This window comes from Tinamus guttatus, unplaced genomic scaffold (genome assembly GCF_059628265.1).
Source record: "Tinamus guttatus ecotype Peru unplaced genomic scaffold, ASM5962826v1 Tinamus_guttatus_pri_ptg000094l, whole genome shotgun sequence".
Taxonomy (NCBI): domain Eukaryota; kingdom Metazoa; phylum Chordata; class Aves; order Tinamiformes; family Tinamidae; genus Tinamus; species Tinamus guttatus.
The window spans coordinates 327122-399210 of record NW_028288628.1 but is presented as its reverse complement, the minus strand read 5'-3'; the positions used below and the strand labels follow the sequence as shown (position 1 = coordinate 399210).

The 72089-nt window shown below is 41.4% G+C and overlaps 1 protein-coding gene across 1 annotated transcript; it reads left to right on the top strand.

Annotated features, from left to right (window-relative positions):
• Positions 1-15880: 15880 nt before the first annotated feature.
• ANKRD55 (ankyrin repeat domain 55) lies at positions 15881-61652 on the top strand. Its single transcript, XM_088520607.1, has 12 exons — positions 15881-15920; positions 25060-25182; positions 26720-26850; positions 28597-28706; positions 32169-32229; positions 35835-35963; positions 47269-47453; positions 48838-49005; positions 50377-50379; positions 50468-51135; positions 55967-56068; positions 61354-61652. Exons 1-12 carry the CDS (start codon positions 15881-15883, stop codon positions 61635-61637), a joined length of 2004 nt encoding a protein of 667 aa, XP_088376733.1. The 3' UTR covers positions 61638-61652.
• The last annotated feature ends 10437 nt before the right edge of the window (positions 61653-72089 follow it).

Sequence of the window (72089 nt, the reverse complement as noted above, 5' to 3'; positions counted from 1 at the left end):
CTTCAGATGTCACTGAACTAGGTCTGTCCGGACAGACATCTTGCTGTTGATATAGTCCCCACCACAGATCTATATTTGCCTTATAGGAAGTAGCAGTGAGGGAGCCTGATTTAATAGCACACTTTAATTACAACTCAAGCCAGGTCCACGAAGCTGCTCTGTGCAGGAGTACTGCAGGAAGCAGCTGGGTCATTGCTTCAGCCTCCTCTCTGTGAGCCACAGCAGTATCAGTTACAGCCCCAGCAGCTGCTGGGAAAGATGTTTTTGCAGGGCAAAAAAAGCCAACAGGTACATACCTAAAGATGCTTTAAGAGGGCTTTACAGATGTGCTCTTCTCATTAAAACTAATGCAAACACGGAGTTATTTCGTAAATACAATTTTGGCAAAGTCTTTTAGGGATGGTTGCTCACAACGTCTTCAATAACCGAGCAATGCAGGGAGTATGGAAAAGTAAATCCATGAAATATCTTTTAGTTTCAGAGCAGCCAAAGTAGCCAGATAAAGTATTTTGGCTGAGACACGAGTGTTCAGACTCTCTTAGATCAGTATGCAGAAGAAATAACTCAGTGAAGGGAGTGGACCATGGCTTCCAGGGTCTTCACGCTCATTATCACACAAATTGCGGGTCAGTGAGATACAGAGCAGATACCACAGCCCCATCCTTGCTTTGAGCTGCGTGGCGACTCCTACTCCCTGTCCCTCCTCCACTGAGCAAACTGCTAAGAGGCATGTGCTGTGCTGTGCAGAGATAACATGAGCTAGAGGAGTTGGAGCAGGTGTTGAGTGTCACAGTACCATCTGGGGCTGTCTAATTCCAGCCAAAACAGTCTTTTCCGCAACGGCGCAGAAGGGTGGGATGTGATAGTTACCCGAAGTCAGGACAGGCAGAGAGGAAAGCAGAGGCTCTGGCTCAAACCTGGAGATCGTTTCAGGAGCCAGCAAGATTGTAGCTATGCAATTAATTGCTAGGAAGCATTAATGCAAGCTCACATTCTTTCTGCAATAAATTTTGTTCATGTATCGGGACATCTTGAAATTGCCCTTTATTTTGACTGTGTGAGCCAGATTCCAGAAACACAGGGCAAACAACATCAGCAAATACATGGACAGTGTGGTCCCTCCCTATCTGCAGTTAAGTTGAGTTCATCTTCCTCAGACAAGGGCTGAAAAAAACAGGCCACCACAACATACTGAAACTCAATTATCTTGCAAAGCGGACGGCACAAGTAGGTTATAATCAACCTTTTGAATAGCTTCCAAGAAACACATGGAAGTCGGTGCTGGATTTACAGCTGCGGTTTTGCTTGTCATATGTCCCCTGAGTGTGGTGTTATTAACTTATCTGCACTCTGTATCAGCTGCAACTCCTGAGGATATTCAAGGATTTGCCACTCTGAAATACAGCAACTCCTAAATGTTTCTCAGGCAGCAACAAACTGGGACGCACACATTCTAAGGCTGGATATGCTGGGATAAGTAGGTTGGGAAAAACACCTTTAAATCCCATTAATATGGGAATGGATTTGATTCTGGAACTACTCTTTCTCTTGAAAAGTATGAAGAAAACGACAAATAATTTTTAAGGTATCTCACTGGAAGATGTAAAACCAGACTCTAAGCAACTGAGGTGATGAGATGCAATCTATTCCATCCGAATTATTCTTAGCAATGTTGTGTAGTTTTTCGTAGGTAAATAGACACATGCAGACGGTGAAATGCTAACCATCTGCTTTGTACTTGGAGCTTGCAAATTTGATAATAGACTATTACGATCCAAATTAAATACCCTGAGAAGGATAAGAATGTTTAGCCTGTTTCAGAAAGTAACTTGTAACTCATGCTGTTGAGTCATACGACAGAGGTCTAGCCAGAACAGAAGATGAGTACTATGACCCTCACTGAATGCCATGCAGGCAGCACTGCTGGGCCTTCGTATTGCCTCCTGCAGCGGTCCAGACCTGGTATTTCAGAAATAAAACAAGATATATATTATGTCTCTTCCATGGGTGAGATTTTTAAAACATGTTGCATTATTCCCTCTTAAATCAATGCAGAAGAAGAGATAGCTGTAAATTCAAATGACCAAAGTTGCATCTAAGTATCTCAGCTTTGTATTTCATATTGACTGGACAATTCTGAAGAGCTGAAACCAATTGACGGAAAACAGAAGGGAAAGGCCTGGGTGGACTTCAGGCTTACATGGCTGTGTGAATTTGGGCTGAATGCCTTGGAAGACACCACTCAAACAAAACATCACCTCCTTCTACCATAAATACATAGCCTGGAACTTGCATCATCTTGACTGGCTGTGCTTGTGTTTAATCACCAATTATCTGTCCTCTAAGATAGATTCTATAGAACTGTTAGCTTTATGCAAGACACATAATTTTCTTTAATTATGTTCTGCATGTGCATGTTAGATTTCATTTAATAAAGGAAAGAATGAGTATAAAGAAGGTAAGGAAATTTTGTGCATGTTTAGCTGCAATACATATTACTTTTGATACTTGTAAACACTGTGTCTCTTGTGCTGAAGGGAAAACATTGATATGAGGAAAAAAAAATGCTCTCAATAAAATTTTGTATGTTCTCATATTCAGTCCAGCAGACAACATAATAAATTTCCTGGTCATGCAATAAGCAAAAGCCATTTTTTTTTTCTTGACAGCTAATAGTGTTAATTCTTATGATATTGAGAAAAGGTAGATCTTCTGTGATTCTGTCTCATGGCTCTGCAAAGGATGAACACAAGTGCTACAAAATCTTTTTTCCTAGAAAACTATATCATGCTTTGCAAGATCCACATGCATGCTTGGTCTGAGGCTTTGGATTCAGTTATTAATATCACTTATCAATATCCTATTATTTTTAATCATAATGGTTTCTGTTATAGCAACACATATACAGTAGCCAGCAGAAAATGGATGTTAGACTCAGTTCTGTACAAACACGGGATCCTGGACAATCCCCACTTTTTTTAAGCATGATCTGTCTATTCTACACAGTAACTTCTGACCTCCTTTTGCATCATATCTTAGCATTCTGGAAAGGTTCCCTGTGACTGATTACGTACACTTCTTTAAACTAGATCCAAGTGTCAGTGTCTAGGCTTAAAAACATTGGCACATCTCCATAAAAGTATATTTTATCACAGATTACAGACATTAGAAAATAAATGATGGAAAATACCTATGATATCATCTTGTCTCTCCTCTGTGAGTGTAGGGTTGCTCTCTACAGTGTATGTCAGGCTGCTTTTTTCCGTCTATTTTAAAGGACTCTCAGGCTTTCATCAGTCTCTTTTACAGCCTAATTTATCTTACTACCATGACATCTTTCCAGATATCCAGCCTGCATTTTACTAGGCTATGTTTCATCCCTCTATTTTGAATTGTCCTTCTAAGAATTGGGACCTCTTTGTTTTCTGGAATCTTGAGAACCACAAGAAATTCTGGACTTAAGATTATGGAAAATCCTAAACAGACAGCAAATGTATGTGGGCACAAGTGTAGCCAGTTGAAACTCCCTCAAGCAGTCATGATGCCCAGCAGAATGCACCCATCTCCAACTCAGAACTATTCAGAGTAACGAGTTAGTTAGCTATTTTCTAACATTTTGAAATGAGTTTTCACATTGCCATTTTATTTCTTTGTTTTCTCTACAGAACAGTCTTTTTTCAGATTCAACAGATACAGTTATTCTTATTGGAATGTCTATTTTTTTTCTCTTGGCACCTTTTTAATATACTGGTTTTAAAATGCTGCCAGATAACACTCAAGTCTACACTCCCATAGACCTGCAGGATCTTATCTCTGACCCTGGTCTCATGCAGTACTCCCAAGTATTTTTCTTGAAGCATCAACATGCCCTTCAGAAAAAGTCTAGTGGCTAGGCCATCCTAATTAACAAGAAGTGTTATCTAACTAATCTCATTAGACACTATAATCCTGATTAAAATGTCCAGGTGACCAACATTTAATGAGATGAGTAAAAACACAGATCCAAGGAAAATCTGGATTTTTAATTTTCTCAAGTAATAAAATAATGCCTTTTGTATCAGAGAGACCTTTAAAAATAGCCTAAGTGAACAGGAGACTTCATTTTTTTTAGGCAGCTGTACCATCCTTCATGCCTGTAGTAGCTTTTCAAATAACTATATTATGTATACTATGTATTAAATGCATAGAAACAGTACATACATATTAGTTTGGCTGTTATATACTGAAAAATAGAGAGAGATGTTTAGCACCTAAGAGAGAGAAATATTGACCAGAGCACCAAAAGTGTCAGTATTTGTACGGTGTTCATACCAGAACTGGAGGTACAGAGTGTTGTATCCCACAAAGCAAGCAACATATCCTCAGCGCCTCTACAGCTTTGGATCTGCTTGCTGTGCTACAAGGGGCATCATGAAGATGTACTTCCACAAAGTGTGTGGCATAGTGACACCTTGGGGTATATATGCTCTACCTCTGATAACTAGCACTGTGAAACACTGTCTTCACCCCCTGCCCAAAGCAAAATGTGGCAGCAGGTTGCACAGAAATGGTCTCACTGTAAGCTAGAGTTTGCTCATGTTTGCTAAGCAATTTAAGTATGTTAAGCTTTCTAGCCTCTTTACAGTCTAAGAAAGAACTTTATCTTCTCTCCTCTCTTGAGTACCCTCCTACTACAGGAAAAGCCAACCCATGCCAAGATAGTTCTTAAGTTTTTCTGCCATTATGTCATATAGTAATGACAGGATTTTTTGTAATACAACCTGTGGTTGCCTTTTTAATTTATTTTACTAATTACTAATTAGTTCAACCCTGCCAGAACTCCATTGATTCAAAAGAAGAATCTTCTAGATGAATCAAACACTCATGTTTTAACAGCTGCTATACCTGCTCCAGCTCCATGACCTTATGCTCACCTTAGAAAATGATCACAGAAATCACAGAAATCTGCATCCCTTTACCTCTGTCACAGAATTATTTATTCCAGGAGGGTTTTCCCATAACTTCCATCACTTTAATTCATTTCATGGTACTCAGTTGTAAAAATTTAACAAAGAAAATATCCATATGTTTCTACTGGAAGAAATCACCACTTTGCTGTTCATTTATTACAGACTCCACCAAACTCACAGCATCTGCACTGGCTGCTGACATAAGCCACATTATGTAGAAGGAGATGTGCCGAGCACCTCAGTGGAACATAGATCTCTATAGGTCACTGTTAGAAAAGAAATTGATATAGATAGATATAAAATTAGCAGAACAACTGCAGAAAATTGCACTTGCCATTTCTGAGTACAAGATTACTAGGCACTACAACTTTAACTTAAGATGAGGTAGAAGGCAAAAGCATATGTAGGCACAATAATGCAACAGATAAACTGATAAAGAATAGATCCACTGATTACAGTTATCCATGATAATCTGGACACGACTTCCAGCACAGGAAGTCTGTAAAATACTGATTGCTGAAAATTGGGAGGGCGTACCAGACAAGTGTTTTTCAGTGCATGCTTAATTCCTGCACTCCTAAGCACTGGCTGCTGACTGTGACTGGAGAAAGGACACAAAAGGAGAAGTCCTGTTGGCCTCACAAATAGGGAAGTTCCTGTAGTCTCAGGATCTTTGAGGACAGACATCCCCAGTGGCTTTGTCATCACGCCGTATGGACCAGACCTCACAAAAGCCCTCCTCAGACAAAGTGTCCTTTCAGACTGGCACACAGTCACTCGGGAGTTCTACTAACTGAGCCAAGAGCACGTCTCTATGATCAATTTTAGATAATTGCTTCTGGCATAACTCTGGTAGGGTTATGGCATGGTCCCACCTGGGCTGAGTCATAAATCTGATATGGATTAAGCAGAGCTCCCCACAGCCGTGAGGTGGATTGGAGAGGCTGCACAGCTGCTCCCCTTCCCTGTACCCATAGAATGTGCCACATGGAGGGCTAGTCTCCATCCCCCTCTTCACTATCTGCCAGTAAATCTCTTCCTGGATTAAGCAAGTTCAGTATAAGGTTGTGTCTTATCTGGCTTTATTTCATACAGATCTATTTTTTTCCTGTCTGTGAGTCCATTCTGAATGTCTTTGTTGCTGAATTTCTCCTGCAACCTTAACTTCAAAGTTCAAGGTTGGTGAAGGACTTACTATGTGTTTGCATATAAATGCAATGTGTGTTTGTGTGTATTGCCAAAGATGGCAAATGTCTTTGAACCATTCATTGTTCATCTTGTTTGAGTGTCGAAGGGTATTGTGTATAACAAAATTTACTTGTTAAATGCTTCAGTGGAATTGTATAGCTGCAGCCTTGCTTGTATAACTTCCTGCAGGGACAGTTATTCCTGGAAGAATAGTGTGTACTTGTCACTTTTGGAAAAAGGGTAAGAAAACTAAGAAAAGTAGATGATGACTGATATTTTAGAATAGCAAAATAATAAAGATCAGCTCTATTTTCTCATTCCTCTGTGCTGGGAATCTTGACATTTTCATATTCAAGCAGCTATCAAGATAACAGTAGACAACTGGCAACCCCACAAATCATAGCAAATAAAATTCTGAAATAGAAAAAAATTTGTAAAGGACTCTCTTTACTATTCAAATCATTTGAATATCTGGTGTGCCTCTTCCTATATTTAAAAATATCTTGGTCTATTCCATAAGACTGTCTCTTTTCCAATAATTACAGTGCTTGTTATATTTACTTCTATGCTGCCCTATCCTCCCAGTGATTATTAATCTTAGGATTTACAGACTCCCAAACTGGCTCCCAACTAGGAAAGAAGCAGATAACATGTAAAAGTCTTGTCATTTCAAAGCAATTTGAGTCTCTCAGAGCGCAGAACAAAAATATGCCCAAAGAACCTTAAAGTGCTTCCACCTTTAGTCAGTCATACAACAAACCAGAATTAAGTCTCTGCAAAGGGGTTAAGAGATGGGTGGAAAGGTATTTATTTCAGTGCCTGAATTAGTGAGAAAAGAAGTCATTGCTTCCTTTGTACACTTCCTTTGTACACTTGCTGGGTATAGTGGCACTGCTGACTATAGTGGCAGAGCCTCAAAGCTTCTGGTGAGGAGACTGGTCTGTGTCGGTTCAACACAGGAGGGACAGCCAGATCCTGCTCCACATTGTTCCAGGAGAGCAAAGGCTGGGTCCAGCGGCAGGGACTGCCCCGAGTGCCTTGCCTCAGCACCCTCACGGAGCTGCGGGCGCACATTTCCCCCACGCCGTCTCCAGCACCACTCTCTCTGCCCCTGCTGCTGGAGCCCAGTGTTTTGCTCTGTCCAGGAATCCATGTGAGCTGCACCCAGCAGCTGCCTCGATGCTGCGAGAGGAGAGTGCAGGCAGCGGAGCTCATGCAGGCTTGGGACGAGCGCTCGCGCCGCCATGCCAAGCCCAGCAGCTAGTGGCACGTACAACATGGGGTCAGAAACCCAACCGAGCAGCCCAGCCCAGCCCGCTGGCCAGGAAAAGCAGAGTTAATGGGGGTCTATAACACGTGCACTCCTCTACACGCTCCCCTGCTGTCACAAGCACAGAGGAGACATGTTAGTGAGGTAAAGGTTTGGCATGGAAACACATATGACTTCAGAGATGCTTGGGATGCTCCAGCCATCCCTGGGTAGGGGCTCGGAGCACAAGCTGTGCCGGGAGGAGTGTCAATGAGGCCCCATGGCCGCCAGCTCCGGCACCCGGGCTGCATGGGCCCTGCACCGGCCTGCGCGCTTGGCCAGGCACGCGGTGGCACAACCACCACGCAAGGAGCGTCTCTGACACCCGCTGGCCACAAGCCTGCCCAGCACTCGCAGCTTTGCTCAGCCTGGAGCACCAGCACTGGCAGTGTGTCAGGCCTGGCCATGCCTGTCACACAAACTCTCCTGTACCCACAGGGAAGATGCTTCCCTCCTGGCAATGAGCTGGAAGGAGCTGCAGTGCCTGTGTGTGTGTGCGCCTGGGGGCATCACTGCCAGGGTGCCAGGTACCCTGAGCAAACCGAGGAGGAGCCGCTCACGTTGTTTTCTGACCAGTGGGGCTACAGTTTTTTCCAACTTTCTGCTCAAGTTGCGGTTGCTAGAGGTACCTTCGGCCTCTCCTCTTTCCCACTCCTGCATCCCCTTTCTTGCACATCTATGTGGTGTCAGGAAGAAACTGGCTCCTGAAAAAGGAGTAGTGACCAAAAATGCCAATGTCTTGTGCAGAGATCACAGGGTACTTCTCCCATTCATATCATGCTGAACTCAGCCTGCTACATCAGCCTCTTTATGGAAAGATTTATGGTGTTTACTCTATGAAATAACTCCTGACAAATATTTCTGGAAGTTTCAATTACATCTGGAGGGGAAAAGTTCCTGCTTTTGCTGTTTTTCCCATGTATATTTATTGGTTACTGTGGACAGACACTCCAGGCTGAAAAATGTTGTGAGGCTGCATGAACATGGTGCTAAGCTTGAGCTAACAGAGCAGGCTTCTCTTTGTGTGAAAGCACAAATTCAGCAAGCCCATGTCTGTCCATCATATGTAGAATAAACATACACAGAGTTTTCAAGTGGTCTCAGTGAGCTTACGGTCTCTGTTGCCAGTTAAATTATCCACATAATTTAAGGCCACACTTTGACCCACTTGGAATAGTTTTGTAATCTTAGAAAGGTCCTCAGAGATTCAAAAATTACTTTATATAAAATCCACTTGTCAGCAGTGAACTGTGGTTTCCAATTTCTTGATGCACGCTGACTGGAGAGATCATAGTTAGAAATAAAGAAATACTGCAACAGATTTCCTCCAAACATTCATTCAAGCATTTAAAAATCACATCAGCTCCACACGTGTCTTTTGCATTTGCTTTCAAAGAATAGCTGATGAATATTATTGTAATTATTATTTGTTCCACTTACAATTTCCCAGTAAACCAGAACAGCAGAGCCTATGAGATCCGGCTTATCGCAGAACACAAATCTCCCAACTTGAAGAGCATCGTATCTCCCACAGCCACAATATGCAGTGACTAGAGCACTGCCATATCACTGTCACCCTCAAGTCCTTTATGCTAACCTCTGGCCTGCCAGTCTGGCCTGTGACCCTGCTCTGGCCCTCTGAAATCCTTCGCAAGGCACTTCACCTTGGTTTCTTTTCATGACATTTGTCTGAGTGGACTGAAAAGCCCTGGGATGGCAACAGGGTTTCAGGACAGGTTGCAGCATGCCCAGCTCGGTGCTTGCTTGGCCTTCCAAGTACCACTGCGATTCCACAGTAATTACAGTATCTATTGTAGAAATGGTGGAAGAGTGTCCACAAACAGGTCATATAGGTCTGAGAACTATCTTGGCTGCACTGAAGCAATAGCAAATGTTACTGTAATCCTGAGTCCTGCTGGGTTGCAGATTTGATGTTCATTCCATGTTTATAATTGTGTAAGCCTTCAAAAGGATAACTTTGTTTTAGCCAGTGTTTCTGGTTTTGTTCTGAACTTAATTCTGGTTCTTTGCCCCACTCAGCTGCTTATTTTTTTATTCTGACAGTGCATATGTACAAAGTACATTCAGATACCAGTTAAATGTCTGCATTTCTGTTTGAGTTTCATAGATAGAGGGTTAAACTGTCTTTTCTATGTAAATATAATAATACTGGATCCTGTGTGCCCAGTTCCTGCTAATGCACTTGTCACCCTGGAAAACTGATTGGGCTAATATTCTAGGCTGAGGTATCAAGAGAAGTTCTGAGTATGCAAAGAATGAAGGACTAAGCCCTTTAGACTGCAGGCACCTAGTTTTTCTCTTCTTTTAGGCTTAGACACCATTTTGCTATGCAACATAAATAATTTGATAATCAGAAACTTCATAGACACATATTTTTGATTATCCCAAACACAAAAAGACACAGCTGATCGAGTCCACATGACATGCCTCATTGCAATCACACTAAAGACAGTCAGAGGAGCAGCCTCGGATGCAACATTAAGCAGCTGTGTTATCTGCCTGCTTATATCTGGATTGGACTGGTCAGTGATAAAGTCACACACATCATGATTTGGCACATGCCATTGCAATGGTATCTAGTTCTGCTTGTAGAGTAGGAAAATGATCAACAGCTGAAGAGGTAAACTGGTTCCACGTTGTAGTCATAAAAACAAAGATTACATTGGACAATAACAAAATTTATAAATGGAGGCAACAAAAAGCTTTTCTCCTGGAGCTGTGTAAAATCTGATACTCAGCTGTTAAATGACATTTGCAATTGGCCCAATCAAAACTTTTTTTCATTACTGTTTTTCTCAGCATATAACTTTTCATGTCTGAGTTGTCCTGGCTGAACTATGCCATGACAACCTTTCCCACATTCTAACTAGTTTCCCTGAAATACGGTACATCTGTAACCCAATGGGGAATTGGGAAATGGGGAATGCAGTGTGGGGAAGGCCTGAAGATGCTCTCCGGAATTTCACACAGCAGACAAGAGGTCCCAGCTTTCCAAAGACCAGGAATTATTCTGGCACAGAAACACTATCATAATGTGAGGCTGAAATCCTTAGAAAGAGCACTGTATATGGATCTATAATCTTGGTTTATTATTCTCCTTTGATTTGTGCATTGATAGGCAGATAAGATATTCAGAGAAAGAAAGAAGAGTGGAAAGAAGGTGTGTGCTTCCATGGTTGCTGTAGAAAAATAGGAAGTGCGGATGACTGATACCAGTCATTAAACATGAATGAGGAACAGAGGGAATTCTAGTGATATAATCCTGTGACACGATACAGAGATTCCTGCTGCTTCTACAATCAAAGCTGATTGGACCAGATACTTGACATAATATGAAAGTGCCCAGGAGTAGGGGACAAGCTAATTTCCTATTAGCCAGTTCCTCTAAGAACTGCTTTCCTGCTTACATTTCCTGTTCAGTTGTGGTGTTTGGATTTGTCACGTTGCCTAGTAATGCTGTTCAGGCAGCCCATCGCACAACCTGAACACAGCCCTGCTTGTAACCCATAGTGCTTCTAGAGGCACTGCCACATGCCTGACTAGCTGTTTCTGTGCCTCACAGGAAAACGGTTACAGCAAACACATGGAAGCAGAATGCTGTCAACAGCCCTGAAATGACATACAAGCAGAACCTCCTGTATGATTAATCCCAGTACTGTTCAAAAAGAACTTGAACTAACAGTCCCAGTATATCAGAGATTTTCAGAGCTTGTCATTCATGGAGAGCTGAGCAGTAACACTCTGCTTCATTATATGATATCTGTAATGGGGCTTCATTAATTTGCAGAGACTCTTAATGTATTGAATAATGTCAAAGATCACCTGTTTCCCACAAATGAACTTTTCTTTTTCCATTTAAAGGGGTCTAATAGAAAGGTTGCCTCTATTTTAGAGTTGCTGCTACAGATTCAGAGAATCAAGTGTTGATCAAATTCCACCATCTACTGGAATTCCACAGAATTACATGACTGTTTAAAGAGGGTTCATTCTGGAACTACCAAGCAGGCCACCATCTGAGTACTCTGCAGAAACAGCACTATGCACTTGTCTTGGTTTCCTGCAGTTCACTAGACATTTGCAGGTGAATGCCAGTTAGACACTATGCTTATTAAGTTAGACAAACTATTGATCTGATCTGGCACAAACATCCTTTTTTCGCTATTTAGGTCAAGTTCTTGTTTGTTTGTTTTAAAAAAAGGAGTTTCAGTATAAATTTCTCCTTACCCATGTAATACCACAACCATGTCACCCGGCCCAGCTCTGGCTCCATAGCATTGTGCACCCGGAACACACCCCCCCCTACATTTCCCTTGGCTCTCCTGCCTTGAACAGTCCCCACACCCATCATCTTCTGCTATTCCACAAGCATTTCTCCGTAGCCTGCTCGTCTAACCTCTATGCACTGGTCTTCCATGCTGCCAGGACTACTCAATGCAGTTTTAGACCTGAAAAGATCTAAATCCTGAGGAAGTCTCTGGAGAGTTAAAAAAAAAAAAAGAAAAAGAAAAAAAAAGGATGGGGTGCGTTGATAGGGGGTGATAAACTCTTTGCGATACCTGTCACTCCTTCTAAATAGGGCACAGCACTCAGTTTGAGAAAAAATAAATTTAGTTTAATTAACTATAAACAGATCATTATTCAGGAAAGCAATGTCCATAAAAGCAGCTACTGGTTAAGAGCACTATTATAATTACAGGGTAGACTCTTTGCCATGGCTGGCTTGTTACTGTATCTGCCTCACAAGAGCCCGGTGATAATGAAAACAGTTGTACCATGGGAGACACCTTGACCCCACTGAAGCCAGGGTCATAAATTCACAATGATTTAGCAGAAGATAGATTTGGTCTTACAAAGCAGAGAGCAGAGTAGAAGGGATCCTCAGTGTGTCTTATGTTTTAGGTAGGAACCTCTAAGATCTATCTGTGACTTTATTCTCCATTCTCTAATCACTGCTAATCCATTGACATTTTAATAGAGATTGTCTTCATTTGGGTGGATCCTGGGTCAGGCCTTATCAGACAGCACAGCTCAGGCCCCTTATCATGGTGGGATTATGAGCTTGGTGCTCATAACTTTGTCAGTCCCTAATGCTGAGTCTTTCACTTCCAAATCCAATCAGGAGGTAGTTTATATCTAGCATCATAGTTAAATACTTTATAATCAAATTACTTTTCATTGATTTTATTACAAACTGAAAATGAAGGTGGATTTTATCCCTTTGTTCATTTTGACTTATACCCACTATATTATATGCTTAGCAAGCAATACTGAGTCTGTAAACATTCAGGTTTGCAAGACACCAGTGAAGAAAGCCAGGCAAGCTCCAACCTGTGGAGCTGGTGCCCCTATGCTGCCATCTGCCAGCAGCGTTTTTTATGGAAGAGGGCCCTGCTGGTCCAGCACTTAACAAAGGGCACAAGGCCCTGCAGCAACATGAGTGAAAACAGATGCGGAGCCCTTGCTTACCTGCACTACAAGTGCAGCAGCAGAGAAAGAGCAGATATGCAAGATCAGTTATGCTCATGATGGCACTGTGCCCCAGAGCAGGTGCTATCAGGAGTTGTAGGCAAAGATGATACCTCAGTAAAAACCATCATCAGTTTTTAGCCCTGCTCTTCAGCCCTGTATGTAACAATTTCATTCACATCTGAATCTTCATTTTATATGCATACGTATAGATGAATATATCCTTCACAGGAGCACTCATGTCCTCCTGGGCAGAGGTATTTCTCTGCGTCTCAGGTAAACTGTCAGGTTACAGAGCAGAAGGGAGGTCTGCTAGTGAGAAGAATGAGCAAGAAAGAACAAAGAAGATGATGTAAGGGCTAACACACCGAAGAGAGAAAAAGAGATGCCAGCATCTTTCCCTCCAGTTTGTGCTGGGAAGTGAGGTCATCACAGACCTCGGCATTGGCAGTACTTGGCAAATGGGGAGAAAACAGTGGAGAAAAGAGTAAGAGGTTTTTCACTTTTAAATTTTCATGTAGGACAACTGAAACTCATCTTGTTTAATTTTAGCTGTGTAGAAGTCAGCCTTCTAAGCTAGGCCAACTCTGCAGGAAATGGAGACAGCCAGGCAGTGGTTACATCTGATAAATTCTGGGTCCCTTGCACACCTACGGCAGGAGATGGCAGCTCACAAGCACAGTTTGTCCCTATTAATCATGGACACCTGCCTCAGAGGAGGTGCCTTGCTCTCCCACAGCTGCGGATGGGTGAGCTAAACCCTTGGGTACACAAGGAATATCCTTGTGCCCTCCATGGGACAGCAAGGAGTCTCCGATGTCTCTCCTCCAGATGCCCTGGCTGTGCACATGCAGTGTGCTTCATTCCTAGGCTAATGCACTGAGACAGTTACGCTATGGCAGTAAACTCCAGAGCATCTTCACTGGAGCAAGAGTGGAAGAACAGAGACCCAATTATGCTAACAGGCAGGAATTACTGTGAGCATTTACACGGACAGGATTAGACTGCACAGTGGCTGCTGAGCTTTGTACAGCCCACGCTGCAGTAGCAGTCAGGGCCAGAAGCCCTCTGTCCAGAGGACCTCTTGTCAGATGTAGGGAGCAAAGGCCACTTCTGAGATCATCTGGGGTGATAATTTGCAGTGGGAAGTGCTTGATGGAGTCCAAGTGAGGGTATCTCCAGCTCCAGCCCTCTCCACGCAGGAAGCAGTAGTAGCAGCTCTTGAGCGAAGCCAAGGCATGAGGTGACAGGGACAGTGCCCTGAGCCTGGAGGAAGCTGGAGCCACTGGCTGAGCCCCCCTAATGGGGCAGAGCTGACAGGAGCTGACTGTCTGCAAACAAAGACTCTGCTCCTGGATCTGGGCACAGACAGCACGCACCTCATGGTGGATCCACCAGCAAATGCCTGAGATAAGCCAGAATACAAACAAGTTAGCAGTAAGAAAAAGGAAAAACCAATGTCCATCGCCACAATCCAATACAAGCTGGGTAGAGCTTTCTTCAGTTAAGTACATGGTTGCTTACACATGTACTTACACATGGTTTTACTCTGGTTTACACTTTCAAGACTTTACAAGGCTGTACTTGCTTGGACTGTTCTGCCTTCTTTCTAAAAACATCATTTGGATTTAGATTCAAAAGGGGGTTTGTGGGATGTGAATCAGTGCCAGATTCAACCCCTAAATTTATGTGTGTACCATGTCTGTATGTAAATTATTTTCCTAAGCTTCCATTGTAGTCAGTGAAATCATCAATATAGCAGAATAAAATCAATGCAGTAAGTAAAGTTTGGGGAGCTCCTAGGCCAACCAAGTTTAGGCATAATTTTGGGGTAGGCCCTCTGCACCCTTGGACCAAAACAGCTTTGCTGTTCTTAATTTTCATATAATACTTTGCCTTGTTCACCTGTACTGATAAGTCTCTTTCAATGCACTAGTTCTAAGTAAACTTTTTATATCCTCCAGTCCACCAGACCCCAGGCATTGCTGGTGATCTCTAAGCAAGTTCCAAGTCAGTCCATTTATTGTTACTTCTGCCACGGAAACAAAGCAAAGCCTCCTCTCCTCCATAGCACACAGGCCAAGCTCCCAATTTAGAGAAGATGAGAACAATTCAAAAAAGAGCCAGAAGATGTGGGTTTCCTCTCGATGTGGCTGGCGCATGGAGTTTAGAACATGTGTTGTGAATTATTAAACCTGTCACACAACTTTGTGGAAGTCACCACTATGCACTGCAAGCGTGACAACGTGCTCTCAGTTATGACAAAGATCGCTTTGTAAACCCTGCATATTAACAATTGTAATTCCTCATTAAGGGTTAAATCAGTAAATAGCTGAATTCTGAAAGGCTCCTCTGACCAAGCCAGCTCAGGCTGCCGGCACACGCGCGGCAACACACGCGCCGTGTCGGGGCTGCGTGTGGCGCCGCACCTGCTGCTGGGCGCGTGGGGAGGGCCTGGCGCCCGCCGCTCCGCACATGCTCCGTGTGCCACGGAGGAGCCCTGTCCACCTGCCGAGCCGGCTCTGGCGGAGCAGCCCCATCCACCCGCCGAACCTGCTCCGGCTCCATGTGCCACGGAGAAGCTCCATCCACCCGCCGAGCCTGGTCAGGCTACAGCGGCTGCTGATACTGCGTGTCTGCAGCATCCTCAGAGCCCCTTGCTTGAAGGCAATTGGATTCGCCGAAGCTAAGAGATTTTTCCCAAGATTCCAGACACGTCATTTTACAAGGTCCGTAACAAACAGAATATTCCATTCCCGCTGTGCCAGTGCCAGTGACTTTGCCTTGACAACAACCTGCAGCCATAAAGCAAGTTTAATTCTCTGACAAGAAGATTGACAACAGCTATCACTGAATATATTGTTTACTGTAATATATGGCATTTTTCTCTGGAAACCCTGGAGTTGGTGTTTGCTGGGGCTGATTGTAAACAATGAGATAGACCACAATGGATTTCAGTTCCTCCTCGATGTTTGATCAGCACAAAGGTAAGTCATTTGCTACTAATTTCAAAATCCTCTGGGCTTCCTATGCCTCCCATGCAAATGTACTAGGATTCCTTGGCAGAATCAATAACTGGAAATAGTGGAAAAGGTCAGGTCTGAGAGCGACTTACACTGGTTCCACATGAGGGACTTTCATCAATTTTAGAGATGGGTATTTCAGCCTATGGCTACGGTTATTTTAAAAAATAAAAGATTTCAACAGAATAGTAACAGCACTTGATTGCTTTTGTGCTTAGTATTAAAAGATGCACATGCATATTTATTATGTTTTATATTTGTGTTTGTATGCAAATATGACACTTGCAACATTAGCAAGCAGAGCCAATTGGAGTGAAAATTTATGAAAAGCTGATTTTCACAGTTGACTCATGGATATGTTGAAGGGAACAGATACTGACAAGTGATTGTCTTTGCTTTAGTAAATTCTTATGAGGTAGCTACTGTCATATCTATGAGTTTAATATCTTAAAAAGTCTCAAAATGAAGATTTTCTACATGTTTAGGTTGCTATGGAAATACAAATATCCCCTTTTTTGTCTTTTTTTAAGTAAAATGGTTGAATTTCGTATCTTTAGTTACCTGTACCTGTCTTTACTTCTTATGACACAATATAAAGAAGGCAGATGAGAAATGCAGAGAGTCGCCCTACAAAGAATGCAGAGCAATACCTTTTATGTTCTCAGAGCTGGAAAGAGTCATTGTTTGATGGTCCCTGCTGGAACAGATTTCACTCTAAGTCATCTCGCAACATAATTTGTGTGCAGTGGCCACAGTTTCCAGTGCACGCCTGCAAACTGCCCTAATTGCTCCAGCCAAGATGGTCACAAACCAAAAGTGCAGTCCCTACAGAAAGACAGGGCAGGTGAGAGGCCAAGGTGTCTCTGGGTGCCTGTACCCACAAGCTGTGTCTTTGTGCTTGGTGCCCATGGTCCATTGGCCTCACAAGGGACACAAGCAGTCTGCAGACATGCGATGGTTTTTGGTAGGCACCAGCTGGGCCTGAAGCTTTGGCCCATGCTGGAATGCAGCCATCGCAACCAAGAGCCTCTGCTCGCTTGGGGTCCTGAGTTTCAAATGTCCTCCTGGAATGAGGCAGTCATCAGCTGGTCTTGAGGCTCACATGGCGTGGCCAGCTAGCCAGCATCTGCTCCCTGCTCAAGCAGGCAGATCTTCTCTCAAGCCACGGTCCAACTTATGTCCACAGATCAACAGAAGATGCTGTGAGCTTTAGGTTCTCTCTTTGCCTGCTTGTCTCCCGCAATTAACACTCAATGTGTAAAGCAGCAGACTTATGTCTACCTTTCCTCACTGCTGCCACAGCAGTCTCCAAGGCCTGAAGAGAATCCTGAGAGTGCAGGTGTGCACCAGCCCAGCAAGACCCCTCCCTGAGCAGCTGCAGAAGATGGCGAGCCAGAAGGCAGAGCTGAAGACAGTATAAAACAAGGACAAGAGACAAAAATACCACCAGCGAGGATAAAGGAGGAAGGGAAGTGTAAAAGGGGAAGGGAAACGTGTATTGCAGAAATAGAGACAAGTTCTCCAGGTCAGATAGGAAGGAAGGCAGGAAGGGAGGAAGGGAGGGAGGGAGGAAGGGAGGAAGGAAAGAAGGAATATTTTCTCTGAGAAGAAAACAAAATGAAGCATGTCGCTGAGCTTCTGCATCTCCTAAAAGCCAAACTGAAACCAGAACATACCCACCCAGCTGTGCTCAAACTGCAGAGGGAGGGGAGACACCCTGCACACTCAGTGCAGCCCCCCAGCTAGGGCAGCTGATGGAAGTAGAGCAAGAAATGGGACTAGAAAATGGCCACAACTGCGGAAGGAGCAGAAAAGAGAATCCTCCCGACAGAAAAGAGAGCAGACAGCAATGCAGAGCACTGGCCCAAACCACGTTATATGGACAGCAATGAGCGGCAAGACAGCATCTCTCATAAACTCCCCTTGCTTTTACTCTGCATTCCTCTTCCAGCCAGGCCACTCTCTGACCCTGTCCCTATTCCCATCCAGCATATTCTCCCAGCCCCAGCTCCAGGCACAGCGCTTCCCAGCAGGAATGTTCCCTCAGGATAAATTCACCATTCCCCACCTCCACCCCAACTGCAAGAACTGCTGGGCCATCAGATGATCAGTGATTTACTGGTAGTTTTCCCTGCAAGCTGCATGGGAGGTGGAAAGGCAGCAGAGCAGGCAACACACAATAAGGGGACATCAGGCAAAGAAAGCACTGTGCAAAACTCACAGTGCACAGTGGCTTTTCTCTAAATAACATATGAATGCCTTGGCACTCTACTGCTTTAAGCAAGGGGAGGTTTTTATCAAGGAGAGTGGGAATATTTTTCACTGCTCCAGTTCATACAAATGGAAAAATGTAGGCACTCTTTGAGACACACTCTTTCAGACGCACCAGATCAGTATCTGCTGGACCAGTAAAATATTTCATTTCTTCCTACAATTCCTTACTCCTTCCCACCTGTGAGCAAGATACTCCCAACTACAAGTTACAAAAAGAGCATTTTCAGCTTGAAAACTGCACTGTCTCTTTGTAACATTTGCTATCATATTGCTCTTTAATATCTTATATTAGTTACAAACAGTAAGAGCTGCAGTGATATGGAACTTCCAGAAGCCCCGGAAGGACTTGGGATGTTTCCCACTGAAACAGAGAAGCTAGAAAAAGGCCTGGATCATTACATTCCTATCCAGGCACACGTAGGAATTATCATTTTGTTAAGTAATCAATAAACCCATAGTGTTTGAGAGCTAGTTATAATTTCCAAAAACTTCACTCATCTACCTCTGGCTGTCCTTGGACACCAAGGGGCTACTGCTGCCAGGGAGATGCCTATGATTTGTGAAGCAGGGGGTCCTGCTGATAAGCTGTAGGAAATCACATAAGGTTTCACCTGAAGGGCTAATATATATGAAAGGCGGGAGTCAAGTACACATGTATGTATTTCTTTTTTTACAGAGAACATAAATTTCTGGGGTATCCAGCTTTCTCTTCTCAATATTCACATCTAAATCTCTCCTTGCCAACACGACACACACTAAACGGCAGTAGTTTCGATCTCAGCACAATGTAGGGGAAAATAACCACTTATATATACTATGCACTTCATAAGGCAAGAGATCCACCAGCCTTGCAAGTGGTGCAAACTAAAACACAGTCTTCATATGAGAGTCATAGAATTGTGACATAAATACTGATTTAATTGTCTGAATCCTGTGATCATTCTTTATAATTATTTATATTGATTTATTTTACATACCCCTTTCAAACTAAAAGATTATTATTCTATATGGCAGAAACTATGCATTTTGGAAACACTGCTGCTTATTTCAGGTAGATTGTCTTTTAAATTTCATTCTTTTTGAACACTTAACTACAAAAGAAAATGTCACCAGCACATATGTCTTTTGGTCTTTTCTTATTATGACTTTTCCAGATCTTTCTATGGCACTGTTGTAGCAGCCTTAGTTTTCTTCTACCCTTGCTCTATTCACAGGCTGTTACTGTAATTTCTGCCTTCCCAAAGCTGACTGACAGCTTCCTTTTATGAGAGACAAGTAATTTCCCCCCAGAAAAAGATCTAAAAATGTATCTGAGACAGATAGAGTGCTCACTGATGTCTGCAAAACAGTAGGACAGTAAGTTATGTAGCAGACAGCCAGGCATTTGGCGTTTGGCTCCCTGTCACATGAAGCATCAGATCATGCATCTGTGCACCTCCTCCTCTTCCTCCACCCAGAGCCCCCCATCCACACAGCTCGGGTTAAAGTGATCCTGGCCCGTGAGGTCAGCTCAGCCAACAGAAGTGGAGTTAGTGGGAGGTTGCATTAGGTCAGGTGAACCATCCAGGTACTCTTCAACCCTCCTGGTCCAGTGTTCCCCAGCAGCAGAGTAACAGCTTGGCCACTGCCTCTCCTTACTCTGTGGGCTAGGGTTCACGTAAGCAGGCTGGGATTTGGGAATTGTAAATCTTGGACATGGTTTTCTGCCACTGAGGCTTAAGAGGAAGAGAGATGATATTCTGGGTGAGTGGGCACAGGAAAACTCATTCACTCATTCAAAGTTTTGCTTCCTCTCCTAGTGCTGGAAGGAGAAAAGCAGATTCAGCCCAGCATAGGCATAGTGGAGGAGGTCTTTAGGTTTTCGTTTGTATAAAAAAAGGTAGAGGGAACCAGTGGACCACAGGCAAGTGTGTATCCATGTTCTGAACTTCCTGCATTTTTGTCCTCTGGGTAATCAATTTCTCACTAGATCAAGAGTTTCCTTTTCTGGCCAGATTGCTCTATCTTGACTCATGCCAGAAAAAAAAAAGAACAGTGCTTATAATGCTAAACAGCAAAAAGGATAAAATCTGTATGTGCAAAGCATAGTATGAGGTGAAGGTCCCTTTAATCCCCTATATATCCCAGCACATCTAATGATTTATTTGCCTTCCCAGCAATGTCTTGACTGTTCCATTCCCATTTAATGACTTCAGTCAGTGTGAGCGCTGCGGTGCCTGTTCATGACTGCTATGTACTGGGTTCCTGCAGAGCACAACTCACTGAGAAGGAGCAATGCAAGTTTGAAATCTCTGCCTTGTCTCTTGGCCTTCCACTCAGCCCCTAGTGCCTTCCTCTTCAAGTAAGAGATTAGTTCAGGCATGAACTTGCTTTGAACCCCTCTCGGCTGGGTTTACCTGTGGTGAAAGCAGCTTGCAGATTTGGCATGATACAGAATCTGATTAATGGGCCCTGTGGTAAGTCCACGTCTCTTTTCATGTCCTAGTCACTAATGATGACCCCCAAGAGGTAATGGCTCTTGCTCTCTCCCAATCCAAGCAGCCCGAACAGCCCACGTATCAAAGTGTCTGTGCAGAACAACCAGTTCTCTGAGCAATTTGCACTCTGCTATTGCAGATGTCAAGTTAACGTTTTTGGCTTGGAAATTTTATTAAATGTGTAATTTAAAAGACGAATTAGAACAAAAGATGTAATTCATTCAGTTGAGTCGTGAACAAATAGAAATCTGCATATTGGTGAAGGCTGATTTAATACCAGCCTTGTAATTTTCCCAAGCCTATAATCACAGCTCCAGATTTGACAGACTAACCTTTCCCAGGGAGAGAGCTGATTCTGTCTCCATGGTAGCCAAGTTTTAAAGCAGAGAATGGTGATTGAGTCCTGGGGAGATAAGGTCATATGTGTGGAATTACCCTGGATTGTAAATCATCGTGTGGAATTAATGTGAATTCAGCTACGACACTGTATGATCACAGATATGAATAGTACAGCAACTGCTTAAAGATTCTCTTTAAAGAACCTTTATCATTCAAAAATCTAGAGGACAATTCTTAATATAATTTACAACAATACATTAATAATAATATTATTATATGATTAGAGAAAATATCTTTTATTAAGTCTCTTCAAACTCTCTTTAAAACATTCTTTTTTTCTGAACAGCTTCTATATTTATGCTATCCCCAAATGACATAAAGAAAAGTCACCAGTCACTCCATTTGTCTTTCCTTTGCTTAACTCTCTAGTGTGAATTAGGCATCACTTTTAACTTCCCCCTTTAGCAAGGTAACAGAGTGGCTGGACCAATCTTATACTCTCTATTTCTGATTCCCCAGCTACACTAATGGGCTTTAAAATGACCAGGCTTAGTATAGCTATACTTCTTTTTGAGCTAAGGGAGGTATAGATGTTTCTATAAAGAAAGTTGCAGGCAAGAAGATAAACTGAACATGGAAAAAGGACCTCACTCATTTTTGTACTTACTAAAATCTGAACAGTGTTGAAGAACGGCTTCAAAATGCACACTCAAGCTGTTTCTTCTTCCAGTGCAAGGCCCTCATATACTACTTACCTGTGTTTCATATTCACTAGACAGAAAGTCATAAAAATAATGCAACTTCAATCACTGCACAGTAGAATACAAATGCTAATAAAGGAAGCACCATGCCCCACATAGGCTATATCTCTATAACTCAGAGTAGAAAAATGATTGAAAATTGGTTTCAGAATCCCAACCAAGAAAGTATAACTGACACTTGACAATTAGTCATTTTGACTTCCAAGAGATCTTTCTACATTATAAAATGCCATATAGAAGCAACAAGCAGACATACAAGTGTATTTAGCATTGAAAAAGCCTAATGAGCAACAATAACACATAGAAATTATCATTGGTTGCTGAGTTCCAGTAGAGCTCCTAAAACACCCAGAAAGATCTCTTCACTATGAATTAATCACGTTGAATTAAGGGCATATTTGGTTTTCAGTTCCTCTGGAACTGACTCAACTGCTGTGTGGTTTAGATCAAGCTATGGGGCTTTCCAGCCACCTTTCCTTTGTCTGCCTCACAGTGGGGTTAGGTGCCTGCAAAGGTAGATGCCTTTGTCCTCTTTGTCTGTCTAGTTCCTAATAGCCATATATGTGTTGGTGAATACTGGATTTTAATATATAATATAAGCGTATATTAAACATAACATTAGAGATGCTCATATCTAACTCAAAAAAAAAAACTTTTAATTGAGATCAATTAATAATTTCACCAAATATCAGTACCATTTATTTCATGCATATTCTAGTATGCAACCATGCTTTTCTGTAATTTGCCTTTTCTCTTTTATAGCAATGACTTCAACTCAGTGAAAATAACTCCTGGGCACAGATTAACTGGGGAGCTTAGGGGGCTGAATGTGGCTGTGCAGACCTTCCTATTTTAGACCCAGCTTGCATCTAGCCTTTGTACACTTCTCATAGTATCTTCTCTGCTTTCTGCTTCACATTTCCCCTGAAAACTCAGAATCACAGAGCAGCTGAGGTTGCAAGGGACCTCTAGGGATAATATAGTGCCGTGTTCCAGCAGGGACCCCTAGAGCATGTAGCACAGGGCGGCATCCAGGCAGGTTTTGAAGATCTCCAGAGAAGGAGACTCCACAATCCCTCTGGGCAGCCTGTTCCAGGGCTCTGTCACCCTCACAGGAAAGAAGTTCTTCCTCACATGAAGATGAAACTTCCTGTGTTTCAGCTTGTACCCATTACCCCTTGTCCTATCACTGGCCACCACAGAGAAGAGTTTAGCCTCATCTTCTTTACATTCCCCCCTCAGGTGTTTGTACATGTTGATAAGATCCCCTCTCAGCCTTCTCTTCTCCAGGCTAAACAGGCCCAGCTCACTTAGTCTTTCCTCATATGACAAATGCTCCAGTCCCTTAATCATCTTTGTGGCTCTCCGCCGGACCCTCTCTAGAAGCTCAGTGTCTTCCTTGTCCTGTGGAGCCCAGAACTGCACCCAATACTCCATGTGCAGCCTCACCAGGGCTGAGCAGAGGGGCAGGATGCCCTCCCTCGACCTGCTGTCAACGCTCCTCCTGATGCAGGCCAGGATTCCACTGGCCTTCTTGGCCATGAGGGCACACTGCTGGCTCATGGTTAACCTGTTGTCAACCAGAACTCCCGAATCCCTGTTTGCAGAGCTGCTTTCCAGCAGGTCACACCTTCCTCCGTAGCTGATGAATAAGATAGTTTTATAATAGTGTTTGCATCTAAGATACATCATTAAGACTGTGACTTTTTTCTTTTAAACATCTTTAACTATTGCTAGTTCTTGGGTTTATTTTCCCATAGGTTTTACACAGCCATCACTACAACACAGCGTACAGAAGTGTGCCCTCACAATCCACTAATGACAATTCCATTCATTATTACTACTGCATTTGGTGAAAAGAATGTATTTGAAGAAAGTAGAGCACTTTCTTTAGGCAATGCTTGGCTGGTTTTATGAAAGGGGCATGGTCCACTGCTTAGGGCATAATATTTAGTGGAAAGAACTTAAAGGTGAATGAAATGCAATGCAGGACTGAGAAACTTCACCCAGCAGCCAGACTATGCAGGCCTGTAAAATCAGACTAAAATGTAGCCATTTGGGAAACAGAAACAAAACATCCCAAAAACTGAACAAAACCAAACACATTTTTGTGATTGAACCTCTTTGCTAATTATTTAATGGCCCAAATAAATGCTCTAGTTGGTGTAAAATAATTAAAATAAAGTTCACAGTGATGAACTTCCTATAAGGCTTTATAGTATTAATTTTTCTCTATCCATGTAAGAATTATACTTTCTTATAAAATCACAGAAGAAATATGCTTTAGGCCATTTTTTCCCTTTCATTTTAATCTGACATTAAATAGTGCAAAGCATTGCAACACACAGAAATAATGCTTTGCTTTTGGGTAGTGCCTCCTAGCAGATGATCTCATTGTGGTTTTGCAGATTTCCACATCTCTCAACATCATGGAGCTTATTGGATTGCCTTCTGTAGATCACTTTGTACGAACTAAGTATAGAAAATGACCTCAAAGATGAGAGAATTTCCTTGCTCCAGAGAATTAGGCACTAATAGAAAACTGGTAGTGATAGTTGGAGATGTTCCTTGCCCAGGTCCACACTCTTTCCTCAAAAAGGCTCACTAGAAAGTGCATTGATACGTATTTCAGTTGATCAAACACGCCCACTGGACGTAGGTTACCTCTGCTTTTTTGCAGTTTCCTGTCCTGTAAGCACCAAAGATAATAAACCTCTCCTAGGTCCCAAGCAGCAGTTCACCCTTCCTTTTCACAGTTATTATTAGAACTCAGAACTGCCAGAAATTCTTTTTTTTTCTGAGAAGAGAATTCCTGATTGCCTCAGAGAAAGGAAGTAAAATAACTCAGTCTTTTGACAGATGTAAGGACAAAACAGAAACTGAAAATACTTCTGCCTTTCTGCTGTATTATCTCATGAAGAGTTAGCCATTAATATTATGAGACAGTTCCGTTGTTTATTGTTTCTCAATTCACATTCAGCTAATGTTAGTATGATTTCTTATAAGGGATTGAATCTTTCAAGAGATTTTCTTATGTCACTCTCATTGTCTCTCTCTGAGAGTTTGGGGAAGAATTTAGTGGCAATGAAAAGAATTCAGATGACTAACGAAAAGCACAATGCTGTTTGGATACATTTTGTTCCACCTCGGACTATGCCGTCATAGAAACCCAGTGAAATACATGCCGTTACTTTCACTGTTAAACGTGTGTGCCGGACCTCTGCCTGCTCACAGACATGCTCCTCCCTGCAGGTGATGCAGCAGAAGAGATTGACCTGACTGTGGTTTATCAAGCAGCAGCCAACGGCGATGTGAACACCCTGACTGCGGTGATCCGAGAAGATCCTTCCATCCTGGAATGCTGCGACAGCGAGGGTCAGTGAGCTCTGTGCTCCTTCCCAGGGGCCTCAGTGCTGCAGATTGCAATTGTGTTGTAATCTTTTTCCTTTTCTTTTTTATCCTAGTTTTCATGTTCAGCAAATTATTTACAGTAGCAGCAAGTGGGAAAATTGACTTGTTCTTTGGAATATCCACTGGAAATACATACTTTGGATACTTCTCTCCCCATCTGAATATATGATATTTTATTCAGGCACAAGATAAACTGATATAATCGGATGGTACTTTACCATGAATCTACCTTATCTTCTTTAAAGGGGTAATGCTGTCATTTCAGAAAAAAAAAAAAAAAAGAAGAAGAAGAAGAATCTTTTTTACCAGAGCCAAATGCTGTACATTCTGGGCATCTTAGAGCAAAGAGCTACAGTCCTTTGCACTTAAGATGTCTGCATAGACACAAACAGATTTGAAAGAATTTGCCATGTAATAGTTAGCCAAAGGGATAAGTGCACATCTGCATTGAACTAAATGATCTCTTTTATCACTGAGACTGCATTCTTTTTCCATTTGTACTCAGGCTCCTATATCATACTATCACAAAGTGCTATCAATTTGCTGGGTTTTATATGCATCTATTTCCCAAGCAATTAGAAACACACATCTCTGAAAGTTTCACTTGAGAAATATTCAAGAGTATTTTCACTGCAGCTTCTTTTTACAGGATTCATATGAGCAGTGCATATTCTAATCTTTACCAGCTTTTACCGGGTTATAAACTTTTCCTGCACTTAATTCAGACAACTGTTATGTTCACGATGTATTTGTCAGTGGAGAAAACGAGCACCCACTCAAGCTGACATCTCAGTCTTAATGGCAGAGGGACTGGATGTAAGAAGAAAAATTAAGAAGAATTAAGAAATACGAAGAATTATATATTATAAGAAGATAGCATAATACTTCATGATGAAATTTGAATAGTAAGTTTTCACAGCTTATCCAGCTTTCACAGTTTATCCAGCAAATGGTTTGCCGAATGCAGAGTAAGTTCTGAAGGTGGGAGAAAATGCTCTAGAGCAAGGCAAGTCAACAACAAAAAGAATTTGTTGCCCACCTAAAACATCAACTCAAATATACATTCCTTTGCATGGTACAGGGCTTCGTTTCACACATCTTTTGAATATAGAGAGACAGCATGAAGCTGTGGTTTGAGAAGTGCAGCCAAGCACTTGGCTACTATTCACTTTGAAGCTTATCAACCTTCAATATGGTACACAAACCCTACCGTTCATGCTGGGTTCATCAACAGAAAAACAATTTTCCCTCCAAAAGGAGAGTTAATGAGATGAGACTTCTGTAATGAAGTCATGTTTTTTTAAAAAAATCACTGGTCATCTAGTTGGCGTGGAAGTTACTTCCTGCCTGCAAAAACACATGAGTGCAGCTATTGGACATTTGTCAGAGAAATGATGTGTTAATTTGCTGTTGCAAAATTTTGCAACAGTAAAAAAGTATCTTTATATTGTGCCTTTGACAAAATAAAGATTGTAAGAGAATGTCTGGCTTTCTTCTCCAGGTTGCACACCTTTGATGCATGCTGTGTCAGGACGCCAGGTTGATACAGTGAAGCTTCTACTGAAGATGGGAGCAAATATTAATACTCAGGATGCTTGTGGACGAACCAGTTTATCTCTGGCAACTTATCTGGTACAAAGACTTGGGCAAGGAAGATGAAAAGACAGATGCTCATACTACAGCAGGAAAAAAAAGTACAAAACATAGTTCTAGACAATAATGAATATTTAACCTCTCTATAACTCAAGGCAGGGAGCAACTATTGCAAGAAAATCATCAGGACTCTTTGCAGAGTGTCCTTTCTCCTATGGGTTGTACAAATCAGTGCATGGTATGGGACTCTTACTAGCCCCAGTGGCCTCTATGTGGGTTCAGGAAAGCCACTGGTTTCCTGTGCACTGGGAAAGGACTTTAAGTCCTCTCCTATCTTCTAGTATGGAAATTATTTCTCCCGTCTCAATTTAGCATCAGATTTCTGAGCTCCAGGGAGGGCATCACCGACAGGATGGGACCAAGTCAGCAGCAAAGAGGGGTTGACCATGACCTTCCTTTATTAGCTGGAAAGAAGGGAGGAAGGAACATTTACCCGTGCTGCATGGTATGAGTTATTGCTGGATAATTGCCAGTTCATTGAATAAATAAATGGATAAAGTGGTGCCTAATTAAATCACATCCCTTACATCTAGTTTCTTCCTGCATACTCAGGACAAAAACAATGCTTCAGCTCAGCTACAGGACATTCAGCCAGAAAATAAGTGTAGAAGGTAACAAAAGACGCAGTCTCATCCAATACAAAGCGCATGTCCCACTTACTTGAGAACAAACATTTCCTTTGCCAGATATTTTTAAAAAATCCCACAATCAGTGTCATGCTACATTTCTCCTTCCTCTTCTCCCAGAGGGGAAAAATTATTCTCTGGAAAAGAAAAAGAAATGACTGGAAAAGACTTTAGCCACCCAGGCTTCAAAGTTTCCATTTCTGTTTTTATGATGGATATAATCTGAGGTCTAGAGAGCATTTGGCTGTGATGCCTGCCCAGAGAATTGAATTCAACTGGATTCCATAGTCACAGTTTCACGCAGAATCCAACTGCCTTATAATTCCCTGGGAGCACCAACAAGCATGTTCTAGCTCCCTCATTCCACCCCGTTTCCTTGTAAAGGGTGGTGCTGCCAGTCTGACTGGGGCTGTCCAGGAGGGAGTGTTCTTTAGAGATGGCTTGCAGAACTTGGAGCAAAAAACTTAAAAACATGCTGGACTTCCCCGCAATGAGGCATATGCTGAAAGATTTACCCAAGTACAACCAGATTGCTTACTTGCTTTTGTTTGGGTGATCAATAGACGGTTTTATTCCAAGAACCATCTCATCTGTTTTGGTGCTGTTTTTAGTCTAACTTTTTCACTAATTCAGAGTTCTGTAGCAAAGTTTAAAAGACCACATTCTGAGTCTTTTCAGAATTGATTTACCATCTGTGCTAAATTTGCTTAAAAAAATGAGATTAGGTGCTCATGCTCTTGGTTTAGCCTGGCATAATGAAATCCACATGCAGGATATGTGGCATATGTGGGGCATTTGCCAGTGATACAAGAATTAACAGCTTTCAAATCACTTTTTTTTTCTCCCTGCCACAGCTTTAGAAAAGTCTGAGCATAGTGTAAATAACCACTTTATCACAAAAATGAATGGGTGAGCCAGTTTGAGCCTCACACTCCAAATGGGAACCACACTTGGTGCCGAGACCTCTTTTGGCGGAAAAAAAGGCCCGTTCTTCAAGTGGTCGAAACGGCTCTAGTCCCACACTGAAGACACACACACTAAGCAGGGGTCTGGCCTGATGTGCTCTATTTTCCTCTTTGACATATCGTTTCTTTTTTAGGGCTGGCTAGAAGGCTGTGTCAGCCTGCTCAGAAATGGTGCTAGACAGAACATACCGGATAAAAACGGAAGATTGCCACTACATGCTGCTACTGCAGAGCCCGATGTGAGGTACGTCCCGGGCTCCAGCAGTGCTTAATGTTCGAATATCAAAAGATGGCCACGAAAGAAGCTTCCTGGCACCAAGGAAAACACAGGCCAGGAAAGTGGGACAGTTATCCTTGCAAATTGTTCTTTTGCTTAACAGTTACCATAAAGGGAGTAGTGAGGAGGAAAAGCTTTGTACAGTATTTCTATAAGATAAATATTTGGCCAAGAAAGGTAGGAAGTCTGATTTGAGATCTCAACAGTAGGAAAAGCAAACAAACAAACAAAACCAAAACCAAACAGCATTATAGTAGAAGTTGAAACTCTACATTTCCCTTGACCAAGTACCCTTTTGGCACCTCTCCACAAGAAATATTACAGAAAGCTGTTCGTTTGGTCATCTTCTCTCATGAGTGTGAGAAAAATTTTTTCACAATACCAACTCTTTGAGAGCCCCCACGGTAAAGGGGAAGCTGAGGTTTGGTTTTTCATTTTTAGCTGCTCTTAATGAAGGCTGACTAGCAAACAAAGTATTTCTTCGTATACTCTTCATTCTCATCCCAAGAAGACGAGATTTCTCATTCTAGCCTACGATAATAGGAAAGCTGACAAAATTTTAAGTCGTGTTTTATACATCTGAATAAATTCACTCAAAACCTTTCCTAATTAAATCATGTCTAGAGGGATAAGGAGACAGAGAAGTAAAATATTCAGTGAATGCAAATGTTCATCTGACCTAATCACTGATGCTATGGTGTTTCTGTTGCCACCAGCCCAAAGCTCCCTGCATTTCTGCTCATCTTGCTCTTCACCCTCTTTTCAATTTCGATTTTCCACCTTCATTGCTGCTTTTCATGCATCACTTAGAAGGAATAGCTGGGGGTTTCTGCACAAGTATCAGCGCATTATCATTAAACAAAGCCTATACAGAAAGAAGACAAGGTCTGTGCAATACTAGGCATGTTGCTATTTAAGAGGAACTGCAATATATTTTAGCAGCAGCATGCAGAGTTCCCTGGATGTTTTTTTCATGTTCCCCATAGTCACCTTTGCTCTGGCCAGTTTACCAGCTGCCCAGCTCCTTTGCGTCTGTCTTCTACCTGGGTTCACCTCGTGCCCAGAACATGCAGCTGGAGCAGCAGGGGTAATTTTTGATCACAGTCGTCACTCTCATGAGTCCCAAGTCATGACAAAATGGCACGTGTGGTGGCCAGCTATGAAACGCTTTTTCAGCCAAACTTAAAAGCTGGTGGCCCATTTGTACAGCTCCATGTGTTGGGAGCAGATCGTACAGAAGGACAGAGACAGAAGTCACCCGAGTTACGGTCACTTATCACGCAGTGCATGTTCCATACAGCCTAGGAGAAATGGTAAAAACGAAATCCATAGGCTCCCTGACCTCTAGCTACAAAATGTGTATCTAAAAGTAGTAGAGGATTCTCAGCTGGGCTGGCTGAATATCCAGATATTTGAGTGGTAGCAATGCTATGGTCTGATGATGGTCTGAAGATAAGAGTGAGTCAAGGTTTGTAGATAAAGGATTTAAAAGAACGATATGAGTTTTTCACATATATTTGTTTCATTTATGATATCTGGAGTTAAACTGCAAAGCCATGTAAAGGATTGTAATGGCCAGTGATATGTGGATTTTTCAAGCATATTACAGTTACTTTGTCTTTTTCCTGCTCACTGTTCTGTTTTTACCCAGACTTGCTTCAGACACTGAATTTCTAAAATTCTGGGTTAATTTATTGTGCCAATTCCTTTTACAATTTTTGCATACTAATTACAGCAATCCTACAGCAAGTGTCCTCCTTTGTGATTCTATTATCATGTGTCTTTCAGAAAAGAAGATTTCACACCTCTTTTCTATAAGTGACTGTACCCACAAATAAATGGCGTTGGAGTCCTAATAAAACACTGGGATATTCCCAGTCTTCATTCTTTAGGGATTTTCAGTTAGAAAAAATAATTCCATTTGGACTTCTGCCACCTAAACATGATATTAGAAAACAGATCAGCTTTTCACCTTCAAAATGACCCAAATCATCCCTAAGTGATTTGGAATGTCTTCCTTCCAAATAATTTACACTATCTAGTTGTTTATTACTGAAAAAAAAACAAACACAAGTAGATTTATCTTACATCTTCTGAGGTCAGTCTGATGATCACTCCTGAGCACAGTCCAGAAAATGTACAGCAACTGAAGATTGTCCTGCTGAAAAGCAGTACAAGATTTGCATTCAGTCTCCTTTGAGTGGAAATAAAAGCATAATTGCAAACATTTAACTATATAAAATTTACAGACTCAAGGAGCGATTGTACTTGTTGCTGTCTAATGAAACACAAAATCTTCAGAATTGAAGAAAAAGCATTTTTTTCCCACCTGTGAAGTACTGCCTCTGCATTTTGTATTTGTTATTTAGAGTACTTTATCTATTAATCTCCTTGCAAAACCATGTGCTGCTTACAAATCCATGCTTTGAAGGTTCTTAACAAACTTACACCATCAGATGAGCCACAGCCACTCACGTGCATTGTGATCCTGATCCTACACAGGGATGTGCTAAGGACAGATCATTCCACGTATTAGACTCGTAAGAACTGTACATTCAGCATCTGTGCCACTTGACTTTGTCACAGGCTGTGGCAGGATGGTCCTTGTCATTTCTACGGTCCACCCACCTGCCTGGTCCAAATACTTTACATTCTTTTGTAAGACAAAATGACTTTCTCCAAACCTGCTGTGATTTCAGCACATCTTCACAGGACTACATAAGGATAAGAAAAGCACTGAAAATCCATTACAAATATCTACTGATTGCTAAAAAATTTATTCTACAAGAACAGTAATTGGTGTGTCATCATTTTCTGTAATAGTTCCCTCCACCAGAGGGGAGTGTTTGTAGTCTGATTTTCTATAGAAATGTGAACCAAAGTGTTGCTAATTTTTTTACCATAGCGATGGCCTTATTCCAGTAGACACAGAGTAAGACTTTGTAAAATCACTTTGGTTTGTGTGCGTGTAAACATGCATGCATGTATGTACCCACAAATACATACAAAACATATATGAAAAACTATGTTACTTTCAGTCAAAAAGTTTGAAAACTCAGGTTAGAAATAGGTCATTACTATTTCTGTTTGTTTAACACTTCATAATTTGCTATTACAATGAATTTCTAAGTTACAGAGATCTGCACGTGTGCATAGTATTACACATCCTGACTCCCCTCTGGCAATCAGCCTAAGAATTCTTCCCTGTGTATCTGCTTTTGATTCGCTGTGGTAATTTTATGTCATTACAGAAAGCCATAATTTTTGCTTTTTTGCTTTTTTCTGTTATTACCAAACCCAAGACTCTGACCTGTGCCCACAACTAATACTGATTTTGCTTTAAATTGCATGTTTTGTTTCTTGAAAAATGCCAGTTTTTCAGATTTAGTCAGGAGTGCAGCACACTGAATTATGTCATTGCTTCTGCAGGCTTCTGAATGTGCTTCTGCAGCAGTCAAATCTTAGCGAAATTAATCATCAGGACAACGAGGTGAGTAAGCTTGCACTGCAGGCCCCAGTCCCACTCTCTGAAGTCATACTGTTCATTCTGTGCAGAAAGAAACCGCAGAATCACCAGTTTTATGGTGAGACTATGCCCAAACCTAAGATTTCCCTAATGCCCTTACTGAACTTTGCAAAGCCTTGTTTCATTTTTCATGCTATGTGTGATGCACCTATAGACTCACTTCTGTATATACTGCCAACCAGGAGGTACCTTGGAAAATTCTCTTAACTGACTTGCCAGGGCACAAATTGCTTTTGATTCTTCTGAAGTCAGATCCTGGAGTGAATCTTTACCTTGTCCAAACTCCTTGCCATTAAAGAATTAACAGTTCTCAGGGAGAATATGAGAAACCTGGTATAGCATGGAACAGTTATGGAGCTACAAAAATGATGCTAGGTTACTCTGATCCTGAAAGAATTGTGTCCTGCATACTTACGTATCCATACTGTGCACAGGGGAGTCTCAATTTTCTGGATGTGACTGTTTCTCCAAATAAGGAAGCCAAGGCACAAGAGAGACTCTGGCTGCTCTTCCATGTTTCTCTCCACTCCAGCATTTGCTCAAGGATGCTTCTCCACTCCAGAGCACCAGAGCTGCAGAGCCCACCACAGGGCTGCTAATTGTATGTCTCCCCACCTACCACTCCCTTATCTACTGGATATTTTGCATACCTTCCTTACAGTAGCCTAAGACAGACACAGAATTTGTCTTCACACAGTTATGTTGTTAACAAATTATATCAAACCCTGGTTGGCACTTTCAATCTGTGATGTTTTGCTGCATCCACCAATAAATGAAATTTAGACCTTTTAGTCTAGCTCACTGTCATCTAGCACTAAGAAGGTATTTATCTGTTCAAGTATCATTCCTAAACCCTGAATATTTATGTTTTCTGAAAAATGTGAGTATTCACAATGGATTTCAGTTAATAAAGCTAGTCTCTTGGTATAAGGAAAACTCTTGAGAAAAACAGCCCAATGAATTCATGAACACGTAAGCACTAAGACATACATCTGGAAGTTTCACAGTTTTTACAACTGTGGTTTTCTGTGTGTTTACTGATGAAGCCTGTGAGATGACAATGTGAACATACATTCCCTGAAGAAGCCCGGAATCTGGGCAAAATCAATATCATAGCGTACACTTCTCAAACGCAAATGAATGTTTTGCCTGCTACTTCAGGTCCTTTTCTGGATTTCACTCTTCTATGGTTAATGCCCATCATCCATAACTATCCCTTATTTTTGTTGTTGTTGGTTTTTGTCCCCTCTTGCTCCTTGTTTTCATAGACATTCAATTGTGTGTCTTTCTTTTTTTGCTGGAGCTTCAAGCTCTTCTTCAGGCTCTTCGGTGGTTCTGACATAGTCCTCATGCTTCAGCCCTCGAGCAGTCGCCCTCAGCAGCTGCCCTGTAAGGCTGCTCCCACTGCACAAAGATCAGCGCAGGGGGGTTGTAGGACCTCGATGCCCTTTGCTCAGCTCAGTGCTCCGAAAGGACACGTGGAATGTACAGTAATTAGAAAAGAAATAGAGAACAAAACAGGAAGCAGCACGATGCCCTGTCTGAATCCTTGGTACAGCCGCATTGTGAATACCGGGTGCAAAAATCATCTGAAAAAGGATATACAAGAAAAGGAACAGAAAAGATTACAAAGATGGTCACAGTTACAGAACAGCTTATTTTCATCGGCAAACTAACTAAAATAAACTAACTGGAATAGGACTTTAAGTGAGGCAAGTATGTTTGAGTGATAATAAAAGTATGTAGCTTCATAAAGGTCATAGAGAAGGTGGAAAGGGAATGACTATTCACCTGTTCACTGTTTTTTTTTTTCATAACTAAGCTGGTGGGGTCACGCACAGAAGTTACCAGGCATCAGTTTTAAACCAAATGAATGGAAGTACTTTCACATATACTGCTTAGTCACATGCTGCCATCTGAGGCTTTAATCATCAGGATGATGTAGAAAGTCTTCAGCCTACTGATTACCAAAAGTTGGGTAGCTGCATATCACCAGGCCTTATATCTTGTGTATCCTCCCCAGGCATCTACTGCTAACCTGTAGCATGTCTGAGTTATGTTCCTACACTGGGCAGAACTTTGATTCCTACCAACTACAGCTCTTTTTATATTTCTTATGTTATAAATGGGTCTGTTAGTGACCACAGTAGGAGCAGAGAGCTCATTTTTCAAGAATCTTGCCCTTTTGTTCATACCAACAGACTTACAATGGATGATAATAGGCTGGACTTGCACATTGTAGCCTTCCCTATTTCACTGAATTTTTCTGCTCTCCAGACTGGTCTTAGGAATCCTTGTCCCAGCTGGAACTAAAGCCTCAGCCCCACTCACAAATTCTGAGTGTTCCTCAGCAGGACCAAGTCCCTTGTGTCAAAATCATGGTCCACAGACATCAATGGCAGAGTTCCCATTAAGAGCTCTTGCAGAGATAAGATTTCACTCTCATTTTTCATTTTACAAAACCAAAACCCCCATGATTTCCCAACCCTAACTGAGCTGTAGCTGAGATGCCTTTTTTGCCATCATCCACATTTAAGCCATCTGAGGACTTGGAAAGTTTATAATGAAGAGAGAGAAGTTAATGTTAGGGGATTGAAGCTTTTACTCAGAAAATCACTGCTAACAACCTCCAGTATTAACACATTGATAGGTTATCCAAATGAATGTGTCATATGGGTTTTTTTGTATAGTTTTTTTTCCTGAGTTGTTGCCATTTGCTTTATGGGGTTCTATGTCAAGTTTTATTTTATTTTCCTTTCCTTTCTTTTTTTTTGTTTGTTTGTTTTGTTTTTATCCTTTTGGAATCCAAGAAAAAGCCTTGAAATTAATTTTCCCTGTCAGAGGTAGTAAATAACGCTTGTGCAAAGCACAGTGCTACCACACCTGAACAGAATTTGCAACTTTTAAGAAATATATTGAAGGAGTAAATTTATACAGAAAAGCTTTAATATTATGGATCTAGAGTAAAATACAGTGGCTGTAACCAATAGACCCTGAATTCTCTGTTCTTCCATGACTGATTAAACACAGATAAGATGGAATGAAAATGCAGGCCAATAGCTCCCCATTTGGTCTGTTTTCTCTTTAGACAGTAAATACAGTATGTTTACATTGTGAGTTTCTTGTGGACACCACTGGGCCACTTCCTTAGCTAGCTGATTAGTGCCAGCTAAAACACTAATATTTATTTTGGAACAAAGATAAGACCTAAGATAAATATGACATGATTTTGAGAAAACACCTTCCTAAAATAGGCCTTTCTCACAGGATCCCAACAGAGTAATCAGGAACTGTTCCCTAACTGCCATGCTCCTGACCATGCATTATGGATTATGTTAGGTGTTGGTAGACATTTATATTAGTATCAATTTTCTGTAATAATCCCCAAAAGCTAATGGTTTGTTTTCCCTCTACGACTCCACCTCCTCAGGAGTCGCTACAGCTGACTTTACATTACAACAGAGGAGCCAAAGGGTTTCGGGCCTGTCCAGTTTATCTCTATTTTAGCAGAGAACCGCACAGCGCGGCCGCGAGGGGTGACCTCCTCTCTCTGGGTTTGTGGCTTTCAGGGAATGACTCCCCTTCACTGGGCCGCCTTCCACAGCAGGCCCCAGCACGCGCAGACGCTGCTGCAGAGGGGCGCGGACCTCGCCCTGGTGGACAAGGACTTCAAAACAGCCCTGCACTGGGCTGTGCAGGTGAGCGGCCGCGCGGCCCTCGCCATGGGCGCCCGCGCGCGTGCGGGGCCGGTGCTGCGGCGCGGCAGGCGCCCCCAGAGCGAGCGCCGTAGCGGGGCAGCCAGGGACCCCCTTGCCGCTGGGCACGGGCCTCGCTGCCCCTGCGTAGTGTTTCCTGTAGGCTCAGCGCTGTCACCCTGAACCGAGTCATCGTTTATCTCACGGGGACTATGTGCATGCTTCACACTATTTGTTTACTTATTTTTAACTGAAACAGTTGCAGAAATCAGCAGCTTTAGTGTTGCTGAGGTCCTTTGGATATAGAACAATGTAAATGTAATTTGAAACACCCTTAAAAGCTACTGTTGTGGAATAATTAGCTGAAGTGTGAAAGCCTGGCCTTTGTGGAAATTAAGGAAGACAGGGAGTTAAGCACATTTCTTGTTGAACTGCATGTTCTTATCTCGTATAAAAAAAATAAAAAAACAATGCCAAGCTGATAAAAAATCACTTGGCAAACAATTAGAGAACACAAATGTACAGGTTAACAGGTATACGCAATATTAAACACCATATTACACAACTGGTAAAGGACATATTAGTAAGTGGTGTGATAGGAAGTGTAATTTAAGAGGTTATGCATAAGCTTTACTGCAAAAGACATTCCAGATGAAAGGAGAATTATATAAGAATGTTCTTACTTGTTCACTCACAAAAGCAAGTTTCAGTAAGCACCAATATACAAAAGAGCTGCACGTCAGATAAGCAGAAATGGAACTGCCATGAAAATCCAGTACCATTTTCATACAGTGACTAAATATTTGCATACTCACCTTTTGGTTCAGGTCCACTCATCTTAAAATACATGTCAACAGAGAAATAAAAAAACTCTGAACTGCCAAATACTATTTTTATGTATGAGTAGGACATCTAGAAAGAAAAGTCTTTCCTTCAGCCACAGCCCCACACAGGCTCTCATATAGTAGACTCAACTTTTGTTTTTCTGATATAGAGTTATATCTTGGTCTCTGCAACCAATATATATAATAGCTACATATATATGATACATATAATAACTGTATTATTTCAACACAGTTTCATACTTCTTATTCTCGATCAGTTTGACTTGGGGGTACATCTCTTGTAGGAGGCTAAAAGGAAAATCTCTGAAACTACAGCTCCTACAAACTAGGCAGTGTCTGTATTATAACTCTGGGAACAACCAGTCTCTCCAAGACAAAGTCATAGTAGGACCTTCTCCACATCAGGAGCCTCAGAGATCCACTCATCCACTAATCTGTCTTTGATTCTGTATTTTTAAAATTCTGTGGTTTAGTCTCACCACCTAACCTCTCATTTGGCTCGTGAGCATTTTGGCTCACACATGTATAGATTAACTCTGGAAATAGGGGGATTTTGGCTCATAAATGTATAGATTAACTCTGGAAATAGGAGGATATTAAAACTGCACAAAAGACACTTCGCCTCATGTAGAGGCAATTCTCAGATCCCTCTCCTTTCTCCCTTCTAGCTGCTCCTAGAAAACAAGAGAAAATACATACAGAATGACCTTTTCTTTTTTTTTTTTCTTTTTTATTTTTTCCTTGAGAGATTCTTGCTATGAACCCTTCTAAAATTGCTCCTTCCATCCACGTATTTTTCCATATTCTACATCAAGAAAGGCTGGTTCAAATATCAGAGCACAGAATAGACCTGTTTTGAATTTCTCTTACTTAAGCTTGGCCAAGGAGATATATTTTCTGCCTTTGCCCGCCATGGCCCTACTAGGCCCAGGAAAACTAGATTATAGGGACAGCCTTAACCTTCTCTGTTATATCTGGAAGCAGAACAGCAGCTCTGCTGGGTGGGATCATCATTTTCATACACTCTTGTTCAATGCACTCAGTGAGCTTCCCTTGCTGAGGGAATGGTATTTTCCCCAGGAGTCCAAAGGATGGAGGCAGAGCTGTGCTCGTTGAAGGGCCTGTGCCAGAGAATGTCTAATAAACTCCACTTCGCTGCTGGAGAGGAGATATTTTTCCTTTAAGTATTGTATTAATATCATCAGAGCACAAGAGACTCCCAGAGCTCAGGCAGTTAACAGCTGCAGGGGTTTTTCTTCAGCTGAATAGAGCCTTGTGTTTAATTTCAGTTTTTAAAAATGCAGTGAGGGAACATGAGGAACAGCATAGGAACTTGTTTCAGAAGTTGCAGAAAAGAGGCATTTATGCAAGTTGGGCAGAAACAGGATTTGAAATCAGAGTCATATGTGTATTTCATACGAAGTAATTGTTCTACACTGGCTGTTTCAAAGCACAGGTTTGGGTTTTGGTCCCCCATTAGACAAATGCTGAAGTTCCAGTCATGCAGCTTTTGGGTGGACTTTGCCCACACTGAGGTCTGATATGTAGAAAAGCTCAACCTTTCTGCTGCATGAACTGTTTGAATTCACACCCTTAGTGCAACCTATTCCTTCTGGTGGAAAATTTTCATGTCAAATTTTGCATCCATGAAGTATTTTCAAGAATTTGCACAGATCGAGTTACACTAGGAGTGTCCCAGGACATATTTCTCACCTTTCATTCCAAGCAGTAACAATCTCTGTAACACAGTTACAGAGATTAACATCTAAAAAGATGTTAATTGATACAGGATCCAAATTAAAAGCTTTTCTACGGCGCTATTGAATTTCTAGTATAATATAGCTCATACTATGTTATTACATATACTAGCATATTATGCTGTAGTGTATAATTATAGTATTATTGGTAAGTTAGAAATAGTCTGGAAAAAATTTGAAAACTTCCTGCATTGTCTTGCCATTTGTCATGATTTTTACCAAAAATGTCCTTGTCTCTTTAAGACTTTGGCTCCCAAAGACATATGATTATGTAAAAATATCAGCTTTCATTTAAAGAATAAACAATCAAACCAAGATTTCTAGCCATCATTTTTGTAAGGTGAAAAAAATAAAAGCTTCTAGGGGTAAAAAGAAGACTACTAAAAAGAAACTGTTAAGAATAACATTCTACCATTTGGTCCTGTACTCATGATATTTTTTAATAGTTTGATTCATAATGCAAAGTTTTAAGAAGTTACCAACTTGGAACATTTTCTCAGTAGCTATTGTGATATTATTTAATTCCCCCACTCCCCAGCAGAAATATCTACAAGTCTTAGCACATATTGTAAAAGAAAGGTATAGGCAATTACTCGTTTGTGTTTGTCTGACGAGGCCTGGCAGCCTTTTGTAAGTACTGGAAGGGAGGCCACACTGAAGTGGCAGCATCTCTAGGAACTGATCTTATTGTTGCTGCAGGGACCTAGGGAAAGCCAGGGTGGCAGGGCCCTGGTGTCCACATGAACATGTATAGCCCAGGACCCCTGTTTTATTTCTGTGGGCTGTCTGTGGTGGAAAACTTCCAAGATTTCTTAAGACAAACTAAGTGTTACTCCATGGACGAGATGTTTGTTGCTGGGTTAGGCTGGCTACAATACATTAGTTCTGTTTGCTAGTCATGGTTGACAGTTTGAGTGGTTTCAGGTAAATCTATTTCCTTGTAAAATTTTATTTATTTTCTCCTTGCTTTGTGCAGAGGTAGCTTTAGAGGGAGAGGAGGAACTATTTTTTTTATTATTTTTTTTTTGTCTCACAAAACTTTAGGACCATTTTGACTGTTAAATAACAAATAAAAGGACATATTCGGATTTTTTTAAAATCATTCCCATAAACTTTCTCTGGTAAACACAGTCACTCCGGTAAGGGTGCAGCTGTGCCTCATGTAGCATGAAAGGCTGTAGGGCTCTATGGAATGAGCTGACAAGATGCAAAACAAGGAGGAAGAGGGGTTGCAAATAGGATAGTTTTAAATGGGTAAGAAGTAAGCACATTCCAATAAACATATTCCAATATCATCAGGAAATTTGACTGTGCATGAGTATGGTCACTAGCACTGAGGTCAGCTATCATGTTGACTCTGTAATTCTCCAGGAGAAGCTTGCCATAGGCCCACACGAACTCCTGAACCATGCCCAGGAGATGGTGGGTAAAGTGGTCAGTAGCCCAAGTTGAAATCATGTCAGGGAAGATCTTTAAAACACTACACTATGGACAATTAAGTTTCCATATCCAGAAATGTTTCCTAGAGCTACTTAGCCTTCTAATATAGCTATATCCTATTTTTCTACTTCCATATATGTCTGTTTATAAGCCAAAGGCCCCATCATGGCTCATTTATGGTACAAAAGTGCACAATATTGGTGTCCCAACTCATCAGTACAGATTGTCAGAAAAACTGCCTTTACCTGAAATAACTGACTGTTAAAGAGGAAGCCCTTCAGGTATGAACATGCCCTTGATGCCGTAAGTATTCAGGTCAATCAAATTTCCACATAAATATATTGCAGAACTCCCACTGAGCTCAGCAGAAATTTCTGTAGTAAAAACCCATAGACAATTACGGGATAATTGCCAGACCTCTTCCCAGCACATAGTCTATGTGTAGCACTGCAAATGGGTGCCAGAACATGAGTAATATGCATGTATTGCACCTTTTGCCTGTCTATAAATGTCCTAATCTCCTATATGTTACACAAAGGCAGCGGGAGATAAATGTTTCCATTTCTCACAGAAGTAGGGAATAAATCCTTCTTCTATTGCAGAATAAAAGATGACCCCTTTTTCAAACCACATCAACTGCTCATCCACAGACATCAGTCCTCACAACAACATACTACCGGGAAAAGCTGCCAAGTAATTTCAGCCATAGCCATAACACAAAGTAAATCATACTGACTTATTACAGAAGGGCCCGAGTGAAAATAAATCCTCAAAGCAACTTGGCCAGTATTTCACGCAGTTCTTTTGTTTGAGCAAAGACAAGGCAAGAGGGACAAGGACACAGGCTGGCTGCAGAAGTCTGCCTCCACGACTCTATCCAAACACCACAGAGGTTGGTGAGAGAACAAATCTTTGGAAAAGCCATGTCTTCTAATTGCACCAGTGGCAAGCAGTGCTCCAAGGACCTCGGGACAAAGTATCTTGTACAACAACAACATGTTCCCTTTCCAGGAGTACCAAAAGGTCAAGCCAAGCTGGGACACTTGGAATCTGTGGGAGACACTGTCTCCGTGGGTGTTGGGGCTGAAGCAGCAAGGCTGGGAGAAGACAAACGAGCTCCTCTGTGAGCTCGCTGAGTCCCGACGGTGTAACTATGGTGGCGTCAGTAGAGTTCTTGTTGATGTATACTGGTTGGCCATCACAAACACACCCCGCAAAGTGCCTGGGCTGCGTCCAGGCAACTTCTGGCAAAGTTGCACTGGCAGAACGAAAGCTGAGGGTGGTATTAAAGATCATTCCTTGCCCCAGCTATCCCTTCCTCCGAGCACAGAGAAGCCGCAGGGATCTCCGATTTTTCTCTGCAGCCACCACAGCCCAGCAGCAGGCAGAGCACTGGGCAGAAGCAGAGATGGAGTGAACGTTCTCTCCTTCTCCTTGGTGCCTGCAATGAGCTGCCGTTGTGTCTCTGGGCTTTTGGTTTAAAGCACCAGATATGACTTCTGTTCAGCTGAGGGAGAGAGAATTCCTCCACAGTGATAGGTCGTCTAAAATGAGAGGGTGATGTGATGTTTGACATGGTCTTAATATCTGATTGCAAACAGACTTTTCCTCACTGCTAGTGCGACATTAAGTTTGTCTTGCTCCAATTCTGTGATGAAATTCTGAATGCATGCTACAGTAGAGGTAATGAGAAAATGCACAGTGCTCTGAGCATGGACATCAGGACAGCCCAACTTTGGTGAAAAAGGCAAAAAAAAAAAAGTACTGAAGGAAGAGTTTGGTTCTGCCAGCATTGCTATAACCGTACACAGGGCTTCTGCCAGCAAAACTGTGAGTCAAGGATCGCAACTTTTCAAACCGTGGCCAAAAGAGCCACGGGAACTGGAAAAGGAAAATACTCCACAGACAAATTATTTATTCAAATTTTGTTACAGGTTTCTCTACAAATGCTTGAAATTGTTCATGTTTCTTTATCTCAGTGAAGGAGAAAAGAGCTTTCCTTTTTTCTCCAGGGTCCCTTTTGGTTGTTCAGTCAAATTCTTATTAAACTATGCTATATGTGTCTGAAAAGAAATGTAGGTGACCTGGAAAAGTTTGCAAGGGTTGGAAGATACAACGGTTGGGACACTTGCTAGTTTGTAATGAGCAACTCAGATCCAGGTGCAGAAATATGGTTTCCAGGAGGAAGGCAGAGGTACTGGTGCAATTTTATTAAATACATAGTCATTTATGGTGTTTCTCTATGAAAGTAAAAGTAAGTTAGAAAGTAAGTTAGATCCCAGAGTAGTGCAGTGGGAATGGTATTTGCTTGTTGCTGCAGAGAACAGTGAAATGGTGGTCAAAATGGCAAGTCATTTAGGCTGTCAGAGCAGAACAGCATCAAAGAGAAAGTCAAAGTTTTGGATTCACGGGTATGGAGTTGAAATTGGAGGGAAGAAAGAAGAATAGGGAACACTGACAGCCCTGAAGTGGATTGACATTGATAAGGAGCAATATGATGAGCTGTAGTGGGGAATTTCCTTCCAGCAAAGCTGATTAGGTATGGGAAGACTTTGAGTTGCACGCTGATGAGAAGAGAGAGAAAATATAGAGGAACTAATACAATCTAACCACATAATCTCCAGGGGCATTCACTGGGAGGAAAAATACTTTGTCAGGGTTTCCTGGAAGTAGTTAAGTGGTCCATAACTTGCCCTCTCTCCCTCCCATTGCTGCATTACTGGTAGCCACAAGCCAACTTAGCAGACTCCCTTACATATGCACGTTATTTCTCTTTGGCACTGCAAAAGCCGCTTCACCAGAATATTCCGAGGTGGGGAAAAATTAACCCTCTGTACAGCGCAGTGAACATAGAAGACACTGTACTATGTAAGGCTGAAGCCCTGGCAGAACAAAATGCCATGTTATGGTAGGATTTTACCTAAGTGACAATGAATACTACAGAAAGAAAACTCCGTCTCTGTATACCAGGTGGACATACACAAGGCAGGAAGTATGAGAAACAGCTACAGTAAACATGAGGATAAACTGAGTAGGTATAGGTGAAAAAAAAAAGTCTTAATGAAAAGAGCAGCCCAAACATGCAGGATTTTCCGCATGGTATTTGACGTGGTGGATACTTCTTGAAGGAATATTTTCTTATTTTGTAAGCACTGAGATGGAACTATCGGAAGGTGAACTTCATATAAACCAATTAAAGCAATGGGATTTTAGTCAAGTGAAAATGTGAGCTAATGATCCGCATGCAAGTGAATCTGTTATTAGCCACTGCCCACATATCACACAATTTTTCTCAGACAAAAGCTTGTGTAAAGCACAATGAGAGTTTTCCTGGCCAATGGCTCCATGACCAAGGTTTTAGGACACTTCATGAAGCATGTTTAATTAATATGAGTGACCTAAGAAAGAAAAGCTCTTTGAAAGATGTGGAATAGGATGAAAGTCCAAAGAAATCATAGGCAAATATGGGGCAAAACACTCCAGAAACACAAAAGCAAAATATCTAATAATCTCTGAGAAAGTTGCTGAAAAGAATTTGGAAGAAGAAAAACAGTGGAGGGAGATTAAATATAAGGATACATCAAGCAGAGACTGTAAAAACAAGCAATTTTCCTATGGCAAATTTACCACTGAACATGCTGTTCTAACAATAGTTTTGTGAGTTCATGGTAAATTTACCACAGGAAGATTTCTGTTGACCTCAACTTGAAGCTATCAATCTCAGAATAAGGGAATGTAAGCATTTCAAGATATTTTTTTGTGCAACCTAAAAGCCAGTATAAGTAATGAAGATAAAAAGACATCCCTGAGAAGACAGAGATAGAAAGCCATATGGCAGCTGGTCAGAGATCTCTGTCAGCAGAAACTTCAAAATATTAGAAAACACACTTTGATTACTTAAGAAAAGTATAATTAACAAATCACTGAAACTATTAGAACAGGGCAGAATCTTTACAGCCATCTTTGTTGCAATTATTCTCCCGCATATAGGAACTGGACAGAATGCATTTGAATGTCAATAAATCACTTGTGCTATGTGAAGAGAGGTCTCCCATAAGGGATGAACTAGAAGGGACTAGACGATCAAAAATCAGCTGTGGACTTATGCCATACATCATATATTCACTATCAGCAACATGGAGGACAATTTGAATACTCTTCAGAGGTGGACATCTCATCAACACCCAATCAGGGATTTATCTTGAGAATTTATTTGTTCCATAATTAAGTGATGAAATACAGAACTCATGTATATAACCCACAGCTAAAAACAAAGTAGAGAGGCGCTCAGCACTTAAGGAGAGAAGTTGAAATTCAGAGTGATCTTGATAAACTGTAGAATGAACAATAATAAAATAACTCTCAGGACAGGTGTTACATGAAAGAAATGAACGCAGGACTTAGTGAGGAGCAGTTTAAATTATGGTTCTGATGCAAAGCAAACATCAAAACATCACTGTGGGATGCATTAACGGAAGTGTGATACATGTGGGATACAGCAAGTAGTTATTTCATTTTCAATGGCAGGAGGGAAGCCTCAGCTGGGTAATTAAGTCCAGTTTGGGCTGCCATGGTTGAGCCAGGATGCAGACAAACTGGAACGAAGCCAAAGGCAAGTACCCTTAAGTGGGCTTAAAAATCTGACCCATGAAGGGAGGTTGAATGGTTTGTTTAGTCTAGAAAATGGAAGGCTTGCGGGGGACAGAACAGTCTGTAAATATAAAAAGAAATGCCAGTAAGAACAGTGGAAAAGTTCTTATGCAAATAGTAGGAGTTGTGCAAGTTTATTGAGGGGCTGAAGCTTTAGGTGCAGGATACAAAATTTGGGCTTAAAAGGGTAATATAAAACTAGAGGTGTAGTAGTGCCATTAGAATATGAGTATTAATAGGTCTATACTGCTAGGGACAGATGAAAATAACAGACATGGTAGCATCATGCGTATATCTTGCAATAGGTTGTTCCAATCCATAAAATATCTCACGTTAATAATTTTTTTTTTTGCATCAAAAGTGACTTGGATGGTAATATATGCTTTATTGTGATAGCACTAGAAATATACAATAGACTTCTAAATTCAGTTAGTCCTGAATGTGACTACAGTTCCTCTGACAGGAGTAAAAAACACATGTAATGAAGAATAATTCTATGCAGGACTTAAGCTTTTTAAAAAGGGACTGTTTTTTAAAAAGGGGCTATTATTTCTACGGTGCAGGTATTGGGCATTACATATACAATACATGAAGAGCAACATCTTTTCCACCAGAAATTCAGACACCTAAGAAGAACCAGTAACAGTGTTAACACAGGTTACTGAGGACATTACAGAATGCCCTGTCATAGAAAGTTTGGAGGGCATCATCATGAGTAGACTCTCAACTCATTTGGTGAATAAATAAAGTGCATGAAACAAAAGTTCTTGCTTTCAAAGGGGCAATTTTTGATAAATTAAGGAAGTTCATTACTGAAGTCACCTGAACTGAGAGCTTGTATTTGGAAACAGTCTGAAAGGTCTTCAATCACTGCTGCTAAAATAGCAGAATCCATATCCCAAGAGAAGAGAAAAAAAAATGTGTAAAAGAGGCTTGAGATATACCTAGATGGATAACTTTATTTAAAAGATATGTCTGGAATAGGTAGACATCTTACAAAATAATAGCAAAAAGTACCAATAAGCCAAGGAAGCTGTATCTCAGAGATCAAGAAGGGGAGAGTAGTAATAAATAGAGGCTGGAAGGAAATTACCTTCATGGATAAGGCTTGAAATCAATCATGCCTAATATTTTCATAACAACATGATAGAAAATATACGTGTTTTCTGATACAATCTGCCAATGACAATAAACTGGGTGGCATTAAGAGGATTGGAATATGACACAGGAAAATTTGGATCAAGTAGAAACCTGGAGTAATATAAACAGGACAAAATTTAATAGCAAAAAATGCGTAACTCATTCACTTGGGTTCTAATAACAAAGAAACTAGAAAGTAAAAATTCTACATTTCAAAATGACTGAAGAAGTACCTCATGTCATCCAAAATGACTAGGAACTTCTAATGGGATGCAGCTGTGAAAAAGGCAAACACTCTTGTATGACAAATCCCCAAGGTTGTTTCTAAATGGAATCTGGAAGAGTTAGTGCCAAAGTATAAAGATATGTACCAGTATGTACCAGTATGTACAAGTTTAATCATCCTTCTCCAAGAATCTACACACAAAACATAATAGGAAAAAAGGTTAGTAGGTAGATCAGAGAAATAGAGAGCATATTTTACAAGGAAAACTAAAAAGATCTTGATTTATTTAGTACAGCAAGAGAAGAGCTCAGAAGAGAGATGATGGTTATTTACAAGTACACCTGAAGAATAAATAGCAGCTAAAGGAAAGAACTATTTAAGCTAAATGATAGTTTTGGTAAAAACAGGAGTGATATAAATCAGCCATTAGTAATGAATAGGAATTAGAGACACTAATCGTTAAAGCAAACAAGTTCTTGAACTGCTTTCCAGTGGGAGTAATAAGAAAAACAAAAACAGCAAATCAACAACAACAACAAAACCAATTGCCTTTAATGGACACAATGTGTTCATGAAAGGGATGATATGACATAGATGCCACTGTCTGCAGGGATAGAATCTGAAGACTTAGAAAGATCTTTCAGGTTTGTGTTTCTCTATTGTTACATGAAGAAGAGCATCTAGAATCAAGTTTGTTTTTTTCTCTATTCACACTGAGATAAAATACAAAATACTGAGTTTCGTTTGAAGGTTAGAGAACAGCATAGACTTTCTGTTAAGACACTGAAGTACTGGCACAAGCTGGATTAAATTTTTTTTAAGAACCACTAAAGCAAATATTTGGCATTGCTTTTCTAGGTACACTTGGAAAGACTCACAGAGGTGGGTTGCTCTTTTGAGTTCTCTTCCAATCCTGCATTTCAGTGAGAAAATACAGGCCATATCTTTCTGGACCTTGGCTTAGCAAAACAGAGGAAAAAAAAATAAAGCTATTTCTGAGAAGGCTGTTGAGTAATTTACACTCTTTAACTTTTGGAAATATTTATTATTTCTCCAATGTTCACAGTGTTCTAGGAAAATCATAAAGGCCCCATTCCCAGCAGGAGACAGGAAGCCTTTGGCTTTCCTATCTGGGGAGCCTGGTATAGACAGAACAAAATACCCTTATTGCAGTTAGTCTTTTCTTGCAGACACAATGCAGTTTCATGTGAGCTCCACTGTAAAATGCTCTTCTGTGGACTTCTTCTCAGAGTGGCAACAGGATTCTGTGCTCCATCATTCTGGACCACTACCAGGGCCCATCGATAATAAACTACGACGATGAGAATGGCAAAACATGCATGCACATTGCTGCTGCTGCGGGCTACAGCGACATTATCGGTGCGCTGGCTAAAGTCCCGGAGTGCAACCTGCAGGCCCTTGATGTGGATGACAGGTAACCATGGAAACACACTGAAATTGATGCTTCCTTTCTATTAACCTGCTTGTTCTGCAATCACATTTCCTGTTGCAGAAGCCATGACCTGGTTAATGCACAGAGAACGCTGCTAGCTCAGCCGCCCTGCAGAGCAGCCCATCTCACTTGCCTTGTGTCTAGCATAGTAACTGACTTGTCAGAATGTTATTGAACTTCGTGCTCCTGGTAGGAAATGATAAGATTTTGTGGGAAAAGACCTCATCACTGCTTGACCTAACTTTGTTCCATCAAAAAATTATTCTTTTCATTACATTATTCTTTTCAAAACAATACAACAGGATCCTATAGCTTGAGGCTGGAATCCTGCTGCCGTTTGCAACAAATGGTTAAATTCCCTTGTTAAAACAGAGATGTTAGTATAGTATTTCTAAAGGCCTGGAGAACCTTCCTCTTCCATTCTCATTCTCGTCTCCAGGATGAAATCCCTGCATCATAAGTGCAGAAGAGTCCTCTTCTTTCCTCTTTTACATGCCGTACCAGTCTCCCTTAGAATTTTGCTCCCAAGTCTATTTAATGGAAATAGAATGAACTGACTGTTGCAGTTCTGATGCTTTCATCAAATCTGTGCTACATATCCTGCTCAGTGGAGCATAAGCCAAGGTTTTCTTGGCTTAGATCTTCAAGTAATAAAAATAATAGCATTCTTCATGGAGAAGTCCAATAAAATGGAACAGAAATAAAGTCAACAGGGTTCTAGGGAAGTTTAAGTAACAGTAAAAAGTAGTAGAGAAGGCTCTGTTTTTATCACAAGAAGAGAGAAAGAAAGAGTCCAACTACATTGGAGAATTAAATAAAGACATGACCTTCTAATACATATTCTCAGCTATTTCAAAAGAGGGATTGTACTTGAAGAAAGAAAAAGATAAAACTGTTCACTATAAATACACTATAGATTTTCATTCAATTATCTTTCCAACTGCACCAGTCTTAAAATCACTGGGCTTACAAGGGACTGGCAGAGAGAATTTATTCTCTATTCTTGCAGTTTTCATCATGATACATACATTTTTTTTATATTTAAAAAAAAAAAAGTAGGTAGTGATGTAAGAGTAAAGTATTACAGTTTTGAAGCTGGATGCTTCACTACAGCTAAACAGATGCACATGGATAGATGTTAAGCTCTGGTCCTCTGACGACCAGAACCACCTCTGGTCTCTGCTGGTTCTCAATAGTGGGAAATACTGGGAGCAATGTAAGAGTGCTCCCAAGTGACTGCAGAATTCCTTAAAATTGATGTTGCAAATGCATGATAAGCAGCATAGGAGCGCACTGTATTGTGTCCCTAATGTTTCCAACAGTAAAATTATTCCTATACATGACTGACATTTCCCCTTTTCCCTAGGACACCTCTGCACTGGGCTGCAGCAGCAGGGAAGGCTGATTGTGTGCAGACCCTGCTGGAGCTGGGCATAGAGAGCAGCCCGCGGGACATCAACGAGAACACCCCTCTCACATACGCCGTGTACTGTGGGCACACAGCCTGCATCAAGCTGCTCTCCCAGGAGAACAGGTAAATCAATCACAGGTTCACATCTGGCTCACATGCTGTCCCTGACAGAAAAGAAAGGTCCTGCTTTTTACATGCCACTGAAGAGCTTGGGCTCTCGATGAGCTCTTATGCAATGCTCAGTTCAGTTTCCCCTAAATAGCCATGTTAGCATTAGTAATCTATTGACGGACTCATTACTGCTCGTATGGAACCAACCTGCCAGTCAGTGAAGGGGTCTGAATCAAGACGATGTAGGTATAGCTGCTGCAGTGTCACTTGTGTGCACCAAATCTATCTTACAGGTCAATTTCAGACCTCAGACATATGCTCTCCCCTTTTTTTAAAAGTCCCTATATACTAGCTGTTTGTTCATGTGATCAGACATGGGTTTGACTAAACACAAGAGCAGTTTTGCCAGCTACCTAGTAATATAAATATTCAGACCTACATTTATCGTGCTCTCATCTCAGGGTTAAGATTTGGGGGTATTTTCCTACGCATCTTTAGTTCTCTTGATTGCCACCTCTTTTTTCACATCTTTTCTGTTAAACAAGCAAACAAATAAACAAAAAACACTGCTTATTACTTTCTTCTCTCTCTGTATTTCTGACTTCTCAGCGGTCCCTAGTAATTTCCAATCTCCAGTTTTGGTAAATGCGTGCTCACTTAAAAAGACGTTTGTTTTCCTTGTGATTTCTTTGCTTCCCCCTCCTTTCCAGGCAGCAGCCAGTGTTATTTCCTGTGTTACAAATGATAAGATATGGCCAAAGTTACTTTTTTTCCTCTTCCTCCTGCTGCTGCATTCGACCTATCTGAATAGGTCTGAGATGTTGAATATTAGTCAAAGATTTCATCTAAAACCTGCTGCAGCAACACCACTTTAGGTAATTATCTTCATCGGTCTTCGGAAATTCTGCCAGACCTGCCCACTACATGGATCAGTGACCTCCACAAGAAATCCTAAGAGTACTGTAAGAGAAAAAAGAGAGAGGAGAGACGAGGAAAAGGAGAAGGCAGGGACTTCTCTGGGCTGAACATTGCCTCTATCACAGGGTTAGCAATGCCTGTGTTGTTGGAAATACCATTTTCCAAATATGACATAATACAAAGACGAAGTGCTTTAAAGATCCCAGCGTGCTCTTCTTGTTATTATTGGCTCCTGACTCACCATTAGAAATAATGATTCTGCAGATGGTAGATGCTGAAGCCAGAAAAGACTTTTTTTTTTTCCTGATAGCTGCATGGAGCCTGCACCGTAAGATGAGATAAAGGCAATGGACCCCATAAAAAGAAAAAGTCAGATGTTGCCATTTGCACATTTTTTTTTAATAATAAATGCAGAGTCCTCACTTTCTGCCTGCTTGAATCACACCTGCAAATATATCAGGACAGTATGTACCTGATTTTGTGGGCTGAAGCAGGCAATATTTGTTTTGTTATTTAGTAAATAATGACATCAGAATTTGATTTTTACTATCAATAGATCAGAGCCAGTTTATCAGTTTCGCCCTCGGAACAACAGACTCCTAAAGAAAGAAGGAAGATTCAGTATGCTGAACCACATCTTCTCCTGCAAAAAGAAGAGAGAGGATCAGAAAACCAATCAGAAAGACAGAAGCAGAGACAGATACCCTGGAGAGGAGACCTCAGAAGTAGATGACATCATCACCACTTTTGATTGCATTATGGACACAAACTGCAAAGACATTCCAGATGACTGCATGACCACTGCTGACTTTAAAAGAAGGAGCACAGACACAAAAAGGTACCTCATATCTGAAAAGCAGCAACCAGAGTGTAATGGACTTCTGCCCATTCGAACGCAGAGACTGCCCCCAATCACTGTGGGCAATTCTTTCCTAACGGCTTCCCAGAGCCCGGCCTCCGGTCTCTGCTCCAGCAGTACCAGCAGCCACCACTTTGCACGCAGGTCTCAAAAGGGTAGGAGCGAACACAGTTTGCTAGACCACCGCAGCAGCTGCCAGCCTCTGCTGAACGACCCCTGGAACCCAACTTCTCACCAAATACTCTCCTACAAAGTCTGTGCTAGAGCTTCTTCGGACAAACTGATAAATGCCTTAAGCTCTGACAGATCCCACCACTTGCTTTTGTGCCCTCCTCGCCTCCCCTCACTTCCCAGTTCTCCATCAGGTAATTTCTTTCTTCTCTGTCTCCCATATCCTTTAATCTCTACTGATGTAGCAAGCTGGATAAAGAAAAATAGGTAAGTCTGAGATAGGTTATTTCTGTTTTTCAAATATCTTTTTCAGTGCCCTCTCCCTGTATGTAGTAAATGTATAAATAATACATAAACAGGACATTGGCTGGCAGCTGATGCAAGGAGCTGAGATGTGGGAAACAGGAGACCTGAGTAGATCTGATTATGCCTAGCAGCAAAAATGCAGGTAGGTAGGAAACGTACCCACACCTGAGGAAGGGAAGTGCCTCCAGGTCCCATAGGTGCTCTGGGAAGTGGACGGGAGTGCCTCCTGCCATGCCTGCTGCCTTGTATCTGCATTTAACATTGAAACTAGATGTGCAAGGGGCGAGTGCTGCACTCACACCTGCAGCCGTGCTCAGAATGGTTTCTGGATCCAGTCAAGGGCGTCCACGTGTGCTGCACACCACACTCCTCTTTCCTCTCATAGACAGGTTTTGGCTCCAGGCTGGAGTGTCACCCCCTTCCCTCTCCTGAGTGCAAAGCTCAGGTTTAATGTGCTGTATTTTTTCTGAGGCTGAATTCAGGTTGCTAAATTTGCAGACTAAATTCTTCTACGTTGTGGTTTGGAAGCCGCATTGGAACAACAATGAAGCTGAGCATCAGAACACTGAATCAAACCGTGCACCAGGGCTTGGCAGGATTTGGGATCTAGTACTGAGCTTGACTCTTATCCATGTCTAAAAGAATCTGGTTGGCTGGCCTCTAAGCAGAAATTTACTTCAGCATACCAGTGTCTCCAGCTTCATCTCCACTAGGATTAGTCACATGCTGAAAACTAAACATGCGCTAGCATGCCTTCCAACCACCCTGATACTCAAACAAAATGAAGCAAGTGAAAGCAATCCCCCAAGCCATCAGAACGCCATTACTAAGGGCAAACGTTATGCAGTAGAAGTTAATCCACTCTTACCCCAACAGATCAGCAGTTGTCCTCCAGTGAAAAGAAGAGGAGAAACCCTTTCTGTTAGGCCAGATCACTCTGCGCTCGGGATGCTAGTGCTAACTGCATTGCCCTCTGAGCAATGAGACCTACCAAGCAGCAGACCTTTGCTCACATCTCTAATAATGAGAACAGAAAAGGAAATTTCAGAATGCCAAGTGATTTTACATTGTGCAAGTAAAGTCTGAAAGCAAGTTTTCAGGGTAAAAATGAAAGAGAGCTATTCAAAAAGTTCCACTTTTTGAATAAGAGGGTTCCTGGAAGTTGATAGACGTGGTCTGTAGGTCTTTTCACTGTGCTATCTTCAGCCACTCACCCAGCCACACGAACCCCAGGCTGCAGGTGGTGGACTGCTCCAGCAAAGCTGCTTCTTCCCTGAGCTCTGGCGTGAGGCTCACGTGTGGCAGACAGGAAAACCCGCAGGGCTTCTCTGCACCAAACTATCGCAGGGCCCAGCGAGGCTGAGACATCTCGGATCATTCTTGTGGACAGTAGTAGGAGGAATGAACTTAAACCGGATGAACCAGGCCTGAGGATGACTATAGGAAAACATTTCTCAGTGGAATTACCTGGTAGGTTGTGAATACATTTGATGGGGAAGAACATATTGCATTATTTAAGCTAAGATTACAGACTTTTCTTCAGAATCTAGAATACGATATAGTTAAATCCTCATTTGTTCTGGATGGAAGGACAGGAGGTTTTCTAAGAATCTCCTAAGATAAAAAGCCCTATCCAGGCACATCTGCTCAGTGCTCCATAGTTGGCATTGAAGCTCAGTATAGGTACAATAATCTATAGGAATGGATGAGAACAAAATCGTATAAATTATGGAAAATCTAATGGTCACAATGGGAGCTGCCTTTGTGCAAAGGAAGAATAACTCCTTCTATCTCTGATAGTTTATTTGCTTCAGAAAAAAAGGTTGAGTCTGCTGCAAGTTCTCTGTGTACTCCCTCCCTCTAACAAACTTTCCAAAAATAAAAAGCTTCCCGTAGCTGGCATACAGGGCTTCCAGTGAAGTGAGTAAAATAAAAGTATGTAAACAGACAGAGAGCATCTGACAGGAACACATTGCACAACCCAGATATTGTCTTACAGTGTTTGTGATAAAAAGAGCCGCTTATCCCTCTTCACACTTCTGTGCGTGGCTTAAATCCACCTGCGCCGGCCGCGGGAGCCGCCTGCCTTGCCGCGCACCTGGACAGCCTTCGTGTGTGGGTCTGGGGGCTGCGGATGCCAGGGCAGGCACCGCAGGACACGGAGGGAGGGCTCGGGAGCAAAGCAAGGGTGGCTCCGGCCCCGCCAGCAGCAGCACCAGCCCTTCCACACCAGCGTTTCCTCCCGCTTTGCTTTTCTGCTGCAGCCCACCTGAGGGGAAGAACATCTGGTGCTTGATGCGCACTGAAGTGTTAATACCCTGTTTCTCAAGTCATGGCTGTAGTGGATAAATGCAACTTCCTAGTCACTGAATACCTACGGCAGGCCAAAGCGTATCAGTAATCTAGGAGAACTCACTTTACAACTTATTTTCTCAGCTGACATGGTTTTGATTACCTAATATGTCCGTGTTTTTTATTAAAGTCAGAGGGGTTTTTTGTGCTTACTGCTGCTAAGACAGCTGGCATAAAGATGGGGTTTTAGAGGGTTTTTTTGTTCTGTTTTCTGAGCTCCTGAAATGAAAGATGAGTCAATTTACTAGCTGAGAGTTGACACTGATTCGAAAGGAAGAGGCTGCTGTAGGTAGCAGTGAGGCCTCGACTATGGCATCGCTGCTGTATTTTGGAATAAATACTTTATTTTGCCCTTTGCTGGGGAGAACAATGACCCAAAATTACTGCCAATACTGCAAGAGGAGATGAGTCCTTGCCAGCCACAGCACTGCACTGGCATCTGCAGGCTGAGGCATTTTGCTATTCTGAGCTTTGCAGTCGTCTCTTTGTGCAAAATGCTCTATCATACATCTACCATGGGGAAAACACTGCAAATGGAGACACTCAAAGTGACAGGGGTAAAAGGAGGCCTGTCTGCAAGAACAAGTAGCTTTTATCACCCACTAACCATACGGAGCCGCTTTTCATCACCCGCTCATCTTCTATGTTGCTAACCTGCCAGGTCTAAGGCAATATTTAGTGTAAATTTGTACCACAGCCCAGCACTTTCTTAATTGGTTCAAAAGGTAAAGCTAAATAAATAAATAAGAGGCTATTATTACTCTTATCTTGGCATGAGCAGCAGGGTATAGCCAAAAACGAAGGACTTCTTGGCCAGGAAAGAGAATAGAGCAAAGCTGATCAACGTGGCAGTTTCTTTCTCAAAGTGAAGGGCTGATTTACAGGGCAACATTGATTGTAACATTTACTCTTTTTCCCACAAAACACCATAATGGGGCGGATTATATATCTAGATGTGAAGGAAAATCAAGTAACAACATGTAAAAAAGATCAGTTAATAAAATGCAGAGAAGTCCTGCATTTTATAACCAAGAAAATGCTTCCTTTCCATTTCATACAAAAACAAATGCCATCACAAATACACTCTTGGGGGTGACAAAGATGACGCCTTAGAGAAAGAAAAACCCTCTTTCATATTATGCGGAGCAGATAGGAAGGAAGAGCAGAAGAATACTTGCACTCGATGCCAGAGCTCTAGACAAGGATTCTCTTCCAGGCATTCATAAAAGCCTTGCAAACACTTTCTACTCTGTTCTGTTGCCAGAGATCCCTGGTTATGAAATAAATGTACCTCTGAGGAGAAAGTACCTCCCTTCATCAAGCCTTAATGGTGCATACACAATGAGCCATTAGTTCTCATCACAAGTATTGCAATAAAACCAATATAATTCAAATGGTACTAATGGGAGCAGCAGCTTGATTCTCTGCTGCTTTAGAATTGATATATGTATTTCTTTGTGCAACATGTATAAAAGACACACACCTTTACACACACCTCACAGTAACCTTGCAGAGGCATTAAAGACTAAAACAAAGGGTAGTAAAAGGAGAAAAAAGACCATTTCTGTTAGACACTCAGCTCATCTGTAATAAGAGAAAGTCTCTGACTTATAAAAGCAGTCTTCCTGCTTTAGACCACAACTCATCAGCTTTATACACAGCAGCCAATAGATTGATCCAGCATCCACCAACTGCCGTGGGCTTTGGACCAGAAGGCATTCTGAGCTGAGGACTGCACTGTTCACTGTTACTTTTTTGTTTTTTTGGTCTCTTAAATGCCATTTTAACCCCTTTCACATGAATCAGTTTGGCCAGCTGCAAATTGACAATTAATTTCATACCTCTGTAGGAAATGGTTCTACAGCTCTTTTCCCATAGGTTTATCTTGCGCAGCTCAGGAACACGTAAGTGTATGTGATTACATAAGTGAATTGATCTATATAAGTGGATTTCACCCATCTCCCTAAACAAATCCATATCATTCCATCTCTTCCATTGCTTAAGATGTCCTCTCACATCCAGCATATCCCTCTAGCTATAGACCATGCCTCTTTAAGAGCAGTTACTATAGCAGGGATTCCAAAGGATAGAGGAGGAAGGGGGCTGGGTATATCGTGATAAGGATATACATGAAGGTAATATTAAAAAATAGTCTTATTAGATGAATAGCAAAACAATTTCTGGTCATTCTTTTAAATTAATATAAGCAGAACAGAGCAACAGTCCCCACAAATCTCTTCTGTCTTAGGTTCCCCATATATTTCTGAGTAATGCTAATGAATTTTTCTTCTATAAAATGAAAGCCATTGTGAATCATATTATTTACAAAATTTTCATATGGTAATAGATTATCTTTTTATTTCACAGGTGAAAAATTTCAACAGATGTCCTCAGATCAATCCAAAATAAAAGTTCTTACTCCTATTCGGAACAACCTAGCTCCCATACACAACCACTGTGCTCAGAAGAGTAAGTACAGACACGTCTCAGTGACAGTACCCACATGAAACATCCGAGGGCTTGTGGGGGCCGGGACAGGGCGGGGGGGTCATGTTCCTTGTCCACAGAATCATAGAGTGGTTGAGGTGGAAGGCACCTCTGGAGATCACCTAATACAACTGCCAGGCCATACTGATATGTCAGTGCTGAGATATTGTTCTCTGCTTGCTTAGGAAAAGAAAATGATCTAACTGCTTTCAAAACCCCAAATATTCTTTCTACTTTTAAGCCTGCTAAAAATGTTCTCTACTTCTCTGCTTTTGGCTAAAGCACAGTTGTAAGCATAATGCTAAAAAAAAAAAAAAAAGGCATTTCACAATCACTAGTGTTCTTGTAGTAATATATGCGAACAGCAGGATTTTAGTTCTAGTCACATGCCAAAAAATATATTCTGCAAGTAAGATACAATTATCACAGCTAATAATCATTGCCAGAGGAGGAATTAACTAACACAGCATTTATCCAGGTGCCACTACTGCTTGAACATCAGTAGCCGCCAACAGCAGAAAAGGAAAGTTATTTGAGGAAAATAGATGGCATTTCTCCTTTGCTAACACAAATAACACATTTGGTCCTTGAGCTTTCCAAATAACTACTTCAGAGCCAAGATTTCACTCATCATACTTCCAGCCCTTAAAATATTACTGTCCTGGACACAGCCTTTATCCAGGAAAATGCTTCATGCGAAGACGTTTGAGTGAAAGAAAAACACTTCATTTTTTTCTAATATTTCTGTTACACTGTTTGCTAAAAATTTGCAACTAAACCAGTTAAAAAGAGCAATCAGGGAGCTAGAAAGATAAAATAAGCATAAATTAGAAGGAGAACTGAAACTAGTTAAAAATGAACAGAAAGAAGAAACACCTTCCAAAAAAGGAAGGGCAACAAAAAAGGAAGAGATGCTTTAACCTCCAAGCAAAAACCTTTAAAAATACACATTAGAAAGCTGGTAATAACAATAAAACACTACCCAAGGGAAAGAACATTTGTGTGGCTTTGGGTGACTAAACGCTTTCCACAGAGAGCCGCCCTCCATATGTTCCCAGGGCCAAGCGGTGCCCTGCGCGCCCCGGCGGGGCCCCGCATCCGTCAGCCTGCGTGCTGCGCCGCCCGCACTCACACACTTCCTATCGCATTATGCAACTCTCTTCTGGACAGCTAAGTTATTGCTATTACACACAGCGCGCATAGTGCCAGAAACATTTCCCAAAGACAGGACTTTAGAGAGCTCTTGCTTCTTCATGGGGTACACAAGGTCTGAAACCATGGTGAGGTTATCGCCTATTAAACAATAAACCTGTTTCAGACCAGCATTTAATAATACTGGGATCAGTATTGCATTGGCCATTACTCCTCACGATTTGAAGTGTCTCCTTTCCAAAGTCCACAGCAAAGGATCCCACCCAGCGCCCTCCTGACTGCGGAAGGACACCATGATCCACACAGTTTGAGGAGGGAGAGAGCCTAAGAGCCATCCCTCCTGCGGGACAGCATGTGGGGCTTGGGCAGTGCCTCCGTGACAGCACTACTAGTGTGTGGGGCTTGGGCAAGGCCTCCCGACAGCACTACTGGTGTGTGGGGCTTGGGCAAGGCCTCCCAACAGCACTACTGGTGTGTGGGGTTTGGGTAAGACCTCCTGTCAGCACTACTAGTGTGTGGGGGCAATGCTGCCCAGACTGAACTACTCCTGTCTCTGTGGTTTACTCACTCCTGAGTCACTGCTGAGCAAAAAAGTTTCCCTGAACATCATTCTTCCTTGGGTGACCAACTCCACCCTCTGAATATGAATTACTGCAGACACTTTTCCTGTGTATAGCTTCTGGTTTTATGGGGAACAACCACTGGGCTTCTGCTCCTCTCAGATCCCAGGTCTGGATCCAGACTCGCAAGTTGCAGTACAAATCTAATACCTGTCATTACATGTCACTAGATCCTAAAGTCATTCCTGTACCCAGTCCTGAAATCATTCCAGGTCCTCCTAAGCTGCGAGTCCGACATACAGTGTGCAGGAACAGATGGACAACAGTGGAATTTGGGTGCTGTTCTTCGTTTCTTTAAAGAAACATCGGTTTGTGGTGAATACTCGGTGCATCAGGGGAGATTACACCGAACTACTTATGCCCTAGTTAAGCCCATCACAAAGGATTTATCCAGTACAGAAGGATTCTGCAGATTTTTCACACTGGTGGAAATTTCACATGGATGAACATGAGCTTATGCTCCAGAGAGAGTAGCAGGTGACCCTCTCAATATGCATTTGTTTTTCATGCCACAATTTCAAAGAACACAAAATACTCTATAATGAACGGAGCTATTGTACTTGCTCCTGACAAACTCATTACAAGCTAAAGATTGATGGCCTATTTTTTTTTTTTTTACAAAGGAGAACTAAGCCACTTCCCGAACTACTACTGAATATGAATGAACCTTCAATATGACCCATGAATTACACTGAATTGCCAAATGCCAGGCAGCTTTAGTTCCGGACTGCCTGTTCAAGCCATCACAACTTGAATTGTGCATTGAAATTAGCCTGAAAAGGGAAAAAAAAACCTTCAATTTTTTCTGATTATTGCCCCAAACAGGAACCTGGTGAGTCTTAGAGAGTTACTGCTCCTATTAAATACATAGTGAATGTCAAAGCGAGTATATGATAGTACATGAGCAAGTGACAAGAAGAACTTCAGCCTCTTTTGCAGCATGTATCTAGTAAAAAACAAGCAAACAAACAAAAACAAAACAAACCCACAGAGCCTCAGAGCTCTGCCAGTGCCCACTACGTAAATCTATAGGCGCAGTGGGGCTTGTACAACGAGACTGGTGTGATTGCTTCGCCAAGCTAGGGAAGCTGTAGGGTTTCTGCTTCAACTTTTGCACGCCATTTCTGACTCGGACACAGTCTGTGTGTCTAGTTACCTGCAAGGCAGTTACTTCTCTAGCCAGTTATTCCCCATTTTGCATTTGGGTTTTTGGTGGCTTGTGATTTTTCTTGTTTTTCCTAAGTGCAGTGCTTTGCATTTGTCTTTGTTGAGTTTTATTATCTGTATTTCTTATAATATCTCCTCTTTATCAAGATTTTCTTCCATTATAAAATTGTCCTTCAGGGTCTTTGCAACCTTCCACGTTTACTGCCATCTTCAGATTTTTTTAAGTGCACCTTTCATCTACACTATTTATGAATGCAATGAATCCTCCACAGGTTCTCTTTTGAAAGAACTACCCTTTGAGTGCCTTTCTCCCATTAGCTCTGTGTTCATGTCACTGTAATGGATCTACCTTGTTTTCCTTGTTATAATTTGTGGCAAAGTTAACTCTCCTTCCTTGTTAAAAATACATAATTTCTCACTTTCACTGAGCCAGTGCCCCCGTCATTCTTTTTGGCGTTGCTTAACGAGCAGTGAGAAGGCAGATATCATAGGTTCAGAGGTCCACTTTTGAGAAACATTAAGTGCAGGAAGTTTTTATAGGTTTGAAGGTTTGGTTAAGTAATCTGAAACTCCCCAAATCCCCTCTCCTCTCCTCTGCCCTCCTCTCCCCCACTCTCCCCTTCCCCTTCCCCTCTCTTCACCTCTCCCCTTCTTCTTCCCTAGTTAAGCCCATCACAAAGGATTTATCCATATAGATAGTTCCCTTGCCTTGCCTTCCCTTCCGTTTCTTTCCTTTCCCTTCCCTCTTTTCTTCTTTCTCCTTTCCTTTTGCTACAGCCCTCCAGACCCTCAATCAACTACTCAATCCATGAGTTCCTCAAATGTGTTGAAGCTTTAACGTGTTTTTGTTGTTGTTGTTTTTTGTTTTATTTTTGAGGGGGAGCACTTAAAGATTAAAAGGGATTTGTGAGGTCCAGTTTATCATAGATGCATTTTCTCTAGTAGCTACCAAGTTCATACCAATTGCTTATATGGTCTTTCATTTCTAATAAAAAATGAGATCATTTATCAGTTTATCCTCCATTAACCCAGTCTAAATCTAGATTAATTGAACACATTTTTCTGGAATTACACAAGACTTCCATAGACATAAGAGAGAATACCCTTGTCCAATCCTCATTTCTGTGGAATTTACCAGAATCTACATCAGGAAAATTTCTGTCAGAGATTACAGAAAGGGAATAAACAAAGGGGATGTCAGAAAAAAGTGGAAACATGAAGACTCAAGGAGGTGGAATGATAATGACAGAAAGAAAAAGATGTCTTTTTGAGAGTTTTTTTATAGCAGGATTCTTCCTGCCTGTAAAGAATTGAGACAAAAGCATGGCAGCAGTCTGAGGACAAGCAGGTGACTCAGAGAGGAGCTTGTTGGACCACTAGGAAGCACTTGTGGGTAGTCCTAAATGATGGAGCCACCAAGTTAGCCAGATAATCCAAATAACATTCTGGAGCCTGCCCTGACTGGCAGGATGAACCTAGAACCATCCTCCCGGGGGCAAACCTTAACAGACTCTCATACATTCAGCATGACAGAAGAAGGGGAGCAGAAAAGGCTGATGTAATGAGAATGCAACCAAGGAAAAATTAACATCAAAAAAGGCAAGGAAGATTCCGTAGCCAAAATAGCACTTACTCTACTTGGGAACTCTGATATGGTTAGATTGGAAAAACTGTACTGTTTGCACAGGGAGGTGAAGAGCTTGTGGAAAAAAAAATGGAGGAATTGGAACTCCGAATGCAAGATACTATGGGAGGCAGTATAGGAATAACAGATACAGGACTGAAGCATATCATGATTAAAAGACCAGTGGTAATTGGTATAAACCATCTAGAAAAGGTAAAAAAATGGATGATAAGATGACATAGGATATTAATGAAATGCAGAGCACAAACAAATCAAACAACAATTCATGAATAAAATTGAATCTGGGTGAAAATAACTTCAAGGAGAGAGAATAAAAATGGTTTTGAAGAATCACGTTAAGGGTGTATTATAAGCACACAAACTCAGGAATGTATATCATTAATAAACTCTGAAAAACTATGAAAGAAATAAGTATATTCATAGGAAAATAATGAAAATAATGAAATAATGAAAATAAGCTCAGATAATCTCAGATAAGAAACCAGAATTAAATATATATATATATAGTGAAAAGTTTACTAAAAGTAACCTAGAGCTTCCTAGATTAGGAGGTTACACAAAAATTGAAACAACTACTAAATTCTTCTTTGCTCACTCATCCAAAAAGAAAAAAATACTGAAAGATGTGAAGCTTGTAAATGCCATGTTTCTCACTGTCTGAACACTCTTTCTTTTTTCTCCAGATCAGCTACCATCTAATCAAGTTCCTCAAGGTGTTAAGAAGTCTAACTCCCTGCCTTTAAATTCCTTAAGAACTGGGGCAGTTTTTCTTCCAGCAGCCCAAACCTCCAGGTCCCAGAGAAGAGGATTTTCCCAGAGTCATTCACTACATTCCTTTTTACCTGGTCTATCAGGAGAAGCTCTGAAACCAAGTCGGGTCCTACCTGCTATCCCAAGCCAGAAGAAATCAAACGCTGAAGCAGAAGACCTTGAGAAATCCCCCATCAAACCAGACACTGAAAACTAACTCATTATGCTGGCCTCAAGCACATCATTTTAAATACATCTCGGAGCTCTTAGAAAATAACTGTGGAGTAAAATCTTATTAATTTGCACTAATGATGCTCTTGTGAACTGAGCTATAAATGAACAAACAAGAAGGAAATGGTATAAGATCACAAAAGCTACACTGTGTATTTATATAAACATTTTCATTACAGTTTTAATTTATGATGGAATTAATGAATTAGTATTTACTGCGCTGTAAATCTGTTTTGTGAGTAGGATCCTCATAACATGCAATCTTGCTGCAGCACTGTGTTGTTAAACTTTTGACAAAAAATAGGAAGATAGAGTCAGATATTCTGTATGATTGAAAAGCCTAAACTAGACAAGCACAAATTGATGGGGGGATTATCCAGTTTTCAGAAGCAAAGTGATGATTCTGAAAGCTGTGTGCCATTAAAAGTAAGTTTTTAAGATTAAAATGATACTGTAAATAAAAGGCAGTTTTAGCAAGTGAGATTTTTTGACTTTTTATTTTTGAAATATTTTCTACGTTGTGCATTTGTGGGTTTTATGACTTCTGCAAGCCAAAAAATACAATGAAATACTAATCCTTGTGGGACAGACAGGACCGTAGCATTGACTGTTCATAACTTTATTGCACTCTCAGATTTATATCTCTTTTTCACCTAATATTTGATATTCCTCAATGAAATATGCAACTATATATTGTTATATTCATAGAACAAGATTGAACAGACCTAAGTTATTAGTCATTACTTCATCACTTTGATCATCAAACTGATGAAGAAAATCTAAACTCACTGCTGTTAACACAAGAGTCTTGGCAAGTGCGATAGCCTTTGACTAAACAGTTGCAAGACTGTCCTTTCACAGGGATTGATAAAGATGCCAGCCTTTACTAACTTCAGTATTTTTATCCAAATTTTGCTTCTATAACCCAGTAGACTTCCCTGTTTCTGATCATGAAAAGGGTTGTTAGTATCAACCAAAGAGCATACTTTGGGAGGAAAGCACATTGTGGGCAGTGTGGGGGGGAATAATAATCCCCTTTTGCCATCATCTCGGTATCAGCAGCACCCTATGTTAGTTCTATCCCAAAAACTCATCCAACAAGAACATGGTATTTCTGTTTATGTTTGTTTATGTTTTATTAGTTGCATAAATGTTTCTCTCACTGAGTCACAGTAGAAGAAAAACCTCATGTAAAAGAAAAGATAACCATGTCCCAGTAGCTGCAGTTTCCAGTTATCTTTCAGTAATGATTGAAAATAAAAGGATGGCTGTTATTTGTCACAGGGAGCATCAGACAGAAAATAAACAGGTGCAATGACAGCTGCTTTGAAGCAATGTAGTGAAAAGGGAACTTTACAAACAAGAAATAGGATATATATGTATATATGTAAACATCTAATCCAAATACCAGAGTTCAAAGCCTGAATTTTGCAAATGATGTAAAACTCGAGCTTCTTACTGAAATCCACAGATGTTAAAAGCCCAGGTCTGACAGGCAACCTGCTCCTGGAGGCTGAGCTGTCCAGTACGGTGCAATACAAGCATGCTGTTAAAGGAAAGACAACTCTGGCACCTTCTGTCTTGGCACCAGACTGGTGGGGCTCAGTCCAGCCTCACCAAAACGCCCCGAGCTTGTTCAGAAGTGCAGCTGACGGGTGCTGTGCTCCAGAGGGTTATCCCTGCTACGCACAGCAATCCAGGGCCCCACTCATGCCTCTCCGCTCTCAAAGTGCACCAGATGCAACCCACAAATTCTCTCTTCTTTTGCGCCTTTCCCTGCTGTCTCACATGAGGCAGTTCAAAAAGCAATTCCTAGAAGATTTAAGTTTTAACACAGAGTTTAGGGCATTATTCCTGATGAAAAAACAGTGGTACAAAACAGATGGCTTTGGTGCAGCCTTCGGGGAGAAGAGGGAAAAGGTGGCACATACAGCTGTAATTGGCAGGGAATAGACTCCAGGCTAATCCTCTACGTCAGTGTCGACATTACCAGAATGAGATTTGTCTTTGCAGACAGGGAGCTACAAGTAAGCACTCTGGGGAACGGGAAGTAAACTTCACTGTTTAACAGATTGCTTGGAAATGGGTGCTGTGTAGAAGGGAGAGAAGAGCATAAAGCCTTGCAAGCAAGGCCTTGGGAGGTCAAATCCGTGTACCTTTTGTTGCCAGGGAAAACTGATCTTTTTATTACCAAATGGTTTGTCTCAGAAGACAGGCAGCTCTTTGGTGCTGGTTCACTTTTTCTTGAGTAGAAGGAGATCTCCATTGCTACTATTGTCTTTGAGCGAAGGGAGGGCTACCTTCCCTGCCTGGGGATCAGAAGAGCTTGAGGGGCCCTCCTGGCAATCACCTAAGAGCTAAAGCAACTCTTCTTTGGTTGCCGGCTAAAGCCCTCAAGGGCCTCCCTGTTGGAGACGGGGTTGAAGGAGCAGCCTGTATTGGCTTCCATAAAGGCATGAACACAGCAAGAGAGAGAGGGAGAGACAAACCCCCAAATCTTAAGCAGACACTTCGATTACCAGAAAGGCAGAAAACAGCCTTCTGAGTTTCCTCTTCACAGTATCACAGAACAGCTGAGTTTGGATGGGAACACTGGAGATCACCTAGAACAAACCCACTGCTCCAGCAGTTAGTAATGGTTTGGCAAAATCACATAAAAGTTGAACAATGAACCCTTTTCAAAGAAAACAACATCTTTCAAACAAAATTCGCATTAAAACATGGAGGATTTCAGAAGCAGTCACTTGAAGCTACAAGCACACACTACCATTGCCTCCATTCTACACAGTTAGTTTGCATGACAGGAGACCACTGTCACCTGATTTCTTCCTACCATTTCCCCTTCTTTTTTGCTCGTATATTTCTAGAAAAGAAGAGAGTTCCTCCTTGCCCTGAGTCCTTAAGCCAAGAAATAGTCTTTTATTTTCAGGAAAAGAATGTATATGTAATTGCATATGCAGAGGTAAAAATAGTATTCCCTGAACAGAGACAGTCTAAATGCATACTAACCAGGTACCTTTTCTTAATGTCCTGCTTCTGCAAAGTTTCAGTGAAGCAGTTCACAATTTACCAACTATGGAACTTAAAAAAAAAAAAAAAAAAGGAAGAATGCTCCTAGAAAGCACTGAAAATTATTCTCAAAAATGACCCCACCAGAAACTATCCTTATCTTCTGGCTGTCCAAAGTAAATAAACACGCCAAATAATTTAGCTGAAGCCTTCCACGTTCAGATGAGAACAGCCTGTTCGCTGCAGCCTACTGCCCGGAAGAAAACAAATGAACTTACACCTACTGCAGCTGCGCTGACCTCTTGTTCGGGTCTTTCCTGGAAGATAATGGTAGGATAGACAATAAAAGGCTAACACGGTTGATTAGCGATTGCCAAGAAATGTCTGGTCAGTAGGTCATGGAGATTTTTTTCCCCTATATTTAGTGATTAAACATCTTTGGCACATTTTTCTGTGACAGTCGTTGAGTGTTAACTCACAGTGTTGCAGCAGTTTGAGTTGTCGGGGGAATTTGGTTTGGCAAACAGAGCTAAGAAAATATACAAGGTACATTTACTGACCAAAACACAATATATTTCCTTACTGGAACATGCTTTACATTCCATATGTCATTCTTACAAATAAAATTTGAAAATGCTTTCGAAAATATATTACTTTGGTGGAAGCTTTATTTTAGTAGACCATTTGCTTATATGTTTATACTGAATGCATTTTTCCGCCCTTCCAGTAAACTGTGCAGGATGTTTTCACTATTCTATTATTTATAGCAGAGAAAAATATTCACATGTAAAGCAAAAGATCATCCGATATTATGTAGATCTTTAAAAGACTGCCCTATTGATGAGCAGAAATACCTAATCTTCTGGTATGTATATCCGAAGAGGAAGTAAAATCCTCTGAATTTTATTCAGTTTTAAAGAGCACTTTTAAAGAGCATTAACCAGACCTCAGACCTGTTTCCCTGCATTTGCAGTATAATAATGATCAGGAAGAAGAGAGAGTATTGAATCTGTAAGTTATTACATCTTTGTATTCTAAAAACTGGATTTTTTATTTCATTATCTGTATAGAGTTTTACAATATTCCTTAGGGAAAGCTTTTTTCTTTTTTTTTTTTTTTTTCTTTTCCTGTGCTGTTTCTTTTGGTGGAAAAGCTCAATACTGCCACTGGAGATAGTTTAGCCCAGAGGTTATCAGATGTCAAGCAATCAAACACAACTCCAGCTGGAGGCGGTGATTAGTGCTGGACACTGATGGGGAGCCAGGAAATAAACGCCAGGCTCCTAAAGCCCAGGCGCTCCTTGTCTGCTTCCCACAGCGACTTCTCAGGCCCCACCTCACTGTGCTACAGAGCTACCTGGCATCACGATGTCACCCTCTGCTCCTCCACAAATGCCAGGAGGAACCTGCGCAGCCGAGGGACTGTTCATGCCTGTCCAGGATGTGTACGTGCGTCCCTGCACTTCTGTGTGTGTTTCTGTGCTCTGTGTGCAGCATGGAGGCAGAGGTCCACCCTTTGAAAGAAGGGTTTTGGGGAGCTCCTCCTCGCGCAGGAGCAGCGTGATGTTGTCTGCACCCATCCTCACACTAACACAAAACCCAGGCCAGAGCTCCCAGGGTTCCTCTGTGTTCACTATTACCCCTTGAAAGTACCCCAGAGTCTTAGCCCTCCCCAGCAAGATCAAAGTAGGAGGAATAGCTTTGGGAGGAGACTAGAAATGTGAGAGAGCTGCAGACTCATCATCTGCTACTCCAGCGCTACGGACTTCAGCTATAATGCTAGCTTGTCAGCTGAGCTGAAACTACCGTTGGGTAATTTCAGAGACCTCCCCACAGCACATGGATACTTGGCTGAACTTAAATGATTGAAAAGGGGCTATATCATGAGTACATGGAAGGTGAAAGTAAACATCATCTGATGAAGGAAAAACATGATAAAAATTTAAACAGAAAGTTCATACTGATTATACAAAGTTCCACAGATTACATTTTCAGTGTCTAATATTTGCCAGTGATGTCCTGTTTTTGAAGGGACTGTTAGTACTAGACCCTGGGAACTGAGGAAGAGACTAATTACCAAAATAGCTGAACTAAACTGTTAAATGAGAAAGTAACCCCATGAAGAGGCTCTGCTTCCCCTTCTGTCCAAGCCTGAGCACCAGCCAGCTGCAATCCCTTCTCATCGGGATGTCTGGAGCTTCTAAAAGGTTCACTCACCCTTCCACTGTTCATGCAGTGAAACACCCCGTCCATATCAGAATATATCAGAAAACAGTTGGATGTTTTTAAAAATTCTAGTACTTGAAATTCTAAAAATATTTTTGTGTTTTGTCCTCTTCTGTTAAAGTGTCTAATGTGTTTTTCCACTACTCACTATGTTGAGATTTGCCTCACAGAGGTGTTCTTCCCACTGCTGATCTGAGCATTTTTTCAGTATGTACTGGAAACTTCATACTGAAGTTAGTTAAAATTAGTCCTTGTTCCTGGGGACTTCCTCCCTCAGCTAAACATTTTAAGTGACTTCTTTCCCTATAAAAAAAAAATCTTATTTGTGGGTTCAAATATATATGTTAGCAAATATGCCAGGAAATATGTTATATATATGATATATGTTAGTAAATGCTCTGCCATCACTTCTACTTGAAGTTCCTTCATGAGACGCAAATCCATGTTCACTAAAAGGGTTGATGACAATGAAATGGAAATTTCCACCCCAAAATGTAGTGACTTATCAGTGGCATAGGCCATGAGGAGCAATTTGTGCCCTTACTCTGCTTCTGCTTTCCAGTATTCACCTTTTTTTTTAATATCCAATAAGTTTACATTAGGATTTTACTGTTTTCACTTTTGGATACTTGTCTATTGTACCCTTCATCAAATGCTGCAGTTCTTCTTATAGACACTGGAAAAGCTCCAGCTTCCCCACACTATTCTTGATTCAGAGCTTGTAACACTTAGTTTCAGAGATGATTATGCAAGTACCTGTGTGTCAGGACTCACAACTGAACTACTCCTCTCCTAGAAGGGGAGGCTGAGACTTCAGGCACCACCTCCTTCTCTGTGGGTTTGCAACAGTCAGAAACACGTTTCAGAATTCTTTTTCACAAAGAAATTTTCATTTGACAATACTGCCACATCTATCAACATGAGTTTTCACTGTTCATATATATACTAAGATAAGCATATGTCAGACGAGTGCCCAAAACAAATCTCTTAAGTTATCGCCATAACTTATGTAAGCTCTCTACCAAATGGAAAAAGCAAACACTTCTTTATTTTGCATACTTCTGGTGCACATTGGTATAAACAGGAAGGTAGTCTGCTTTCACAGAGGTTTTATTCTCCTCCGAGCTTTTCTGTGAGGAAAGTACCTGGTCACCAAAATCTGGGGAGATTTTGTAGGCAGATAGAGGATTTTTAAAAATATATTCTAATGAAATTTAGCACTTAACAAACAGTAAGTACTCCATCACTGCAGCCTTCCCAGGAGACTAGTAAGCAATAGTACCCGATGCAACACGTAAGAAGCTAAGCAGGAGGACTAGACACTGAACTTAACGAACTTGGTTGTGTGCATGTTCAATATCCATGGTAATCAGGTGGAGAAACACAGGATGTAAATTAGGGCCTGAAAAATAAAGGTTATAAATGGCTCTCCTCGGGATATATCGCAAGGAGAAAGGTCTGACAGTAGATCCTGGCCATTGGCCAAAGTTGTTCTTGGCCAAAAGCCACCTTGGCCAGTCAGCCAAGGCAGATCAGCTGCAAAGCTCTGCTGGGGGGTATGTAGTAGTCACAGCAGTGGTTTGAATTGAAGGAAAATCAGTATCATCCATGGCTATGAACAGTTTGCACAAGACTCTGGGAATCTCAGTGATCCCTAAGCAGTATCCCTAAAGCTGTAGAATAGGATCCAGAAAGAGGCTTTATCTCCAGGAAAATTAAGTGACAACCTTCTTTGTAGCAGTCATATTGTGCCATTATGGTGAGGGCTAGGAAAAGCCTAGAGCAGCACTGGATATGTTATCTGCCAGCTCTTTCTCCTTGTCTCCTTGATCTCCTTGGAGGATGGAAGGGCACAGCCTAAGATTTCGGAATCACAACTCCATCCTGCCATCCATAATGAGAGACAGGCAATTAAACAGCATGATGAGCAAACAGCATGTTCCTGCCACACTGATTTTGTGAACTCTGACAGATTTTTTTGAACTCTACCTGAACCCATTGCATAAAACTGACAGCAGCTTTTCGCAGTGGTCGCTGAGCAACGACTGCTACCACAGAGGAGAGCGGCAGCCCTTCTTGACAAGAACAGTTTCATGTTCTGTAAGAGGATAAAAATCTGAGTGCCACTTGCCTTCTAGTACTGCCAGGAGGAGAGACACCAAACACAGCACCAGAATCACCACAATCTTTCTTGCACAGCATCACTTGATGAGCACCTCGGCACCCCGTTGTCACCCAGGCCAGGCGGTGGGTCACCAGGTCTGTAGGTGCACATTAACCACAGGAAAGTGCTGGGAGAAGAGGGTGGCTTGTCACATTATCAGTTTGTACCAAATGGAAACTAGTGCAGTGAAATCTAAATCTCAAGTTTCTCTGTTCTTTCCTCTCACTGTCTTCAAAAAATAAAAGTCAGTTTTAAAAATGCTGAAAAGTATCTTGTGTGAACTGAACCAAAATCACAACTGAATTCATGCAGGCCACTGAAAAACTCCAGGAGCTCTTGCTCATACACTCTATTTCAGCCAGCAGTTATTCAGAAAAGCTTCTGGTATTAGTGTGCTACTCAGATATGCAATTGAAAAAACAAAATTTGTATTAGAGTAGCTCATGTGTTTAATATTCTAAAATCCATCATATTAATGTAGTAACCCAAACGTTGCACTAACAGAATGTCAAACTCCCAGGTATGAATCGTTCGATTTAAATTATCCTAAATTTAAAATGTGCCTAAAGCCCCTAAGTTTTTTTCTTTGCACTAACATCATTTATACTCAGTTCAGGCCTTTTCTCAATATCTCACCAAGTGAGCATAATGTTTACTCCTCTTCTGACCCCTCTCTTCAAGTCTGCCAGATCAGCAAGTGAATTTTCACATCCGTGCACATTCCTGCACGTTTGCAATCTGCACGAGCGTGACAATCCTGCGTTCCACACAGCCAGTTGGGGGGTTTCTCTTCACTGCTATGTGTAACCACAGTGTATTATGTAACTATGTAACCTTATTACATTGATAGTTGACTCTCCTATTCCAAATATTCTCCAGCAAAATATGTAAACCTCAGAGATCTGTGACAAAAAGCTTTCTTTATGTAGGATACTCAAGGAAATGCAGCTAACAGTGTGAACTACTCCTTTGAAGCACATCTGCCAACACAGGCAATCCTGCAGACAGTCTGAGAAAGCTACTCTGAGGTTACAGAGAAGCTGTAACCAATAACATTTCATAACAGAAATTATATCTCTGCTCAAGAGAGAATTTTTGGAGAGATAAAGATCCCAGTGACATTGTTGATTTGGCAGCCATCTGGTTTTATTCAAAGATCTGAGTTCGGCTGGGGGGGAGCATTGCCTTTCTTCTGCTTACCTTAAATCTTTGGAAGTCGTCACCACCGATCCTCCAGTTTCTCAAACGTTCTGTCCACATTAGGATAAACAGTGTTAACTCTTCAATACCATGAGCACACAGTAGTGCAATGCGTTATTACGAATGATAACCCTCTGACCTCTCAAACAGTCATGTCACAACATCCCTGTAATTACTTCCAGGACATTTTATGTCCTAAGCTGTTAGTCTGTCACCATTATATCTTTGTGCTGATTACCCAATCCTCCTGGGCAGGTTTCCCACTGTGTGCATTTTTTTTTCTGATTGATGAATAAGAAACCACTGAGTAAGAGTACTTGGTGATGTGCATTTTGTTTTTAATGGGAAAGGAGCATTAGCCAAATGTTGAAATTCTAGGAAAACAAGACAAGCCATGCCAGCAGCACCAATGCAATCCAGCTGCGTACTCTGAATATGACTATTTCTTTATAAAGAATTTGATTTTGCTTTCACTTATTTCCATGAAGCTACCAGTGGATTGTAAATAAGGTAGATTCTTTTTAAACCAGAGCCTGCTTCCTGAGGCTTTCACTTGCCAACCCAGCCTTTTGCAAAGAGGAAACAGCAGTGTCCAGATCTCTGCGATGGATCAGCACAGCAACCAAGTGGAAGGAAAGCTGAGCACGTGCTCAGATCTGTCTCCTGCGTGCCTGTATGAAGGGGATTCTGAGCAGCTGCAGCAAAGAAGGAAGGAAGGAACTGAGGAAGAACCACAACATAACATGTTTCTAAAGTAAATATATGTGATAGAAGCTAAGCCAAGAGCTTCAAGGAGGATTTCACAGTAGTTGTATAAGCAACTATTGCCAATGGACTGTAAGTGATTAGCAAATAAATAAGAGTAAGATCTTTGTGAGAGAAAGCCACAGGATGTTTTTTTTTTTTAAGAAAATAAACGGGGTTGTGCTTCTTGCATGCAAAAGAAACAAATATCAGAAGGCAGTTCTAGCTCCTGCATCCACAAACAGGGCATCTGCTCTCCAGGCAGAGCTTGACGGGCTTTTACCCCTTCTCAGTGTTACGCTCACAGAGATTTTTCTGGTGGATTTCCATGCGCCTTCTGCTCTGAATATGCACTGATCTGCACATCACGCAGTGCCCCGAACTCATGATTTTCAATTACTCTGTAGGGAAACTTTTCTTAATCTAAGTGTTTAGTGCAGTGGTTAAACCTTTTGTGTCCATGTTTTCTATCCTTTCAGCTCTGTTAGTCCATAGAGCAGTTTCTTGCTTCTGTCATTTCCTAGGAAGAAAAGGTGAAGTCCAATTTTGCAGTTGTTCCTGCTTACCACACAACAAATCTGGGTACCACCTCAACAAGAGGTGTATATATACAGATAAGCTTTAAAATTATACTGCTGTGGCACATAATGCCCGGATTTTGCTGATTGTTTTGACTTTCTGGGATTACTTATCCAATTAAAATTAATACCTTACTGGCAAGAACTCTTAATATCCTATAGCAGGAGTTTAAGAAATTCACTAATAAAACACCTTTATGAGAGTGAAGAATGTCTCAGGGCAATGGAGTCTGTGACAATAAGCTGTACTGGGATTTATAAAAGAGAAACTGTTTGGATTTCGCTCTAATCTCTGTGGCTAAAATAAATTTCAGTACCCACATAGATAATCCCTCACTGGGGATATGAGGTGGAGATAAAATTATAGCCAGTAGCTTTACTGTTTTTTGTTTTGTTTTTTACTTTGCTGGGTTTTACTGTTTACTTTACTAGAAGTAGTATCAGTTATTTTCAACTTTTAGAATTGAAGTATATTACCATTACTTATTTAAGTTTCTATCATTACACGTTATGATTCA

Coding starts and splice junctions, on each gene's coding strand:
- ANKRD55 (XM_088520607.1), top strand. CDS start 15,881: ATGGATTTCAGTTCCTCCTCGATGTTTGATCAGCACAAAG. Junction 15,921..25,059: donor GATGTTTGATCAGCACAAAG/GTAAGTCATTTG, acceptor TCCTCCCTGCAG/GTGATGCAGCAGAAGAGATT. Junction 56,069..61,353: donor CAACCACTGTGCTCAGAAGA/GTAAGTACAGAC, acceptor TTTTTTCTCCAG/ATCAGCTACCATCTAATCAA.